This window comes from Vanellus vanellus (genome assembly GCF_965231255.1).
Source record: "Vanellus vanellus genome assembly, chromosome: 2".
Taxonomy (NCBI): Eukaryota; Metazoa; Chordata; class Aves; order Charadriiformes; family Charadriidae; genus Vanellus; species Vanellus vanellus.
This window is the reverse complement of record NC_138906.1, coordinates 78,570,790-78,642,357: the sequence shown is the minus strand read 5'-3', so window position 1 is coordinate 78,642,357 and position 71,568 is coordinate 78,570,790. Positions and strand designations below refer to the sequence as shown.

Genomic DNA, 71,568 nt, shown 5'->3' with positions numbered 1-71,568 from the left:
TTCGGTTTCATTGTAATCTTTTTGTGCCCCTGAAGAGAGGGTTGCAATAAACAAAACTGCACTGAAATGAAAAATAGACATGCTTCATTCCAGTAGGGTTGCAAGCGTTACTTTGCCTTCTTCCCCAGTTAATTTTATTTGGAAGTAGCACATCCTCATGTGTCCATCAAAGTCTTCTGTTTTCATGAGCCATCATTTTCCAACACATTCCAGTCTTTTGTTTCAAAACTCTTTGGTTAGCTCCGGTGACAACTATTTTTAATTCTCACACTGGATCATATGAATTGGTCAGGGAATAGAGGCTTGCGCTCCTGGTAATCACAATTAATTTTCCATAGTGTCAGATGAAAAATTTAGGTAAAAAAAAAAAAAAGGCAGCAGTCACAACATTGAATCCCACAGGCAGAAAGGTGAGTGAGGTCACGGCAAGGCTTCCAAATGTTTCTAGGTGCGAGCAGGATGAGAGAGAAGCCAAAGAGCCCCAAATCTTCCATGCTGTTAGGTAGGACAGACCTAGAAGTAAAGAATATCTCCACTAAGTTCTAGTGGCAGAAAGAAAGAAAGGCTCACAAGTGATTAAGCAGGGGTTTTCATATGAGTATTCTTGATTTAGAGTTCAGCCAGCATCCCAGCTGCGGGTGGCTAGTAGCAGTATCTAAAATCAGGGAACATGAGGTAAGATTCTTCCCTGGTGAGACCTTCTTAGCTTCAGACAGGCAGACAGCAGGCCAATGGCCAGAAGTTAAATCTTCACTGTTGCCACTGATGAAGCTATCCGTTTTAATTTTGTTCAATGCCTTTTTTATCTGTCCATTTACCCCATCGCCCCCACAATATCCTGTGGGAGTAAGCTCCACAACAAGTAATTAGTATGACAATCTGTTTTTTCTCATTTGAAACTAATGTGCAATACTTGTTTTGAGTGTCTCCATCTTCTTGCACTAGTAGAAATGGCAGTCAGTCATTCCTCAGTCATCTTGTCACAGCAATTTGATTTTCTAGAGCTATGATGCTACTTACAGGCATATGTATGACTTTTTAGTGAGTACTGAGATTAAGGCAAAAGCATTAGTTAGAAGCAGCATATTTCTTAAAAACATACAAAAAGAAAAAAAGAGAACAAGTGTGAGAGAGAGGAATGAACTGTTTTGAGACCATAAAACCAGCTGAGCAGACTAACATGAAATGGAACAGCATGGCCTAATTGCAAAGTGAGCTTTCTCTGTGAAATTGCCCTGCCTTTCCAAAGAGTGTGGATTTTTTCACATGAAAAACTCATGAAAATTGCCTTTCCGAAGAGTGAAAGTCAGATGTTTTGAGAGGAGTAATCCCTTTTGCAATGCTCATCTGTGTTGTGTAGGCAGACAGAGGAAATATTTTGTGATTTCTGATCAGTCCTCATGTATGTCATACACTTAGGACAAAGTCTAGTCCGTGATTCTTGCTGATGCCATTTCTTCAAGCAACATGAATTAGACATACATTGATAGGAGTCATGACGAAAATACCATCTGCCACATCTTCTCACAAAATCAAAAGACCCATTACTTAATGTTTTGAGATGAGAATGGGCTGTTTTATTGTTCTGTCCCATTAGGGCATACCCTGATGATGCAGAAGGAGCAGGGCTACAGGACTGGCTCTTGCCTAGGACAAGGGCAGACATAATTTAAGCAATGCTGAATGCTGTAATTCGTTGCTGTGATGATGACTGACTGTTTTCTAAGCATAGTTGTAACCATTTTCAAAGTGGGACCAAAAGGTGAGATTAGTCTTCTCTGCCCATAGCCCTTGAAAAGTTAGGTCTCTAATCGAAGCTGGTCTCCTCCTTTATTCAGGAGGGAGAGCAGTACCACCAGGGATGCTTCTGATTTGTCCTCGATTTTAACATGGTGTTGATGTCCTGTAGACATCGCTCACTTTTTCTCTCAGTTGACTATAGAGGATGCCTACTTTAAGCTAAGCATCTTTTAGATTACTAGATTTACATTTATTGGTTTTAGAGGTTCTGTAATTTCATTTTCCTTGTGTTTATGTCCAGCTGTAACCACTGTGATAGTACTAACTGCTGAAGAGGAGAGGAAAGCCAGACAGGAGTATCAGTCGGGCTTTATCTACCTATGCCTTCCCTTCAAATAAGAAAGAGAAAAATTGTATGATTTGTATCTGCGATCTCACAGATATTACAGAGTTTAAAAGAAAAAAAAAAGCCTATAACATAAGCTTCCACCATCTGCGTGAAGTGAGAAGGGACCATTTTGATCCTCTGCTCTGCCCTTCCACAGGGCAGAGTCCATGGAAATCGGCCAGACAGTTTCTGTATGGAGCCCAAAAACTTGTGATCAAATTAGAGCGAGTAACGTTAATGGAGTTCTGTAAATAGAAGAAGTGAGCAGATGAGGATAGGTCAAGGGAAGAGGGGAGAGGGCCTTTGAGGTAAGAGGAGAGTTTGTTTCATAACAAGACTGCTCTTCTCGTGTTTCCCTGTCCCAGAAGCAGAGTCACTAGACACTCAGGAATCCTGAACTCATCTTTCATTAATATAAATACAGCAAACTTATTTTAAGCAATGTTATATTTACTTTTTTTAATAATGAAAAAAGATAAAAATTTAGCATGAAAACATATGGAGAAATGCAAAAGATCTGGCTCCTAGAGAATGTTAGTTTTCTTACATCACATAGCTGTGTTTCTTAATCCTGATGTTTTTTCAAGTCAGTGTTTCCTATTGTTGAGGGTTTATTAAATGTTATAGTACTGTGTAATGCAGGATGAGCACTGTGATCAGCTGTACAATACAGCAAGAGTCCTAAAATTTCTGTTCTCTGTTTCTTTGCATTTTAACAATGCTAAGTTAGAGATAGCCTATAGTCCCCCTTATGCAGAAGCAGAGGGAAATTACAGGTGCAAGCAGACGCTGCTGGCTAAACATTGTTACCCCTTTTTCTTTTCTCATATAGAATTAGAAAAACAAGTAGTGATTTGACCAACTACATGGGGTGAGTAGGAAAAGTAAGGGTACAAACTTTTCCCCCATCTTCCTCTCTTCTGGACAGGTTTCTAGGAGAGCACTGAGGCTCTCCTGAGGGCAATGCTTGCTCTGACCACCTGCTTCATTACGAAGCTAGGCCTGTTTACCAGTGATGCAGCTGGTGTCCTGCAAGAGTTGTTCAGAGGACGACCGCTCTTCTCTTCAGCTTCTCAAGGGTCCCCACTCCTAATAACATAGTGGTGCAGTTGTTTACACCTAAATATTCAATCAGGCCCTTCAAAAGTTCACAAGTAAATGTGAACAGTGGGCAAAGACTTCTTGAAGAGCAGTCAGAAATGCTTCTGGATGCACATATTGGTATCAGATGGTGAAGCACTCTGCAACATGAGTACTTTCAGCAAAGATTACCTTGTAACTGTTCTTGCCACCTGTGTGGAAGTTCCTTCCGAAATGGATTATACTTCAATTCTGGTGTCTTTAACTTAAAATCCTCCTCATAAAACTAACACTGAATCCTGCATCATGGACTTAGCAAAGACTTAAAGTCTCCAATTCAGTAGCCTGCAGGTGTGCACTGTAACTGAATTTTAATTTGGAGCAGGTGACAACAGGAAAGCACAATGTGTGCATTTTGGCAAAGAAGTGGTACAACTGCTGAGCTCTATTTGGCAAATCGAGTCCATTGGTTTGGTTCTTCTGTACTCACTGGGAATAAAAAATCTGGCTTTAGACACTTCTGAGCTAGGTTAAGCTATTCTTAAGCCATTCTGTTAACACAAGGCTTTCATTCTGGACTCTACTTTAATAATGCTGACTACTGGAGTTCTTCAAAGTCCAATGAAAGACTGCCTCACACTTTCTGGAAGAAAAAAAAAAAGAGAAAACTCTGGTAGTTGCATGAAATCAGAGGTTTAAGAGGTAGGACTGCAATCGTGTAAATGATACAATGTAGTAGGGAGGTGAGGCTTCTCAGCAGGCAGCATAGCACTAATAAAATATTTTTTCCTAAAAGGAAAAAAAAGTAATTCCTCAGCATTTACAGGCTGAAACACACTGTTTCAGCAGTGGAATATTAATGAATCAATAACGCCAGACTGTTTTATTTAGCCAACTTCTGTAACACTGCTGTACTTTATTGTTTATTCAAACTGGAGACTTATCCAGCATTACATGTTGATAAAATTTCTATGAAAAGAAACTACTGTCTGGGAAAAGCTATGTCTGGCCAAAGGAAGTGCTCTTTTTGCTTAGCCAGTTGGCCCAAAGGCCAAGCACTTTAAATGTTACATGATTTTACTTAGCCTGCACATTAAGGTAGGAAAATAGTGTTTCAGTTATAGGCACTATTATCCAGCTGTGTGTCTTTTTTTTTTTTTTTTGTGCTCATCAGATGCCCAAACTGACCTCTGAAAGCAATTTCCCTGCAGGATTTCTATGAAATAAAACTTAGCTTATCTTCTTTACTGAACGATGCAGCTGTTATTTTACTCCTGGCCTGCATTAAGGGACACTGCTTCCCAAGAAAAGCACTGAGAAGTTAAAAAATGGCAAATATGCTGCCTCAGTTTCTCCCCCAATTCTTAGGGACTGTCCTAACATCTGGTCTCATACTACTTTTTTGGGGACCCTCCTGGATGGTAAACAGGAGGCTGTTCACAACAACTTGATTCTCGGGACTTTTGTTTCTTCCCATTGAGTGCATCCTTCCTTGCATTACTTGCTCTGCTCCATTTAACAGTTTCTCAACTGATTCTAAACTGCCTAAAGGGTGTCATAGAGAGAAGTGAAAGCACAGGAGAAAAGATATCACTGTGCAGGGGTATATCTGCCAGTGCCACTGCGAGCTCTTGAAGGTGAGAGAAGCAGCTGCAAGGTAAATGCTGCCCAGACTCCCTGCAAAGAAAGTTCTCCCTGGACTCAGTGGCTTCCAGGAAAACGAGCTCCATGCAGCTTGCATCTAGCTATGAAAAGACTCTATGAAATCTCTGGCATAAGAGCCTTAGAAGTTGGTGGGAATTTTTTTATTCAGTTAGCAAAGGCAAGTAATTATCATCAAGAGTCCTCTCCCCAGCTTTTGTGTAAGAGCTGATAACAATATATTTAGCACACACAAAATGTCTTTTTTTCCTTTTTTATTGGAAATAATTTAATTTGAAATTTCTCACGACATTAAGGCCAAGACTGATGGTAATTTTTGGAAGTTTCAAACTGAACTATTAAAGCTTGACAAATTAAACCAAAAAGGCTCTATTATAGAAGATATTTGGTAAATCCCAGCTTGTTTGATATATTAGCGTCCTGCCTGCTACCATGTCACCTTTTAGATCTCATCAGGTAATTGAAAACTGAAGAAGTGCCACATAGGATCTTTGTAATGGCTGTTAATACTGTTCATTTCCCCACTGTCACTAGCTGGGCACTGGATGTGGCTAATCTTTACAGCCAGGTGGCTGGCATCTGGAATGATCATTTAGTTGGAATACATGGGGGTTAAAGGAGACAAAAATAGGTGGTGATTGTGATGCCTTTCAAAGTTCAGCTATAAGGCTGAGAACTTGCTATGTTTCATCGTGCAATTAATGCTCTAGGTGGAAGAAAATAGCTGCAAGAGGAGACGTGTAGCTAAAAGGTACTTCTGTCACTGAGAATATCCACCAACACAAAATAGTATTAGCATGTGCACCCTGTGCAAAAAAGGAAGACAGGGAGGAAGGTTTCTGTGACCTTTATTTACCTCCTGTTCATTCATTCTGTCATATGAAATTGAGCAGAATGGTCTATTTATATTGGTATAAAACAAACAGATCAAAGGAGAGAAAAATGTTAATACTTAACTTCCTGGATGTTACGGCTTTTTAATATAGCTCAAAAGTTAAATTTTATGTAACACCCTTCCTTTGAATTCTGCATCCCTAAAGCATAAAGGTATGCTATGGAAACTTGCCAGCTGCAAGTTACAATCTATTAAATTATCAACAAATATTAATCAGAATTAGTAAAACCCTACAAATAAAACTAGCTCAAATTATGCTTTCCCTAAAAGCCCTGGTCTCCAGTATATGCATTCCATGGTGCTTTCCCTTCTTCTTCTACGCAGTCCTGGATTCTATCATTCATGCTCAATATGAATGTGTCATTTATTTCACTTTTTTGACACTAGACTTTCAAGAAGAAGAAGAGATGGGTCAAGGTATTTTTTGCATGCAGCTTTTTGTGCTGATTTACTTTGTTAAAGCCTGTTTAATTCCAACTCTGTTTGTAGTCATACTGGTAAAAAAAGGTTTACTTCAGCAGAGCCTGCCTGGATAAATAACCAATGCCCTGGCTCACCTACAGAATGAGTGGATTCCTGGGTTTGGTGCAGTGCCTCAGCAGTGGAGCAGGATAAAATAATTTCTTAGTGAGTATATGATGCAGAAATAGGCTAATAGTAGTTGCACAGAGTGTTTACTGATGTTTTTAAAAAATATCCCCAAACCCTTCTTCCCACTTCTGCACTCCCATAGCTGGTCTCACAGTAGAAGGCAGCAGGGAACAAACCACCACAGGTGAAAATGAGTCAGTACTAATTGAGCAGAAAAGCATTACATTCCCCTTGTTGCCACACTGGGACCTTCACTAGCCTGGGTGTTGTTATCTTTGCAGTTTTCTTACAGCAAAGAAAGTATGTTAACTCATAATGAATTCGGAAAAAAATGCCCTTGCTTTTTAAATGTTAGTTTCATGAAGCTAGCTGATCACAGAGTGGCAGCCTGAGACACTCACGGATTTCGACTACTCTTTCTGTTGATACTGCCTGTTGGATGGGCAGTCACCACAGAGGATGTCCACTGTTTCTGACCAGGGCTCTGATATCATGGGCTGAACAGTAGGTAAGATTTGCTTGAAGGAAGCTGAGCTATCAGTATGTTTCTTCTGGAGAAGATAATATATCTTTGTAAAACTTTTACCTCTCAACAGGCCAGGCAGCTCTGGGGCTCTTCTCCACGGCTCTTTTAAAGATCTTTTAATCAATACAGTTTCCCTTTCTCACTGAAATTACATTTGCTGTATTTTTAGTATGTTCTGATGGAGCAAAAGGTGTTACTTACATCCAATTTTCCATATAACCACTTCTGATGACTGTCCCTTTCAAGTCGTTTCAGCCTATCCATCCTGAATTAACTTTTTTGTAAGAAAAGGCCTTTCGTGGTTTATAAATTTTAATACAGGATGCTAGCTGCCAGAAAGTTTTGGATTGCAACCAAAGATTTTAACCAGTCTACCCAGCAGATGAAATGAGGTACAGCTCCTGCTGCACCTGGAGACAGTACTTCTTTCATTGCTCTGTTTCAGAGTTATGACACCTCTGCTTTAGTCTCAGAAAGTCAGGAATTTTCCTTTAAACAGGCTTCCTGGAAATAGACTTTTAGGCTATTAATGGGTAATTTATCACATAGTATTTTTCAGCCTTAAGAAACTGGGTTTTGAGGTTTGTTTTGTTTTTAGTATAGTAAAATGGGGACAGCTAAGCCGAGGTGAGACTCGATGTGATATCTTGACGGTGGAAGATGATGATAGTGGAGACCAACCCTCAGCGAAAGAACATCATGCACTTTGATGGTGAAGTGCTTTGAACTGCAGCTTCAGTTGCTGAGCAGACAAATGCTGATTATGGTGGCTTTTCTATGTGCTGTGCAGTTCTTATTCACCCCAAGAATCCATTAACAGTGGGACACCACGTGTGAATGAGTTGTGCTTGACCTGGATGCACACTGCACTGTGCAACTTGCAGTGGATTGCTTCTCCTGTGCAAATGCTTTTCCATGTGAAAGAGATCAGCAGAGCTCCAGAGTACAAGGAGTATCACATCCAGAACATGGGTAGTGTTTCCCATTATGTTTTTCGTCTTCAAAGATCTAGATATTTTCTACAGACAAATATACAGCTCAATTAGCATTTTTTTTCTGCAAAAAGTGATCGTATGAACACTTACAGAAAGGCTCAAAATTTTAAGGTGGTAGTATATCTAAAAGGCCATCTGCAGATTGATCATAGAATCATAGAATGGTTTACGTTGGAAAGGACCTTGAAGATCATCTAGTTCCAACACTCCTGCCATAGGCAGGGACACCTCCCACTGGACCAGGTTGCCCAAGTTGATCACTGAACTGTAACCAGAATCTCTCTGTAGTTTGTTTTGTGGACTTGCTCTCATGATTTATCACTAGGGTATCTCCAGGATACTTAGTTACCAGGGTCATTATACTAAAGGAAGTCAGAATTCATAATTAATTAACAGGTCGTAGAGCAGTTGTATGCAGAGAGCCCTGTGGAGCAGTAAATTCCCTAGTCCTACCTCATGAAGTTCAGTGCCAGACTTTTCTTGCTGTATGCTCCTGCCCTGTATAAAGCTGTTTCCTTTTCTGACCTTAAGCAGAGTTCCAGACTAATGTTTTGGGCAGACCCCAGGGGAGCCATAAAGGTATATCACTTATGACACAGTATGTCACTTAATCTTAGACATACAGTTATTTCAGCCCCCACGGTGAAAGAGTCCAACATGACTGCTGCTTTTAGAAATGTATCATTTTGGATAAACTCCCCGATCCGTGTTGATGTATCTTTTTTGGGTGGGAGGGAGGAGAGGAGGGCGAAGAGAATGGTTTTCCTGTTCTACCATCATGGACATCTGGGAACTTTCAGTAAACAGCATGACTTTCTGAATCTGGTTCATAGCTTTCATGCTTGCTTTCTAATCTGTTTCAGAACTGAGCAGCTGTAAGCTTATATTGTTTCTCAGGGAGCTGTTGTTGTGTACCAGAGAAAGAGCAGGCATGCGTTAGTGCTCACTTGTGCACTACCATATACAGTACTTTTTCTGCTTCATGACTAGCATATAGCAGTCCTTGGATATTTGAGACAGTGGCTCTCCTGATCCCCGAAGTCTAAAGTTGTTTCTTCTTTGAGGCTTATTGAGATTTGCATCTTGCTGAGATTTCTACAGAAATATTCTGTAAATGATATAAAGGTCGTCTTCAAAACACCTTATTTCACCTAAAAGAGGCAGCCACCTTTGCTAGGGATGTCTACAGTCTATGACTACTACTACTGACTCTATGTCTACAGTTTATGACCACTATCACAACAGGGACAAATACAAAGACATAATTTATCTGTAAAACACTGTTGATGATTCAGGTTTATAAAACACATTATTGGAACTTCTCTGCTAGGTCCTATGGCCAGTCCAGCCACAACATGTGTATTTCTATGGCCATAATAGGAGAACAAAACCTGCATCTCCATTGATCAGAGTTTCAGAAAAATATTTTTTTTTTTTTTTGCTTATATGTAAAAGATACAGCATTAGAATGATGAATTCGAAGTAGAATTTCATAAAAGTAGGCTAACATATGTTCCCTACTCTTTCTTAGTTTATGACTAAGTTTTCATTAAGTGGATAAATACAGATCAACCATAGGATAAAAGTTGGAGACAAGAAAGTGATCAAGATTAATTAATTAATTTTCAAGGAAGGAAGAGGAACATGGAAGTTTCAGATATATCAGGCAGGGATATATAAGACACAAAATAGACACTGAAAGGAATGAAAATAAATAAAAAGTCATGAGAAAAGTAAGAGTAGTGGATAAGGATAACCTTACAAAGGTCTTAAATTAAGTAGTTAAATTATAAAACAGTAGATATTAATTTTGTAATCTGAGCTTCTGAAAAGTTGACTTCTGCTGTATGTTTATGAATTGATGTTTTTCTTTTATCTGTTCTGAGATTTGTTTTAGGGATTTGATAATTTTTTTTAATAGAAGAGGAAATCAATATGTTCAAAGGAGAGCCAAATCTTACATTGTTTTCTGGGAGATACAGCATATCATGTTGACTTGTACCATTTTAACAAAAAGGAATTTATTATATATGCACAGACACACACAGAGTATCTTCAATTTCTTTTCATATAGGAAGGCAATTTCTTCAGAAAAATATTAAAGAAAATTTTCCCCCTTTTTTTCCTCAATACTGATAACTTCTAGAAAATTGTAATATATTTTTGTCTGCAATATAACTATATACACGAGAGAATACTGAGAGGGAGATAAAACAATAAACTTTAAATACATAAAAGGTATCTTCAAAGGAGAAGAGAATAAACTGATGTTGCTATCCATGGATAGGACAAGAAGAAATCAACTTCAATTGCACCAATGGAAATTTAGATTATACTTTAGGAAAACCCTCTAACAGAGAAAAATTGTCAGCACTGTGGCAGGTTGCTTAGAGAAGTTATGGAAGTTCCAGCACTGGAAGTTTTTAAAAATAAACTCAATGTATGAGACAAACTTTCATTGAAGTTCAAGAACTGTATTTGCTCCACATTGTCTTTTAGCTGCATAAAGGCAGCTGACTTTCCTCCAGATCTTCCCACTATTGTAGTAATAAATGTGCAGGAAGATTCGGTATGGACATAACTTGAAATACATCATGCCCTATCCACTCTTACCTAGATTGCATAAAATTTCATATAATGTGCTTCTGAGTGATCTAGGGAGGTTGTTTTATAACATCTTTTTTTCCAAAGGTGGAGGTCACAGTGGCCTGGTGTAAATTACCGTTGTAAGTCCGAGCTAATTGTTCACACTTACTCCCTCTGCCCTTAATATATACCCTGTGCAAACCTGATCCTTGCCAGGACGTAGGTACAGAAATGTCAGGAGAACATATGCTGCTTACACATATGAGTGAGCAATGGCTGGAATGTGGAATGTGCGTCATACACGTGCTGCAGACTCATGCGTGGCAGGCATCCCCATGTTATTTCTGGGGGAAAAACACCCCAAGCCTTCACAGCAGTAAAATATCAAACCGGACTTGGGAGTTTTGGTGATATCTTGTCTAGAACAGCTTGAGATTGATAAACATGGTACCGCGATCTCCAGATAAGGTTCAGTGATAGCAGTCTTCCACAAAATGCAGCATATCCCAGTACATGGCTTACAGCCCAAGAAAGTTGGAATAAGACTCCTCGACTCAAACATTTCCACTTGTGCTTTTGTTTATAATGTTTGATGCCAGCAGCCATAAATTTACGAGGTACTCTGTCTGGGCCTTTAATGGTTAGGAAATATGAAGACATGAACCGAACTAAATTGAAAAGACTCAGGCTAAAAAAGCAGGGACGGGGAGGAAAACTCCTTTTAACCTGGGTCTAGTAGAAGAAGATAAAGTAAGGCAGGGTAGTTAACATTTCAGCAGTATGATCAGAGGACCAAGAGCTGGTGAAAACTAAGCGCACAACTTTTTTAAGTAGAAAGCAGGCTTTCTTTGCACTGACAACTTGTCACGTGAAACTAAAAAAAAAAAAAAAAAGGCAAGTATTACCTCTTTTCCTGATTAGAGACTGTTTGGATGTTTTGGGCTATGATAATTTTTTTTAAGATGGTTTTCTCTAGTACCTATGAGACTGACATCCAAGTGGTGTGGAACTTGATGTCCTCTTGTCCTTCACAGGCTTTGGGTCAGAACGTGCTAAAAGCTTAGTCCGGGCATCTCTGGACTGGAGGCTCACTGTTCAGAAGCAGACAGCTAATGAAGCTGGGGTAGCAAACAGACTTGTCTGTGATAACTTCCTAATGCTAGCCAGCTTTCCATATTTGTGTGTGCAGAGAAAATAACACTGACAACAGTTTGAGCTCAAGAGAGAAAGCAAAAGGAAGACTTTGCTTTCTCTAGTCTGTCTGATCTTCACCTTTAGCCCTTTTATCTATGTCTGTACAAAGTATGAAGTTTTATCACATCTCTTACAGACTCATCGTATCACATCTGCAGACATGTTAAAAATGTGAAAGTTGCGGTAGCAGCAACTTATCTATTGCTATTTCATTGCTATTTTTTCCAAATTTTAGATGCCTCTATACTTTGAAAATTACTCATGCTGCTTTAACGCCTTTTTCAACTGAACTTGAAATAAAAAAGAAATTCAGGTTATTTTTTTATATATAAAAGCCACTTAAAAGAATTCAACATCAATGGAGCAGCAATTGTATGAGAGAAATAAAAACATTTTGACAGGTTATTAAATACCATCCATTTTCACAGTTGATTAGCACTATATTATATAGTGCAGGTGTTTGTTACACCTGTGTGCAAAAATCCCCAGGGTTCAGTGTCAGTCTTTGGACTGATATTATCATTGCTATCGTGCAGTGGCCTGGTGGTAATATGCTGAAACATAATATTAGGCAATGTTAGGCATATGGGGAATTGTGTCATTTTCAAAACTAATGGAATTGTTTTCTTTCTACAGTATTTCTTTCTGTTGTGTTTCTTTGTTTTCAGTTCATGAAGGGTAACTATTGCTGCAGCTCATACCCTTACTCTCCAATAGACTTCTTAGCAGTTTTGGTGCTGGGCAAATCCAATGACCAGTCATCACTAAGATTGAGATGAAAATAACAAAGGTGTTATATAGGCTTATTTTGAGCATTAATGATAGGTACAGTTGCTAAGAGTTTCTTTCAGTGACTAGGAAAAGTGCATTCAGGTATTTGGTTATTAAAATATCTCATATACATATAATACATATAATATTATTGAACTTCATAAAGTCACTGCAGTAATAATCCACTGTACAAAGAAAGAAATGTTCAAATACTTTAAATAATACTATTTTTTACAGAAGACTTTCCCTTAAGTAACTAATTCTCACTGAACTCTTAAAAGGTATCTGAATATCTAAGATTATTTCCAGTTTACAGAGGAAGGGGCAGGGATCACAGATTTCCTGCTGTGAAGAAGTTACTGGAAGAGCTTTCTAAGCCCAGAAAGCAAGTCAATGTTAGCTTTCTTTCATTTATTCCTATTCCTTAGCCACCACACAGCAGTTCTCTCTTCCAGTTCACTTCAGCTTCAGACAGAACTGCTAACACATACTGATGAGTTTTTAATGAAGCATTTTTATAGTTTTCTTTCTACATTTTAAAAGTGTCTGACATTTTCATATGTCATGGCATAACATTAAATCAATAGGACTTTACAGATGATACTTGATAATAAGATCTTACCTCACAGAGCTTAAAATTTTTATTATTGTTTATAGTATTGGTTTGAGGTATTTCACATAACGTTTCCCTAGGCAACTGTTAGGAGAGATTTAAATTTTTAACATATGTGGCTGTTCACACTAATATAACACATGATTTTACCATCACTATCTGTATGTCCTTCTTTTTTTTTTAGTCTATCTGTATGTCCTTCTTTTTTTTTAATCATTTCCTTGTTTATACAAAATAATATTCCTTTTGGAGAGGATCCTTGTAGCTGACAGGCTTTGCCTATGCAATCCCCCAGAGTAGGAGTCCTAGCTGGATAGGTGGTGAGGTCTAATGAACTTTTAACCTTTTTTTATACAAGGGGTGTGGGGGACAGAAGGGAAGCTCACCCTGAAATCCTGCAGGGATGTTTCATCCAAGATAAATGGCTCTTCAAACCCAGCCATTTTACAGACAAGCAAACATCTCTCCTGGAAGTTTGTGTCTAACAGGAGCTTCTGCAGATGGGAAACTGTCAGGAGGGTTTAATTTATGTTTCTAAGAGAGATGAACAGAAGAAGGCAAAGGGATTCAAACATAATTGCTCTCTGCTAGAACTGATGTGGTGTTCTTTGCTTTGGTATTCTTTTTTTTGCTGCTGTCCTGTATATTACTCTTTCCATTAAATAGGGATCCCTAAACTCCTAGTCTTTTTTTTTTTTTTTTTTTTTTTACCTACCCTGTTTCCTATTTTAAAATCATTTAACCTTCTCAGTCCACTCAGTGAATATGCTATGCACAATAACACCTGGTGGTCGCCTCTTGGTAACGTCTGTTATGTAAAGAAGAGATAGAAGAGATTTCTATCCATGTTTTCGGGCCATGCATGGACACAGTTCACCTTTCACTCACAGTAACATGCTGCTCTCAGAAGGTGACAAATGTACCTAGGAACTTTTTTCCTTTATTAACCTGTGGTAACCGGAGTACAAGTTCCTGAATTAGCTTATCGACATTGACTACGTGTTGATTTATAAATGACTGTGGGAGAATGCCTTTGGAAACTTTTGAAAACTTCAGCTGTGATTGACTCCAAAAGACATCTTTGGTACCTAAAAGTAAAGAGAAGAACTTTCATATTCTTCATTCAGTGAACAGATGCAATTTTGAAAGGCTGTTTAGTGTGTTAGATATTCAGAACTTGCCATGTACTTTACCTAATTATCCCTTATGCTTCCCATTTAAAGGATGGAGAAACTGAGGTTGGCAAAAGAAGTAATTCCCTGGGAGCACAAAAGAAGCTCTTGATCCTTTGAGTAGGGCAGCAGTCTGGCTGTTTTCCAACCAGTTGGCTGACTTTATGTGTTGATTTCTATAAGAGGTACAACACAAGTGCAGACTGACCTATGTGTGATCAGTCTATGACAGTCATTTGTCCAAGGTAGCCTTTTCTTTGTATTTCAGAGGCAGCCTTTCTCCGTCAAGGTGATCCATGCTGATTTGCTTCTTGTTCATGTGGAATATAGCTGCCTTGAGATGAGAAGTTCTGGGCTTATTCTTTCTTTTTAATTCTGTTTTTATTTTTCTAACCAACATGAAAAATGTTCAACAATTCAAACCTGCGCCTAGGGGAATCCTGTTCCCAGTCACGATGTTTCTTCTTTGTCCAATGTCTTTCTGAAAGAAATGAACATCTTTTGCAATAGCAAAGCATAAACAAACTGTTGAAGTTATGAATACTAGTCACTGGTTTTGAGACGTTTACTGGCAGGCAAATAAAGCAAAGAACTGAGTCTTTCTGTCAAACTTCGTATTTTGGAATTTGTATGTCCAGGTGATAGTAAAACATCAAAGCCTTTTCATTTGTGGCAAATTAGTGCTGTCTCAATAAATACAGAAGTAAATTAAGATACTGGCTCTGAAGAGAATTGCACGTGTATAAGAGCTAGCTATGTGGTAGCTGAAATATAGGGTAGAGAAAGGGGTTCTGATTTTTTCAAATATCTGCATCTCCTTCATTTACCTTCTTTAATGTATTTTTTTTTTAACAACTCTATTGATTTCCTGCCTGACATAACAGGCTTTTCAAGCAATAGAGGTTTTCATCTGAAAAGCTCACCTTAAGACATAGTAATTTCAAGCAGCCACATTTAAGGTCCCTGGAAGGACCCTTATTCTCTTCAGAGCAGGGATCACATTACATACTAGGCTTTTGAAAAGCAACGACACCACTGCCAAAGTGTCTCTACCCTTAGAGACTTCTCACATATCGCGTAGCCTTTTTGCTGTCAAATTCCATTGAAGTGCAAATAGTTCTAGTCCCTGCTAGGGCTGATGTCACTGAACCGAGTGCATTTAGGATGCGCATCTCTCTATTCCCTTCATTTGGAAACAGATATATATATATATATATAAAGAATGGATCCAAGGTATTTTTCTTCCTAAATAATTTGGATGTCTCTTTCCTCTGTTTTAGTCAAATGTATGAGAGTAGTTTATAAATTATTTGGGCTGGAGTTGCCAAACTTGGCTGTATATCTGAGTAGTCTGGATGGGAAGCCTTTGCAACTGATATTGTCCTCAAGCAGCTGATCATCAGAGCATTTCCTTCCCCTACCCAAACCAGCAAAATGACCACATCCAGCAGGCAGAGCTCTTCTACGTCTATGGTCAACAACCTGGCCAAAATATTCGATCCAAACGCTTTGCAAAACCAAGGGCCTGATAATGGAATGGAACCCCCCCAAATTCTTCATGTTGCAAGCAGTGATGTCAGCACATCTGAAGGTTTTACCATCATGGATATGAAGTTTGCCTTCCTTGAGCAGAAAATAGATAAGCTCTTGACTCTGCAAGACAATGTCCTTAAGAAGCTTAACAGCGTTTCCCAGGAAATCTGTTGCATTGAAAAAGACATTGAGATTGTAAAGGCGGAAAGATCTGAACCTGGACCAAGGATGGAAAGAAACAAAAATCTGAGAAGTAATGAAATGAAGTGGCTTTGCGTTAAAATGCAAAAATCTCTTTCTGATATAAACAGGAATGCAGAGCGGCAGGTTAAAAGACTAGATGGACTGGAACAAAGTGTTTCTGGACTACAGAAGCTTGTAGGGCCTCTGGTTGAGAAGGTTAAAACGTTAGTAATTCATAATTCAAGTGTAAAGCACCATGTTCAAAAACGTAAACTTTGCAAGTCAAGTGATTATACAAAAGAAGCTGGACAACTTTTTAGGATGCAGATTTTTTCGAAGAAAACTGCTGATGCACTGCACAAGAAGAAGAGTGGAAAGGTGAGCCCAGGTTTGTGTTTTGTCTTGTCAGGAATCATTTCAAGCTACAGATATGTTCTGCTATGTGCTTAGCTTTTTCATTTTGTTAACATTTAAGAGAGAAAAACCAATATGCTCTAAAAATGAAAACGATTAGAACAAACTCAGCAAGTTTCAGTGGAAAAGATAGAATATCTACTGAGGGATAAATGCCTTCATTTTTTTCTAATGATTTCCTTGCAGTTGTAAAACATAACTAGGGGTCACTGACACGGGTGACAAAGGTTGGGTCCTGGCCATACATTTTACTATGATCTTCTCTGGTTTTATAATTAGCTGGGGGAATCAAGTTGCAGCAGTCATGTTATATGCAATAGAGTCTAGAGCTTTGTGAAACTGATAAATATCCTTTTTGGGTCAGGGCATGTACATATGTATGTCCTTTATTTCAAAAAACAACTTAAGTGTGCTGTACCAATCTGGTATTTCTGCTGACATCAATGGAGAGAGGGGAACTTCTAAACTGGGATCTGAGGTAGGGTTACTGTAACTGGAGCTGTGGCTTGTGTAAACTTCCTCAGGGGAAAAAATGCCTGTGTCACTGTAACAGGAGTTTTGTTGTGTTCTTTACAGGTCAGATTAAAAGACCACAAAAATCTCTTGAAAGACTCCATTGATCATAATAGGCTTCTGTAAGGTAGTTTAACTATTCTTTGGTAAAGAAGCCCAGTAGCATTAGAAAATCAAGGAATTCCTCCTGACAAAGTGAGTTGATATTTAATTAACTTACAATGAACCAGAAAGTTTGCCTTTCATATTCTTTTCTGCCTTTTTTTTTCTTAAAAAAAGTCATATACAGGCTTCACTTTTCAGTAAATTTTTTAAGAGTAATTCTTGAGTTTGTTTTTCTAAAGTTTTTGAGTAGGTGTGAGGGTATTACTGGAAATGGCATTCCTTGAAAAAAGAAGCACCCACTGTTATTCGGACTGGTCTGGTCAGCAAACCAGGTGTTTTTCAGCTAGGTTACTCTTCGGCAGCCTCACTTCTCAGGTAGGCAAGAAGCGTTTGAGCCATCGTAGGAAACTGTAAAAATAGGATTCAGTGCTGAGTAGCAGCAGAGGAGCATCTTGTAAAGCTCTGTCAGCTGAACTGGCTGATCTGTCTCTATGTAAGGATATAAAATGTGCAGCCTTGTTTCAAGAGTATCATTAACTGAAGGGAAAAGTTTATACCCTGCCAAAGGAGACCAATAACAAAAGTGGTTTTTACAGGCCCTTCTTGAACACCATCTTGGACTAGTTTCAGTAAAGGAGTTTTAACAAAAGAGAAGTTTTCTTCTTTTATACCATTACTTTGATGAGAAAAGATTAGTTACTTTGAGCATCTGAGTTTAGGACTTCTTTTACTTTTCAAAATATCAATGAAAACATCTGTTGTAAAAGCCTCGTTGTAGTGAGACCCACGGGCCATCTCTGCAATGCTGCTATCACTGCAATTTGTGGCGGAGCTCTACTTGTCCCAGTGAAATTAAATATTAATCTAAACTATTTATAAATATAAACTGAATCAGGCCTGGGATGTTAATGAACAGGCAGGTCCTGAAGGCTCACGTAGGTGCGAGGCTCTCTGCACTAAATATGCAAGGTAAGAGAAAGGAGGGGACTGTGTGGGTTTTGCTGGTGAGTTTATGGGAGCTAGTGGGTGTAGTGGAAGGGGCAGGTCAGAGGAGGAGGTCGTGCTCCCAGCAGGCCAGAGGGGAGCCAGGGTAGCAGAGACACAAGTGCCCAGTGGAGAGTTCAGAGCTACGAAGGGCTTGGAAGCAGAGGGTAGGGGGCTTGAACGTGATGGAAACAGAGGCAGCCTACTGAACAAAGACCCAAAGAGGAGAGCGGCGAGTGGAATCTCTATCTTTTTCCAACAGCAGCTCCATTTTTAATCCTCTCACTGATTCATCTTTGTTTAGGCAGGCTCTTGGTGATGCTGAGTGGACTTGATAGGAGCTTGTGTAGCAGGAGGGCTTCGGCAAGGCAGCACAAGCATATCTGGAATCACGCTGGTGATATTATTACATCGTTAATATTTTGTTTGTTTTATGAGATAGCATACATATGTTAGCTTGTCATTACCTTCCTTTCTGTGTGTTTGATTTATTAGTAAAGCACCATCATAAAATTATCAAGTTATCCTGTGAACAACAGCTGGCTTTAGTAAACACTTAGTCATCTTGGGTTTAAGTAAAAACAGACTTGAATTCAGCCCTGCATTAAGAATAATAGAACATGGTATGATATCCTTTAGCAGAGACTGCTGAGCTTGGCTGTCAGTTTAGTAGGAGCCAGTATTCACCAGTATTCAGGACAGACTCACCTCTGCCTGAGGGGGTAGGAACAGCATATCTGAGCAAGCTAGTGAAGAGACTGGTCCATGAGACACTGTAAAGTTGGTTACATATGCCTCTGCCTGCCAGGTATTCAAACTGGATTTACAAGTGAGGTTTTAAATTGCTGTGACAAAAGCAAAAAGAAAAGCAAAGGAATAGAGAAATAGGGGATCTCACCTTTGCAGAGTTTTACACCTGAAATGTACCACTGATACCTGGTGGCATAGCAATGAACAAACCTACCTGAATAGTAGCCTCTCGAGAGGCTGAGAGAGTTGGGACTGTTCAGCCTGAAGAAGAGAAGGTTCTGGGGAGATCTTATTGCGGCCTTCCAGTACCTAAAGGGGGCCTACAGGAGAGCTGGGCAAGGACTTTTTACTGAGGCATGTAGCGATGGACGAGGGGGAATGGCTTTAAACTAGAAGAGGGCAGGTTCAGATTGAACATTAGGAAGAAGTTTTTCACTTTGAGGGTGGTAAGGCACTGGAACAGGTTGCCCAGAGAGGTTGTTGAGGCCCCATCCCTGGAGGAGTTCAAGGCCAGGCTGAACGTGGCCTTGGGCAACCTGGTCTAGTGGGAGGTGTCCCTGCCTATGACAGGGGGGTTGGAACTTGATGATCTTCAAGATCCTTTCCAACCTAAACCATTCTATGATTCTATGATTATGCAGAAATTAATCCTTGCTTCTTTAAACACCATCCTTATCACTGACTCTACTCCCCACCTGATGACAATTTTGAACAATGCTGACCCTGCAGCAGGGCTGGCTGCCAGGCAATAAGACCAACATCTTTTTTGTCCTAGGAGAACTCCGTATGCAACACTGAGCAACTCTGCAATCACTTTAGACATACACAGTCCTATTCTGTTTCTTTATGGCTGTAAGCAAGGTCATCCATTCATTACGGCTAATCTGGAAGGACAGTACCCTCTTTTGTGTGCTGCTGAAGATGGTTAGGTATTTGGATGATGTGCTTATTTGTCATCCACCCTGCCCTAGCTACGAGCAAATGCTGCCTCTTAGTTCTAATGGCTGAGCTGTCTGACAAATACATGGCTATCCCCAGCCTGGTTCTGCAAAATAATCCAGTCATAGTTACTAGTGGTGCAATAGGCGGCCATGGATACATCTGGATAAGGCAGTGGACTGTGTTTACATAGTGCTTAATCACCTGCCTTCCCATCCTTCCCTCTTTAGAGAGGTGCTGCTCTTTGCTTTATTAATTGTAGGACTGTTTTTAAATTTTTCATAACTGGCTTGTTTTACAGAACTGAATTAAGTAGAGAGCAGTGGAAAAGCCAGAACAACAAGGACAGAAGAGGGGGAATGGGAGAGAGATAAAGAGGGGGTGATGAGCAGCTGGGTGTGTAATCTCTCTTCTGGCTTCAGCAGCAGCTAAAGAGTTTCCAGATCATAGGCTCCACAGGGACTTTTTGTGCTCTGCAAAATACAGGGATCGCTCTCCTCTGAAGCAAAATTTCTGCTTTCCTGCCTTTTACTGCCATCCTGAAATACCTCCACTGCCTTATACAGGAGGTTAGTTTATTTCTGTTTTGGGTTGGAGTTATAATATTGCGTAGCCTGCAGACACTTCATGCTTTGTCAGTGCTGCCAAATGTCTCCCGGCTGTTTTCCACCAAGTGCAGCATGACCCTATCACCACATGGCTGAGAGGAGTAGCATGTATTACTTGTCGTTTTAAGTTATTTTCTCACTACTACCGCCCAGGGAAATCAGCAGTTCTACAGCGAGGGTCTTTAAAAGTCTTGAGGTTTTCCTCAAATTCACCTTTTTAAGTAGTTTGTGATAATCCTGTTGCAAAATGACTCTATAACTCCATTTTCAGTCTTATTCCTTGCACTTATAAAGAAAGGGAGTAAAATAATACTTCACTTATTTCCTCCAAATTAAACAGTTTAGAAATTCTATACTATTAACCTGTGAATACTCACCTGGAGAATCAGAAAATCCCCTTTGTTGCCATCATAAAGTGGTGTTGAACTTTCTGCACTTGCCTGCAAGTTGCTGTAACTTCAGTCTCCTGCCATTTCTACAGGCTTTGCCATAAGGCTAATAACTATTACCAGTTTGAGGCTGTTTCCCACACTAAAAACACCCCAGCAGCAGGAGCTGGGCTTTCTGTTTGAACCCTTTGTCCCTCCCATGCAGGTATCACACTGCAATCGCAACTGACTGGCTGCTTTAGCAGGAGTCTGCAATGAAATTGCTGTTTGCCATGTTGTGTTTTAAGATCCATTCAGCCTCAGTCTATAATCCTTCTTCTGATTCTTTCATTTTGCCTACAAATACTAATGGGTCCCTTATGCATTATTTGAATTCTCTCCAGATAGGCTATGTTCTGTGTATTTTTCATATTTCAGCCAAATAGGCAGGAATTGTTTAATTTTCTTTTTTTCAATCTGTCTGCAAGAGTTTCTGCTGTCCTTGGTGGTTTTGAAGGTAGAGGCTTTCTGCAGAATCTCAGCAGATGGGTTGTCTGCTGCTTGGGCAATGCAGCCAGTTGGTGCCTTCGTCTGCTGTTGTGCTTGGGAATGCTCTTCTTCCCCTCAGGACTGATGCCTTTACCTAAATATGTTCTTGGTAGAGGTATTTCAGTAGTTGAGTAAGCTATAATATATTAGAGTTATAATTCTCTCTCTGAATTTATCTGTCTATAAAACTGGTATGTTTTCTCCAGACAAGGTATTTTAATCTTTTTTTTTCCCCCATTTTCTCCCTTAATGACAGCCATAGAAGGTGTTTCACACCCTTCCAATTCAGAGTGCTGTTTAATTTTGCTTTCATTTAGCCTCTGAAATTGCTGTCTGCTTTACAATGCTCCCTGGGTATGATGCTGCCCGGGGCACTGTTGTGGTTTTTCTCTCTCTACAACTCTGAGGAACATGCAGAATCACAGCAGGCACAGCTGATTTCTAAATACCTGCATGCCACCTCAGATGTCTTATGGCCTTAATGCCTGCGTGTTACAGCTGTTTTAGGAATCCATTACAATTTCCTTGCAAAACTAGAGAGACCTTATGATGATGAAGACATAACTGGTAAGTGCAGGAGAGCAAGACAAGACAGGTCATCAGAGAGCAGTCCTGTAAAAGCAGAAGGTCTTCGAAGAGGTGAGAGAGTGGTAGGAGGGTTTTGCTCAGGCAAGAGGTCTTTGCCCACTCCAGTCATCTAAAATCCACCTTTTGTCATCAGATATCGTAGCCACACAGTCCATTTTCAGTTGAGGACTCCTCTCAGCCCCTATCAGAAGTCAGATACATATGCCAGTATTAAGGGTACCATGCTTGAATGCCTGCTCTAGTAGGAGAATGCCATTGCAACGAAATGCAGGGTCTCCAGCACACTGGCTTTTGATGAAAAGGGTAGCCGCTCTGGAACGTGATTAATTTGGTGCCATCCTGGTGGCACCCAGGGTTTTGCACACATGTGCACCAGTGAGGAGGAGTGGTGATGGGTGGATGGGCAACAGCCCCAGCAGAGCCTGGGAAGAGTCCCACCACATTCCATTTGCTGGGTGCTACCTGCATGGTGAGGTGCCACGGCAGAAGGTCTGTTTATAAAGGGGAAACAAAGAAATTCCAGGTCTTTCCCCTCCATCCAAACCCCCTTCTTGTTAAGTGAAGTGTGTTATTAGGAAATCTGGATTTCTGGAGTCCAATTCAAAGTGAGTCATCAAAGCTCTAGGGGATGATTTCTGAAGTTCATAACCCTTTGGAAATGTCCCAATAGTGTGATTTCCCAAAAGCAACCTAGGAAGGGCTGTTCAAGAATGCTGAAGATATTTGCCATTCATATCATGGCATGCTTAGCTCAGATAAGTTAGTAAAGCTGAGAAATACTCTTAACAATGAGGCTACTTAACTGACACCGTAGCAAAAAATTGCCCAAGTAGTTTGATAGATGGGTGGTTTACGCCTGCGGTTAAAAAGATCTGTCACTGATTTGGCTTTTTGGCTTTCAAGCTGGATTTTTTCCCTCCTCTCTCACTGTGTCCTTAGTGGAGCCCACTTTAGAGGATAAGCCATTTAATGGTAATGGGGAAAATGTGGGGAAGAGCACCTAGAAAATTTTAGGGTTATGGCACAGGTGCATATGAAGCACACGTGCTCCTGTGAAGCACGTGGGACCTTGTTAGTCATCCCATGTGTGAGGGCACTGAGCAGTACAGAGAAGGGGTAGATGTGAGGCTGTCCAATGTGTTGGTAAGACAAGCAGCCAGAGTCTCCAGTGGTTGTACTTGCCTGATGTTGTCCATGATTTGTTCAGGTGAGAAACCCAAAAGGGGTAGTAGCAGGTTGATTTGATTTCCCAGATGCAGTGTGTCAAAGACAGGTAATGCTGAATGCTATGGTCTTAGGATTGGTAGCCTCAGATTTGTTGATCATTATTACAGGCCTCTGTGTATTCCAGAGACATTAAAATTATGCCAATCAATGGAGTTAAAAAAATCTACCTCCAAAGCTGCTCTTATGCCTTATGATGACTCTGTTAAATGACAGTGACTGGACCTCAAGGCAAAAGTAAAGATGTTTAAAAGCAACCTGTTACTGTTAGTGCAGTATGCTGTGCCTTTACCATAGCAGGTAGCACGCTGGAGGCCATGGGCTCTGTCAGGAGCCTGGTTGCGTGAAAGCCTCTTCTGCTCTTCACTGTAAGACTCCCTGTTTTGAGAAGAATGGCCTGGCAGGAGGAGTCACCCATTTGAAACAGGACAGCCACTGCTTCTCCAGTGCAGCAGGTGGGAAATCGAGAAACTGAAGTGGGGAATGAACAAGGCTTTGGCTTCACTGATCTTCAGCTTCTCACCTAGGATGGTGTTATTCCAAGGCATTTTTCAGTATTTAGTATGTGTCTTCCTGCAGGGGTTGTTACCTCATTACCATCTCAAGGCAGGAGGTCACATAGAAATTCTCTTATATTTCCTAGTGGGGGAATCACGATTCTCATGGCCTGTAGGTTATTTTCGTGTGTGATTAAAAGGTACTTGTGACTTGAGCTTGGTTTATACAGAAGAATGATTTCTTTATCTAGTTTAAGGAGCTATATAAAGATTGTGGAGGAGTCAAAATCTTTGGCTGAAGCGGTGCCAGGGTTTGTGTAGTGTAGCAAAAAATAATGACACAGAAGCAGATGTGCTGCCTGCCAGTAAAAGCAGAATTCCCATGTGTACGTTTTGTATCATTTATCAGTTTGTATCAGAAATACATTCACTGAATATTTTACATTGCTGAGGGTAAAAAAAAGGTGTGTATTGAAGAGGAACACAAAAGGGAAGGAGGGGATGGTTTCCAGCTTTGGGAGACTGCACAGGAGGCATCACCACGCATGCTGTTGCCCCAGGGTCTCTGTTGCATGTGGTGCATTCTGCCGTGTACCGATGTGGAGATACTGGGAGCATCCACAGTACTGTGCTCAGCTGGCAAAGCCCATGGCTGATTTCTGGCTGTTAGCGAAATGAATTCATCACAAAGCTCAAGTAACTTAATCATGTTGATAAATGGATGGTGATCAGGTCTTACACAAAACCAGGCTATCTTGCGATAATAAAACTCTGGAAAGTGTCTTAAGAACACGAGAAAGAGACACCGAGTAAGAAATGTGGTTTAGGCATATGCAGAGTTTCGCGTCTCAGTATCTGCTGACTGAAGTTGAGAATAGCATCTTGACATCAAATGAAATGTGATGGGGTGATAAAGGACCTCTAACTAAGAGGTTGGGGCTGCTTCGTGAGGCCATTCATTACACAAATGTTTGCAGTAGGAAAAAAAAATCAAAGAATTTTATTAGGTGAATAAAAAGAATTTGAACGTTAGCTAAGAAAACATTCCAAGGGTAGGACTGCTGCAGTATAAAGAAGGAATTTAACTAGTACAGCTCATTAAAAAGGAGTCAGATGTCTATAAAAAACATTAATTTCTCACTGAATTTGAAATGTGTGTTTAAATATGTTATATTTATATATATAATTGCTTATTGCTTAATTTCTGCAGGTTCTAAAGTCAATTTAAATAATTTCCAAAAGTTTTTTTTTTTTTTTTTCTATTGATCTATACTGAAGTTTTAGCCTCTGGAGTATCTTGTATTATTCTGTTACCATCACGTGGGCTTTTATTCTGTCTCTATTACTTTGGGTCTTGCAGTACTCTGTCTGAAATAATATGTTTAAGTCTGGAAAATGTATTTTTTAAGACACAATACCCACTTGTGTAGGTACAGACACCTTTTTGCTTTGGTATATTTTGCAGGGTCACAAGGCAACCTTTTGTATTTAACCTTTTGTGGAATTAAAATGAAAACTTCATTGAAAGCTTTTGGCTTATATGAGTCAGAAAAATGACTGTAGTGCCATTAACCTCATTGTGCATATTCAAGGCATTAAAGAAAGGGGAAAAAATAAGGCGAGGGCATAATTTCCACTAAGAAATATTGATCCCTATAGCTTTAGAAATTGCAGACTGGAAAAAGTCACATGTCACCAAAGTCCATAAATACATAAATAAATAAAATTCCATTAGGTATTAAGTTCAAAAAACCCTTAAGGAAGCACTGCTAACAGACTGAAGGAAGAGGAGCGTTATGAAGAGTACTTGACTGGGATGGACGTTGTTAACAAACCACCGTGCTTTTTGGATGAGATTTGCAGAAGGGCGTGATAGAAGCTGGCTCAGCTGCCTGGGGTCTGACATCGCAGGGGCGCGTACCCCCAACAAACTACGGGGTGGTCTTTGTGCCTCCCATGGCATGCAGCCAGCCAGGAGGGACACAGTGACTTCTGTCAGCTCCAGAAAACCTGTTGCAATCCCACCCTTTACAGGGAAGAAGTAATGAACGAAAGTTTGCGTTTTTATTGCCAGGTCAAGATTTGACAAGTTGAAGTCACATGTTTCTACAAATAGCAAAATGGGATGCTCCTATATATACTACTCATGTGTCTACAAATAGTCCAATATCTAGTCCTTATATTTGTATTTCTCATTCTAGGGCACTACTGACCCTATATTTATTGCAAATAGCTGCATTTATTGATTCTGAAGGATACCAGTAAATTTTTCATTTGTATTCTTTTTTTTATTTTCTCATTTAAATTAGTATGAGCTCCTCATCTACTGTTAAAATGTAAGAGGGCAGAAATGATGCTTGAATAAACCCTGTAGTAATTTATGTAACACCCTGGCAGTTTCAGATATTCAGCATCGTCCAGTGTTCCACCAGATTTTCAAAAGCTGGCTTCTGTATTTCACACCTGCAAACTACAGCAATATTTAGTCGGAAGCTCTGTGTGCCTGCAATTAATTCTGAATGCAGAAGTGAAACCTGGCCCCATGCATCAAAGAGCTTGGAGGCCGTTTCTCTGCTTATTTGCTCAGCTGACTGTATTTGATGAGAGCTGATGTCCTTAGCAGTATGGTGAGGTTCACATACTTACAGGAATTCAATTGCATTACTAATTGCAGTCACATTGCAGAATGAATAAGGCTGAGGCTTTTCCCTACTTCTTTTAGTTCTTTTCACCATTAGAAAAACAGAATGAGCATTGGTTGATGCCCTGTGATTCGTCTGGAATTGTGACATTTATATTTAAGTTCTGTGTGAACAAGGCTTCAATTTATATTTCAAAGGTACTTACCTAGTTGTATTGAGGCCTTTTTCATTTTGCGGTTTGCAACTTCCTGGGACCAGCTGCATCCCAAATAGTTGTCAGTCTCAGCTCTTTTGCTCATGTTACAGTTTCTTCGTCCCTTGCAGATCAAGATTTTCTGAACAAGTCCTGCTGAAATCCTTTCATGCAGTTCCATCCCATTTTTATCAACTGTTTTTGCTTCTCATGGAGTTTCCTTTCCCTTGAACTCTGTTTATAGCATGTACACATTGCTTTAATTTCATGCCTGTTTTCTATATGACCTGATGAAATTAAAACAAAACTAAAAAAAAAAGGCATAAAAAATGCAAAGGGCTTACCAGAACAAATGTTTAGTAATAGAACTGATTCATGCTCAGAGTACAATGTTAGTAAGCCATGGGACTGCTTGCATGATTAAGACATTCAAAATTAAGTGCCTGGCCCTGTATATTTTGTTGAAATATGTATTATGGTTCAGCTGGTAGCTCAAAGACCAAAAATAGTCTCCTGCAAAAATATTTGGAGGTATCTGCATTTTTAACACCCTGTGGATCTATTACTAGTAATGATAGCGCCAGTTTCAGAGCACTGTGAAAGGAAGAAGGCAGGTGGAAAAGGAGCACCAAGCAACAGCAGACACCATGGTTTACAGTGGTCACCATCCTACTACAAATCTAGGAGAGGCCGATGAAAAAACACACTGAGCAAACGGCATAAGAATATGAGTAAATAGCCATAAAGCTAACAGTAATAGCAGTTTTTATGAGGAGCTGGCTTGGTATAAAGCACCTCTAGATGTCACTGTAACATTGTAAAACGTAGATGAAAGCAAGCTATGAAGCTGACATTATGGTTTATATGCTCTGATTCCTGGTAACTGTTTTGGTCAGCCTGTAATAAATTATTGGATCATTAAAAATGCTGTTACCAGATGTTGATTAACACCAAAAAAGTTTTTGAAATCTGTCAGTAATACTGTTACTGAACATTTTACTAGAATATTAAATATTACTAGCTTTGGTTTAACTAACCTAGTTTTTAACAGCAAAAGCTAGTGCAGGGCAACAGCTCGTTTCTGGATGTTTTTTTCTTTCAGTCCCTGAGGCTCCATCCTGATATTTTCTGGGTTGTGTTTATGCCAACACCGATGTTGATTACAACTGAGATAATTTCTCTTGTTTTACAATGCTACCAATCCGATCAGCTTGCTAGTGATTAAAATAAGGACCATCATTTATAGGAAAAGTGTGTTAGAACAGAGTACTTGCATTTGACTAAGAAAAATCAGGCTGCAGTTTCATGAGGAACAATACAACACAAACACTGTATACACTGACCAATACGTCAATTGCCTTCTCCACAGGCCATCAAAGAAAAGTCACATTTGAATGAGACGGAAACAAAAGAGAAGAAGCCACCAGATTCAACAGGTTAGAATATTTTTTCCCTGATCATTTTCCATTTCCTAAAGGTACAACTGCACAGAAATAGCCATTATTCTCCTGAGCAGCTCCAGTGAAGTTGGTTGGGTTACCTGTGTACTCATCAGCATAAGTGAGAGTTGTTCAAGCAATGTCAACCTACTTTTTGCATGCCTGTGCACATGATGGCAAACTGCTCAAAAAAGTGCTTTGCGTGAGGAGTTTATTAACCTTGACTTGGCTGACAATAAATTTGAGTGAGAAAAATATTTTCCAGTGCTGTGTCTGAAAGGAAGAGTTTGTGACCCATGATATTGCAGTTTTAAAGAAGTAGCTTGCTCTTGCTTTGAAGACATTTACATTGACCTTGAAAGTGGGAGAGGAAAGTAAGTGCCTAGTTCAAAATGCAACAGAAGTTATGCTAAGTGCTCAACCCTACTTTAATATTGTTACTGACTATCAGAGAATTACTGACAGATTCCTTGGTAATCTGTTTACTTACAGAGGGGGGCATCCAGAAGAACCAGTCCTGTTCTCAGGAAGAAGTTGTTGATAAGCTCAACAAGGAAAATGCCGAGACGGAAAGCTCTGTTCTGCTTCAAACGGATCCTCCCAAATTTCATACTGAAGGGCCAGAGGAGAAAGTTGAAACCTATTACAACTACAGGAGAAGCTCTGTTCAGAAATCCTTCACTACAGAAAAGCAGCAAGAAGATGCTGTTGACGATGCTTGTCAAAGGATAACCGGGCAAGAGAGAGAGAGTGAGTCCCCAGGAAATGGGGAGAGGAAGGAGGAACATCAGGTGTCTGGAGATGAAAGACAAGAGGAGAGGGAGAAAGAAAGGGGGGGAAATGGTGATAAGAGTGAAAAAGAAGTTGAGGATCCACCAGCTCCTTCCCAAAATGAAGACGAGGCAGGACAAAGCCATGATCAAGAGGCACCAGAGGGAAGGTAAGGTCTGAAGCTCAGGCTGCACATTCTTAAGAGACTCATGCTTTAGAAAAATGTGTAGTTCAAGTTTCAAGTCCAAGTGGCTAGTTAATATAAATACTAGTGAAAATCCAGCCCCATACAAAAGTGTAAAATGAGTTTATCTCTCTGATCTGGGCTCTGATATGTGCATGCATAACTGAAATTACATCCTTAAAAAAGACAGGCAAACAATCTACCATACATGGTACTAGCAGTGTGCTTTGGGTTTTTGCTTGGGAAATAGGTTAGGAACATGGGAATTATATTAGGCTATTCTCCATCTCTGAGGAGAATTCTCCCATTGTTATGTTTACATACTGCAGCATCATATAACCTATGAGCAAAGTAAGGTTAGGTTAGGCCATGTACCAATTGGGAATTAAGTTACTGCAAAATGTAATAACTTAAGTGATAACATAAAACTGTGAAATTTTGCCCAGGCAATTAAACTGATAAATTTGTTTACTGTAATTCTTTCTTTGCTGCACTGATATATAGCCCTTCAGGGATAAACCAGTTTAAGCTCTCAGGAACAGAGTGAAATCCCAATGCTCTCCCATCGCTTTAAAGGTGAGATTGATAGCCAAATGTTAAATTTAGAAGCACTCAGGCAAGGATTTCAGTAAAGGAGAAACATTTTGCTGTCATGATTAACTTAGGGGTCATTTTTATTTCTCAAAGTGAATATTAAAACAGTTTATTTTACGCTGTGAAGCAAGATACTCTAATGTTATTTGAATGCAATATATGTGTAAGCATTTTTCACCTATGTTTCTAAATTTGCTCTGCTTTAAGTGTACCCTGCTCTAATGCCATGTTTTGTCCTTGCAGGTGTAAAGGCTGCGAAAAAGGTACAGGAAATTATAGTTTAGTCACTGAGCAGACCTGCCAATTTGAGCATAGTGGTAGCAGTAAGCATCGAGCGAATGATGAAGGCCTAATCAAAGATGACAACAAAAAGAGCAGGCTAGATGCAAAAAGTGCTGATGGCATATGTAAAACTAAAAAAGGCTCTTACAGGAAGTATTCCTAAAGGCAAAGCATTTGATTCAACTGGTATTACAGTGATGATCAGAGAGAGACATCTATAGAAGAGAATGATTTCGTGATTGTAATTAGTAGGGGGAAAAGGTGTGCATGGTAACTCTGACAGGAAGCAGTTGTTCATGGGCCACATCCTGATTCCAGCTGATGGGAAATAACATGGTTCCGTTTGCTTCCATCTTAGAAGCTTCTGTTCTGGCAGTAATTAGTTGCAACTAATTTGCTTCTACCACAACTACTCCACTAATACTATCCTCTTTCCCTCTTGTTTTAACAACAGAGCTAAAACTCCTAAGTATAGAGTGGTGGGAGAAATTATATCATGTGTGGCAAAATTGGTTGACCTGTGGAAGTGCTGAGAACATGTGTTAACACAGAATCTGCAATGCTCTGGATGTAGCCTGCAAAACCAGCTTGCTCGTACGCGTACCATTGCAATTTGAAGTGAGAACAACTGCAGCCTATAAAATAAAGAAATACAGATTTTTGTGTGGAAGCCTGACTGATGCTGTTGAACAGTCAGATAAATGGTGCTCAGGCACTGAACTCTGAAGCAGTGCTTACTGGGGTGAAGCAGAGGTTTCTAATAATAGACCTCCAGCTTGAGAATTTCAGTGCTTATCCATCCCTGTATATGAAGTGATGGGACATGAGAGGATGGCCTGAAGGATTTGAAGATACATGTGTGTGCATGTGCATGCATAAGACTCAGAATGAATTTCTTTGCTTTGGGACTGGGGGGAGAGTGGGAAAGGGAAACCTTTATTATATGTTTGTGCTAGGTTTTTGTAGCAGGAAACAGGAGATAGCATACTAAAGCTTTAAACTCCATAACCTGTCCTGAGCTCTGGCAGATTATTGGGGATGACATTACAGTTAAAGTGTCTCCCTTGCAGCATCTTTGATCTGTAATGGGAGGTCATTTTTTAATAGGGAGAAATCCCCTCTGGTGTGCAGGAAAAGAAGAATAGAGTGTCTGTCACTGGGAAAATCTCAAATGCTAAAACTTAAGCATAGTTTTAAAGGCGCACTCTGGTCTCTTTAAAGAATACTTTCTTGCCCAAAGTTTGGTAACATTTGGGAGCTGAGCTTTCAGAAAGACATTTTCTTCTGTCACATGCTGGGGCCCTTCGAATTTATGTTGTTAGAGTCAAATTCTGCCTTTATGGTAGAGGCTTTCTTGGCATTTTGTGAGTCTCAGTAACATGCAAAGGCCCATACTTAAGGACGTGCAATTCAAATTCTGCAGAATCCCAAGTAGGTGGCAAACTTCCAGAAGCCCCAGCTTTTCACAATTCCTTGACCATGAACTAACTTCCTGACCATGTAAGTTATTAACACTGTCAAAAAAAAATCTAGGTCCACAGCTGGTGTCCTGGAAAAATGGACATTCACTGTGAATAAGGACAATCTACTGCTACATTAATGACCAAAGTGTTCGTGCCAGCTACATGCTGTCATGGGTTTTTTTTGTTTGTGTTTTTAATCATTTTCACTGGATTAATGAACGGTTTTAAAATTGCTCAACAAGCCTCACACAAAAGGGAACAGGCATTCCAAACCAGAGAGCTCATGTTGAAACGCTGGGGCTCTAGCCCTCCCAACCAGTTGAAGAAGTATTTGTCACCTTGGTCAGCCAAAGGTCACTCTCGGGAATATCAATCAAATGAAAAACAACGTGGGTATGAAATTGAAGTCGCAACACCCTGCAAAAAGATCCAAAGAGAAATTAGGCATGCAGGGCTGGTCTCCAGCAGGGATTTTGGCATCAGGACGGCAGAATGGTCTAGCACGTGGAGGTCCAGACAATAATATCAGAGGCCTGCATTTGTGCAGAAACTCCAGAGCTGCTGCAGTGTGATGTTGGGAACCCATCCCTTCTCTGTGCCCCTCTCTATCTTTTATCTGCCGCCTTTTTTTAAGGACAGAAATTCTTCAAAGCAGCATGTGACAGTTATTGTGTATCCTACCACACTGGTCCTGAGCTATACTGGAAATCCCAGATGCTGCTTGCCAGGGTGAAACTCCCTCATGTGCACAAGCTCTAAGTGTGATCTTTAAAGGGGATGACCACACTATGGAGAATGACAAGTTGTATCAGTCAGTTGAGAAGGGGATTCTTCACTATGAACAGCAAAAGCTGGGAAATAGCCTCTTTAACTGGGCCTATAGGAGATCTCATTCTCTCTTCCTACCCCACTGGAGAGTTACAGTACATACTTACCTATTAACAGTCTCTGAGGGAAGAAAAAAAAAATCAGAGGAAAAACGTGAAATCCTTCCAAACAAATTGCTGATGCCCTTTGTGGACATGAAGCTACATTGGTTTAGTCTAGCAGTCTTCACTTTGCCTCTTGCTACTGGTGTGCAGAAGATGCTAACTTAATAAAGGAGTCCTTGTCTTAGTAGTGTAGCTCCCCAACAATACCCTATTTTCTAAGTCAGAGCTCCTGTAATAAAACCCTTCTTATATAACAGGAAAAGACCTATCTATAAGACTTATAGTAGGTGTATTCAGTTCTTAAATGAGCTTATCTGGGGCAAAGAGGGACTAAAATACAAGATAGACAAGCACTGCATGTGACCACTCATACGCTATCTGTCTGTTTTGTCTTTTGTAGATGATAGTCCTACTCCACCAGCACCATTTGATCACCGGATTGTCTCAGCCAAAAGGGTGGGGATCAGCAGTTATTATAATGTCAGCGAGAATGAAATCCTGGGAGGGTAAGTCAGGTGAACCTAATCGACATGGAAAGCGAGGCACAAATTTACAGCCAAGCACCCTGGGAGGTGAATAGAAGCAACATGCCTCACTAAAGTCAAAGTCATGAAAGCCTAAGCTCTAACAGTGCTTTAGAGGGATGAAATCAGGAGGCTGATTTTACTGTGGGAGTGAATTTTGGCAAAAGGTTTGGCACCAGCAGACTTGGCTTGTGTTTGGTATTGTTCTAGGTCAGCCAGCTGCCCTCAGGCTTTATGATGGGGCTCCTAGGATGCTGTAATACTTTACCTCACATTACAGCCAGCAGGACGTAGGGACATGTTGTAGCCTTCTTTCTCTCAGTGGGTCCCATCCCTGAAAACACATGCATGTTTTCAGATAGATCAGCAGGCTAATCCAACAGGCCATGTAGTTACTTGATCTGTCATGCTGACATTGTTTAGGAGTGAATGATATTGTCACTTTTGATGGCAGCATGGTCTTGGGTAAGGCTTTATTTCATCATGGAATCACAACCCTCCCTTGGAGGAGAATGATGAGATGGAGAGGGGCAGATTGTGCATATCAGTGAGTTATTATCTTGACAGCATGTTGGCTTCCCTGGGATTAGTCGTTGCATGTTATGAGGTGAGTATAGTGAATCATACCAGTGGGATAATATCAGCTAAAACAGTGTGTGATTTTGGTATACCTAAATGAATAGTAGCAAGTCTAATCCACACAACAAAATAGCAGCAATAGAAATGGTACACAGTAGGGAGAGGATAATTTCTGTTGTTTATAATCTAGTTTACATTCAGGGCTGGCACCAGTACCACTGGATGATTTATTTCTTCTCTCGTTTTATTCCCTAGAGGGCGATTTGGTCAAGTGCACAAATGTGAAGAGAAAGCAACAGGTCTCAAGCTAGCAGCCAAAATTATAAAAGCGAAAGGTCCTAAACAGAAGGTTGGTAGAGTGTCATATTAGTTTTTTGTTCCCCAATGGATCCTGCACTGTTCTTCAGCTACACAACAGACCAGACAAAGCAGTGTTTTCTTTAATGGTAAAAACATTTGTCAGTCCTGTAACACAGCATATTTCTTCCCAAGCACACTGTAGCTTTTGCTTCAATGATTTGATGCCACTGTGAGGGATGCTAGTAACAGGCACAATCTGGGCTCCTGATATCAACACAAATACCGATGAGAAGAATTATTCTGGCCTGTTTTGCAAACCTCATGGCCATCTGGGGCTTGCTTTCACAGGAAAGACATGTATAGTATTGTTTGTGCAACAGCAGTGTCATTAATGGCATTCAAGGGTGGGATTTGTCTCAGCTAACGGGGGTTGGTAAGGTATAGCTGTGGCCAAGCTGGTCACCAATAATCCCCTTGTAGTCAATGGAGAGAGATTGGCACCACCAGAGAATGATTCAGCCCATCCTAAACTGCATGTCTAAAATAGTTGGGCTGAGTTCTGTGTGACAGAACTCAGAGGGTTGTGATCAGCAGCACAGAGTCTAGTTGGAGGCCTGTAACCAGTGGTGTCCCCCAGGGGTCAATACTTGGTCCAATTTTGTTCAATATATTCATTAATGAACTGGATGGGGGGACAGAGTGTATCCTCACCAAGTTCACTGATGATACCAAACTGGGTGGGGTGGCTGACAGCCCAGAGGGCTGTGCTGCCATCCAACGTGACCTGGACAGGCTGGAGAGCTGGGCAGAGAAGAACCTAATGAGGTTCAACAAAAGCAAGTGCAAGGTCCTGTACCTGGGGAGGAAGAATGCAAAACACCAGTATAGGTTAGGGGCGGACCTGCTGGGAAGTAGTTCTGAGGAGAAGGATCTGGGGGTTGTGGTAGACAGTAAATTATCCATGAGCCAGCAATGTGCTCTTGTTGCCAAAAAGGCCAATGGAATCCTGGGCTGCATAGGGAAGAGTGTGGCCAGTAGGTCGAAGGAGGTCATTCTCCCCCTCTACTCTGCACTGGTGAGGCCACAACTGGAATACTGTGTCCAGTTTTGGGCTCCCCAGTTCAAGAGGGACAGGGAACTGCTGGAGCGAGTCCAGCGAAGGGCAACTAAAATGATTAAGGGCTTGGAGCATCTGCCTTATGAGGAAAGGCTGAGAGAGCTGGGACTCTTTAGCCTGGAGAAGAGAAGGCTGAGGGGAGACCTTATTATGGCGTACAAGTATCTAAAGGGTGGGTTGAAGGAGGATGGAGCCAGGCTCTTTTCAATGGTTCCCAGTGAAAGGACGAGGGGCAATGGGCACAAGTTAGAACATAGGAAGTTCCGTTCAAATACACGGAAAAACTTCTTTACGGTGAGGGTGACAGAGCACTGGCACAGGCTGCCCAGGGAGGTTGCGGAGTCCCCTTCTCTGGAGATTTTCAAGACCCGCCTGGATGCAGTCCTGAGTAATGTGCTCTGGGCAATCCTGCTTTAGCAGGGGAATGGGACTAGATGATCTCTAGAGGTCCCTTCCAACTCTGAAACTCCGTGATTCCGTGAATGGAGGTACCAGTCTCTGTCCGCTAACTGTAAAGGGAAGTTTTGAGGACTGTCCTGGACTTCTCTTACATAGCTTTATATTCTGTACCTGCAGCTGGTTGAACCAAGTCCTATTCTGCTTCTCTCTTTTCTTTACATCCCTGTGAACCCACCGCTTGTCCATGTGCCCCGCCCCCCCCTTCCCTTTCCCCTGAAATAGGTTGTTATTGAAGCAGTTCCCCACCCGAGCTCTGAGTTCAGTCTAGTAGCTCCTATAGCCTTGACATCAACCACTACAGGAGCAATCAAGGGAAAACCCTGGGTTTGGTTACCACGAGTGAAAACAGGAAGATAATGTAGATGTCTGGTTCAAACTATGTCCTGTTTCATGTAGCTTCCTTAAAAACAAGGCTTCTGAAACAATACTCATGAATCTTTACAGGATGAAGTAAAGAATGAAATCAATGTCATGAACCAGCTGAATCACGTGAACCTTATCCAGCTATATGATGCCTTTGAATCAAAAAATGACATTGTCCTAGTCATGGAGTAGTAAGTGTGTTCTTTTCTTTCCCTTTCTGACTTTACCATTTTTGCTGGAATTGCCCATTTCCTTCTTACTTTCTCCTGAAATTAGAAATAGAGCTATTACAGGTGGAAAGGACATATGAAAGATGTTCTCAGGAACAAAATAAAATGAAATTTGAGAGAAAGGTTTTCCCATGCAGCCATTTATGCATTTTTTCCCAGTGATGTGCCACACTCCTGGTACTGTAAAGCCACCGCTCCATTTGAAGATAGAACTGTGTTATATATCTTCTCTTCAATTTCAAATTTTAATTTGTGTCAGCTAAGACACAGAACTCTCAGAATATCTCCTGTTCTGTGAGGCAAACGAGAAGACATTTTACACCGAAGAGGAGCCAGGTATAGGTGTTACGCGTAATCCTTATACTGGGTGCCTGAATGGATAAACCTGTTTTTTATGCTGGGTTCTCAGAATAATTAGGCACAAAATAGCTGCCTTAAAGTCAAGTTAAACAGATGTTGTCCTAAGCAAGCCAAAAAGGGTGTAACTTAAACATTGAAAAGTATGGCAGAAGGTTCAAAGTTAGATGAATTTGGCTATTCTGGACATTCTCAGATAGTCCTCTGAATTTGGCCTACGTGGTTAGCATATCACAAAAGGTAAATGTCTGTGTAGCTATGAACGGGTAAGCTGGAGGCATTCTGAAACTGATGAGAAACTAAGAAGTATTTTCTTTTTACTTTAGACAGTTTTAAATCGAAATTTTTGATCATGTGTCCCTCTTAAACTCTGAGGGAGGAGACCATGGATTTAAATGCAGATACTCCATCATGTGGTGTTGATTTTCCATGTGACTTGGTTAATTTCACTGGTACAAAATGATGACTCAAGACAACATAAGGTTCAAATTTCAAGACTTTAGTACTTGTCAATGGATGGGAGACTGGACTCAGAACTTGAAGAATTTTAGGCCAGTATGCATCAGAACCTAGTTCTTGGAAAGCAGATCGGAGTGCAAGCTCATACTGTAGACCCACCTTACTGAAAATGATTGCAAATGATTAAAATAGTCAGTAGTAAAAATTCTGTATTACTCTTAACTGCATGGAATTGGATTTGGAATTGGTCACCACTTTATTGTCTTTCTTTCATCAGCGTTGAAGGGGGAGAGTTATTTGACCGAATTATTGATGAAAACTGCAATTTGACAGAGATGGATACTATCTTGTTCATGAAGCATATCTGCGAGGGAATTCAGTACATGCACCAAATGTACATTCTTCATTTGGATCTCAAGGTAGAGAACTGAGATGTATGTTTTGTGCAATGACAGCTGTGGAAATTCTTATTCTTAATGGCAGGCCATACAGCTTAGCAGATTCCCATAGCAGAAACAACAAAGAACCTTATTCTGCTTTCCTTAGACCAATGTGTATTTACTTTAACCACATTGAGAGCAGTTAAATTACTACAGGGGTAAGTAAATTAGAGGAGAATTGTGGTCATATGTTATCAAGCCTCATAGCACTTGAATTTTCCACAGACTGATTTCACAGAAAGCCAGCAGCTGACTACAAATGTCTTGTTATTTTCAATTTTGATACTTGGATCTCAAGATACTGTGCAAGTATTATTTAATTCAGGTGCACAAGATCTTTGTTTTACACATCAGGCATGGTGTAGCAATTATCCCCATTTTTTACCATGCAGAAGCCAAGGCATGAGTGAGTGGAACTAAATTCAAGAGTTGTTCAGGATCAGTGGAAACCCTGCATATCTTTCTGAGGACTAAACTCATGTCTTGGTCATGGAAAGGTATGAATAAATAGCCAGCTTAAGGGAAGATACATTAAAATGTACTTGCTAAACTGAACGAAATAAAAATAGTTAGTGGCTGATGTAACAAATACAGTACGTCTGTATTGGGTTAGGCAATAGCTGCTAGTGCATCTGAAAGCCCAGAGAAGGGTGGCAGATTCTCTGCCATATACTTGCTTAGTTATCTGAACTATTGAACTATATACACAAAAAGTTCCCTCACTTGTTTTTAAAAACAAATCCACCAATTGCACATTCTTACTCTGATTGACTGCTGATGGTTAACTGTCACCCCTTAGAAAACATTTGTTGTAAAAGTATTTTTCATTGGACTGTACATTTGAGCTGGCTCTTTCTCCCTTAACCCAAGTTTTTATCAAATAATAGACTTGATTCTTACCTCTGTTTAGTACAGAAATAAAATTGGATGATGTCTTTAGTTTTATGACTGGCTATAAAGCTTCCTAGAAATCCCTGAGCTTTGCAACAAAGCAAAAAGAAACAAGAAGTGCACAGGACGGTCTTCTGTTTGGTGAGATTTTTATTATGGCTGCCGGTTTTGGCTTGTAATAACTGAGTTAATATAGTACATCTTTGATGTTGTTAGCGTATATATTACTGCAGTGGTTAAGAAAATGAGGAGATGCTTGTTGGGACCTGTTTCGGTTGCTAATCAATGACCAGACTCACTTTTCACTTTCTTTATGAACATCCAGTTACCTAGAAACCTGTCAAGCAGAAGTTTGCACAGTTCTTTGGGACACATTAATTATGTTCTTGGATATGGCACAGTTTTAACATGAGGTCAAACTGCTGACAAAAAGATACATATACAATCCGAGAAATGCTTCCCAGAGACCTCTTTTCATGTGCTTGCCAGCACACATTTTGCGTGTTCATAGACTGCTGTCAGTAGCAGATGAGTTTGGGAAAGAAAGCTTGAAATTGAAAGAAAATCATCCTGACCGTAATCGTCCAGGACCTCAGAAACTATGGACATATGGACATACGGTGTTTAAAAATCCTATGGTATAAAAAAGTCCTACGTGTAAAATGAATTAGTAATGGTGACAAAGGTTAACTAATGTTTTAAGTGTTGAGGGCTGTTTTGTTTCAAAGAGGACTCAATGAGCAACAAGATGAGAGTGGCTATAAAACTGCTGGCAGTGAATATGAGACTCTATTTTAGGTATTTACATTTCAAAGACAATTGGCCAAATTCTGTTCTCAGTCCCTTCTGTATGAATTTGGAGTAATTCTAGGGAGCTAATGGATTCCTGCCAGGGAAGTGAAGAACAGTATTTGGCCCTGTGAAAATCCAGAGGGATTTAACCTGAGGATCCTACCTTTTGCTAAAATATCTGAGAAAAGCATAAAGTTGATGTGACTAGCTTATATCAGTGTTTAATGATACAGCTATTGCCAGAACATTCATGAACTCAGAAATGTAAAGCTGTAAGATAAACTTCAGAGCGGGACAAATTCGTGGATTTTTTTTTGTAAAAAAAGTCAGCTTATAAAGGTCTGTAAAATCACAGTGCCAGCATCCTGAAACCCCTCTTTGGAAGTGTGCATTCTCTGTCCACTCCCTCTGATGAGTTCTTTATCTGAACTGCTGCCTTATGTTAAATCGAAAAGCCAAGGAGAAGAAAAATCAGTTGCAAGGCATAGAACACACAACCCCAACTGCTGTGTGATAGCAGGAAGGGGTACCCATGCAGAGAAAGGAGACCAAGGAGAAAAGCAAAAGGTGCTTATGTTTGCTGTGTTTTTAGTGTTTTTCTCCCTACAGTTTGCCAAAAGCCCAGTTTTTCATACTTGTTTCTTATTAAAGTGTTTTTGTTTTCTCTTGGCAGCCTGAGAATATCCTGTGTGTGAACCGAGCAGCAAATCAAATAAAAATTATTGATTTTGGATTGGCAAGAAGGTACGTGCATATGTTCTTGCTAAGTGTAAATAAATTAGGAAACAATAAAAAAGTATTACATCTCTACAGTGATATATTTGATACATAATGGTGTCCTACTGTTCTTAGGACAAATTTTATGTGTCTCTTTTAACCCGGGATATCTTTTAATAAGGAATGTTTGGAGCTGAGTGAAAAAGATTTCTTCTGAAGCCTTTTTTCAGGTACAAGGTTGAAAGAGGGCTGATTCTGACTAACCAAGCACATAAGTATTTTGGAGCAGCTAAAATAGGCAAAACCAGTGGTACATCTTGTCTGGTCTCTTGTCTCTGATGTTATGAGATTCTTCCAAAAAAAGCAGAAGAGACCATGAAGGGCTGTTACAGTATATCCCATGCTATATCGCTTTCTAGTTTAATAACCTCAGTGAAGGATTTACTGGTTAAAAATTCCATGCCTATGATATGGAGAAGTCCCAAAAGGATGATAACAGCTGCTCTGAGTAGTCCTTGAAATCTGAATATCTTCCTTTGTATAGTGGTTGTGTTTTGCCCTCAAGTACAATACAAAGCTTGCAAACATTTTTCACTCTGTATATGGGTATATTTATTTTTACTTTGTACCTCTGCCTGTCCTTGTTTTTCTACTGAATTTCCTGTGTGCTTCTGAAATCCCTTTGAGTGCTGGACATTAATTAGAGCTGTAATTGATGTCCTCTGTTAATGTTTCCATTTCCAAGGTATAAACCCAGGGAAAAACTTCGAGTTAACTTTGGGACTCCAGAATTTCTTGCTCCTGAAGTTGTGAATTATGAGTTTGTCTCCTTTCCTACAGATATGTGGAGCATAGGAGTCATTGCTTATATGCTGTAAGTAGGATTCAGTATCTGCATTGTAAGCTGTTTCTAGGCTGAACTGTGTCAGTCATTCAAATTTGTTGTTATACTGGAAGATTGACAAAATCTGTACCCAAAATAGAAAATGTAGACTTCTTTCCAAATTCCATATTCAGTAATCTCTCCTCTTTTCCAATCACTATGAACTTTTCTTCTTTGTTTCATTGCGCATCTCTCACGAGTGTTTGAGCATCACAATTCCAGAATACTGTAGACTGTTTTAGTAGTTCCCAGTAGCTATGTGCAAGAATGATCAGAGGTCTAGAAAAATACAAACTACCGTGAAAGACAGTAATGCTTGGTTTGTTAGGGAAGAAAGGTGACTATGTAAATAGAAGAGAGAATGGGAATGGTCTGGAGACTTCCTTAGACAATAACATGTTGCAAGCAAGACAGGCCAGAAGTGACAAAACAATCATAGCAGATCATGTACAGGAAAGGGAAAGACAGGAGGATTGAACATATTTCTTTTTACTTTAGCCTCAGCGGATTGTCTCCTTTTTTGGGCGATGATGACAATGAGACCCTCAACAATATCCTGTCCTGTAGCTGGGATTTTGAAGATGAGGAATTTCGAGGTGTTTCTGATCAGGCCAAAGATTTCATCTCAAAGCTTCTCATCAAGGAAAAATGGTATATAATCCCTGTGTCTTTGAAATGTGTTTTTCATGCCATCACATCACAGTTGTGTCACTTTTGCTGTTCTGTTGCAGAACTGTCATGACTTAGCTAAGTTTTTTATGTCCACGTAGAATATTGTAATGCCACTTCATGTTGTTCATTGTGGCCATAAATGCTCTGAAGTTACCTGAATGCATTTTTGCTATGAAGCAAAACTTACATGGATTAGCTGTCATCTGACATAGTGTCCTGAAATGACAGCATCGCATGATGGCAGAACACATGACCTGTAGGACATAATTGTTGAATTGTAAGATTTTGGGAAAAACACTTAATAGCATTCTGATTTTCCTTTAGCTGGAGAATAAGTGCAACTGCTGCCTTAAAACACCCATGGTTATCAGACCACAAGCTCCACTGCAGACTTCAGGTCCATAATCTTAAATATCCATGTGCATTGTAGATCTGCTATTGCTTTCTTGTGTTGCCACATCACTATTTGCTTTGGCATTTTTTCTTAACTGTTTTTGAGTCTTCCTTGCTGCTGCATTTCTTGCTACTGTGAGCCACATGTGCCCTTGCTTTTTTTAGCTGTTACAATTTGCATGCTCGCACTTGCTCATCAGTTCTTGCACATCTGGGAAGAAATATAAGATCATGCAATTGCTGTGTGTTGCTGAGTGGATCCATTTCTTAGCAAAAGGAGAGTATTTACAAAATGAGCACTGAATTACCATATGAAAAGGGTTTTCCAGCCTGGGATGATTTTGCTTCCTGCTTTGAAAACCCTTTCAGGCTCTCCTGAAGTTCCCCACAAGTGTTGTTAGATTTCGTCCTACCTCTTCCCAAGGGATACCTTTCCCAACCGGGTTTGGAACCTCACCCAGTGCATATCTTTGTACTTAAGCACATTCTTGCCCTTCAAAGATAGCCAGCATAGTGGCCAACAAAAAAGAAGCAGTTGTTTGTTTACACAAACAATTCAGTTGGGCTGAGCTGGAGGATCAACAAGATTTTAAATAATGTTGATTATTCCTCAGTTAAGTAGTCAGCGAGTTTGGGAGATTCACACTGTTGATGAGCTTCCCATTGGTTGATTCTAAGGGAGTCCACTCTGTGGTTCAGTGGTTCATTGGGGTGTAATTTTAAGCAGGTTTCAGAATTTTTAAAATTCCTTCTCTGCAGGCAAAGCACATCTATGTTAAATAAAATGACTGGTGTATTGCCTAGGATGTATGTGTCAAGCTGCCTTTGGAACTGCATCCATCACTAAGAATTAAGAGACCATGTTATTAATTGACAAAATAAACTTATTAAAATTAGAAAAAAGATTATGATGATAATAAAGCAGTAGTAGCTCTGCTGATGAGGTGGTGTGGGTTCTGGGCAGGATTGACTGAGTAGTGTACTGACAGCTCTGTCGTTGTGAAATGTTCCTGTTACACAGAGTAAGGATAACAAGTAGTAGGATAAAATGGGAAATAATAACAGTAAAATCAGTTATTATAATTTTCACGGAAATTTAGTTTTCATTATAATCTCCCAGAACAGGAATGACCATGAGATTATTAGAAGATTTATAAGTGTGCGTACACAGTAAAAATAAGAGAGCTTGTCACAGTTAAGTATCTCTTTAGAGGGTTTCATAAGATAAAATTTGGCTCCTTTAGTTGGGCTCCAGTGAAGCTCTGATTACTGCAACCTGGGGAACAGGCTGTCTTTTCCAAATGCTGCAAGAACGCAGGGTGCTTGCCTGCTGTGCTGCTTCCTATCACCAATTTTCTTCTGGGGAAACTCTACCCTAAGAGAAACCTTACAACTTATATTGTCCTTTATAGTTACTTCCCCGGTATTTTATGTTCATACTTCTTGTGCTTTGCAAAATAGCTTCACTAAACGTGCTTATGTTGCAGTGTTCTGCCATTACCTTAACTAGAGGTAAGATGTGATTGATCTTCAATTAATGCTCCAATAATGGTATATTTCTGTCTTTGTTTTTCTTTTCCCCTAGAAGAAGGCTAAAGGTGACTGTGTGTCCCAAGCACCCCCAGCTCAATAACCTCTGAAAGAGCTGCCAAACAGAAGGTTTGTTTCAGGTCCCAAGTGTTTCTTCAGACATAAATACTGTAGCCCCTGTGGAAGGGATCAGTGGGCAGCCGAAAACCTTGCATAGTCCAAAATGCAGAGTCCGAACTGTTGTCTGGAAAGCATTCAAAATGTAAACTGGCCCTATCACTTATCCCAAGTCACAGCAATGTGCAAAAAAATACATATATATGAAGCCATATGTGCTGCAAACCCGGGCCATTTTAGAGGGAATGGTTATGCTCCCACTGACTCTCACGGGGCAGGATTTCACCCAATAATTTTTCTGTGTTGAAAGCTTTCAGGTTTTCATGCTGTGGTTAGGAGTATGGTTTAAAAAGGGTAGAAATATGAAAAGTAATTACTTTTTAGCAGAGGCACAGGCCAGACCCTCAGGGAAGCTCCACTAACTGTAGCGAAATGAAAGCAAGGTGTCCCCTAAAAGAAGCTGCTCCACGCTTTTGAGGACCCAGTGCTGACAGGGCACTTCTCTGCCCTTTGAGCCTGCAGCAATTCAAACAATTTTGACAGAATGTCTCCCTCTGTCCTTTTTCCTGGCTCCCTGTCTTTGCCCTTTCATTAACAAACACTTCATTAGCGGTTCTTGGGCTGGCTTGGTTGCCTCCCCTGGGGACCAGGGGGACTCATCTGCTCTCATGTTCTGTTTCTGGTCTTTGACCAAAGCATACTCACTCAGCCACTTTGAAATAGGGCTACCTCAGGCTGTACAGTATCTCCATAAACCAGTACACCAATTCCCATAGCCCCTTTTGCCAGCTACCACAGAAGTTGGTGCCTCTGTTGAAGGACCATGGGAACCACTCAGAGGTTCTGGGGACATCTCTGGGCAAAACTCAGTGGAGGGTCAAGATGTGAATGAGGCTGAGAACACACACACGTAAAACCACTTCCTTTAGTTGTGTGTCATGAGTAACAAAATAATGGATGCCAAAATAAAAGTAGTCCACTTTTCAGCACAAGCAAGTTTTTAATGCTGCCATCATCCATCATCTGCTTGGTAGGGCAAGTGATGTATTGGGTTTTATTTGCAACAGGGTTTGTCCAGAAACATGTGAAAAAAATTGTATTGTGAGAGGCTGAAATTTTTGTTCTGTTTTGACTAGGTAAGATTAGAACAGATTTTATACAATGTAGTGTAGTAACACAGAAGTCAGTGGTCTCTAAATGAGCTGTCTTGGGGACCTGAAGCTGCCTTTCCATGGTACACTGGAGGTCAGTGCGGGTAAGGTACCATTATTATATCCTACTTGCTCTCTAAAGCCACATAACTTCCTGATACAGTAATGTCTGGGCATCAGCTTCTGTAGTAGGAATCTGGTGGTGATGAATACTTCATTGTGTTCCTCAGCATTCATCCCCACTCCACTGGTGCTGGGACAGGTTGCTGAAGCTTTGGTTCACTCATCTGTGTGCATCTACATAGTTTTCTAAAAAGGTGTTCCTGACCTGTTACAGAACTAGTGTTTTTATCTGTATTTCCCATTTCAAGCCACTACCTGCACAGCAACCAAATGGTGAAAATTCTCCTTCTCTAATGCAGGAAGCACTGTATTACACAATTTTCTATTACAACCAAAATCAACTTTGAGATAAATTGACTGTCCAACAGCAGTCAAAATTATTTTTAAATAAACTTTTTATAGCTTTGTAACATAGTAACCTAGCCATGATCTAACCTGCAGGAAAACCTGGTTTTGGCTTTTGCAGTGTTATTTCCTCTGCATGTGTTTTTCTTTTTGGAGTTTATTTGAGTTTACTTAATGAGTGGATCTAAAGTCATAGCAGTGCTTTGTTTTTAAAGAATCCCTTTAGCTATTTTTATCAGGCAAGTAGTATGGTTACCACATTTAACCCAAAATAATACACTTAAGTGCCAGTTGATTTAGACCTGGCATTATAAATGCTTGCAATGGTAACACAAATAAATGGAGAGGTTTGCAGCATGCCTTTTCATGCTGTGATCTGTATGACAAGAGAGGCAAAAAAGCAGAGTGGCTGCATTTCAAGAGAGAACTCCAGGACCATTTCTCCACTTAACAAAGAGGCCTTGTCTTTTTAATATTGTATAAAACATCTCACGAGTAAGGTGGCTGCAAGAACCCTTTGTAAGCAAGAAGCTTCAGCATTGCTTTCTTTTCCTTATGCACAAAGAAACCACCATGTGGTTGTCCTAGAACGCTTAACCAAATACAAAAGCATACTGCTGAATTAACTGGTTTCTTGTTTTGTTTATTTTGCAGAAAAGCTGCTGTGTGGTTACTGCTGCTAAGAGATTTGAAAATATCACCAGTCTTGGTGCTTTACCCCCCTGCCATGACCAAGACTTCTACTAAATGGACCAACAGCACTTTAGCTGCAGGACAGGTCCCAGCATTGCTGAGCTGCTGCTTCTCTGTTCAGCTGTTGAAAGAAGGAAAGTATTTCTCCAGGTTGGGGGAAGGTGTTTCTTCTGGACACCGTGTTCTCCATGTCTGGGAGTGCAACATTAGATTGGATTCATAACAAACATTTCTCTATCTTGTCTTGCATCCTCATTTACTGAGCAAAGGCTCCTTAAGGTTCAAATTATCAGGTTAAATTGACTGTTTCTAATCTCAGCCCAGAAGGCAGTCTGTCACTGTGTTGTATCTGTAGCAAAGGTTGATTTGACACTGGAGTCAAATAATTAAAAAAAAAAAATGCGGCCAGTTTAAAGCTGCCATATGTAGAAGATGTGAAGTTTGTTTTTCCTGTCACACTAAAATGAGCTAAGGATTAGTGCCATCAAAGTTAAAGTCATGTTAATGTAACACCAGTGGAAGTGAGAAATGAGGCTTTCCTTGCACATAGGTGAATTTGCTGCAGCCGGGATATGATACATTTTAGGATATTTAGCCTGATGAATTACTGTTTGCTTTAAATACACTTGGATTAATTAAACAGGAAAGAAAACAAGGCACTGTTCACTTGTACTCATGCAGACTGTTCTCCAATATGCAAGTATATTTCAGAGTTATTTTAACAGAGGGTGATTTTACACCAGCTAATATGTTTCATGCTAACAGGACCGATTAAGACCCTTGGCAGAGGAGAGTCAGTCCTCTGGTCATTATAACATCTGGGTACAGGCTCAAATGAAAATCCTCTGTTTTTCTAAAGTTTTCTTTTCTTATCTTGCTCCCAAGCCTTTCTGATTCTTAACTAGATGAAAAACCGGGAGTCAGAACATCTGAATTACTTACCTGAGATTGTTTGAGTATGGCTCATCATTAAATGAATCTGAGTGTTAGTTGCCTAGTCTGTGAACTTAAAATAATGAGACCTGCTGTATATGGCTTTCTGACTGCTTGGTTTCAGAACTACATAAATGCAAAGTATCGTAAGTATTTTATTCAGGGATGCTGACCTATTGTGCTGCCTTTAGATTTTCTTTGATTAATCCAGTTCTAATCAAACTACGTATTAACATAGCTATCTCTATGTATTTATCTATACATTTCATATGTATTTATATTTAAATTATGTCTTTTTTTAAAGGGGATCAAGATAAAAACAAAACGGTATTATTCATTGCCACCTAATGAATTGTTTTTCGTACCTTTGTCCTTTCTGGATAGCATTCATATTGAAGTAAAAGGGGCGCATTAATGGGACATCATGGCCGTGACATTCTCTACAGCCAGTTTGATCCAATGTTTTAAAGCCATTGTAGTAGATCTCTTTAGACTGCTCCTGTAAATGAACAGGGCTTCTTACAGCTATGACATCTAAGAAACATTAATGTGTTGTACTAGTTGTTGCAAATACATGAGACCCATTACTACTATCACAATGACTCACCATGTAACTATGATACCATGTAGATCACTGCCACCTTCAAATCCTTATCTGTAGTCTTAACTGAAGTAAACTTTGATTAGCAGAAATGGAAATTTCTTTGGGAAAAGACTAAGCAGTCTCAAAGCAATAAATCAAGCATATGACTTTTAGATAGAAACTGGGCTTCTTATTTTTAGTCACCATTTATGTTTGCCTGTGTAAAATAAATAGAAAAGCTACCTTTCTGTTAGGGCTGAAGTTCCCACTCCTGTTCTGATTGCCTTCCAGATATGGTAGCTTTTTGTTCAGTAGACAACTCGATGATCAGACTGAAATGCAGCAGACCACTTAGGAATGGCAAGATCTCATTATGCACTTTAGTGCCAGTATTGTAGGATTGGGCTGGGGGTTTTGTTTTCCCTGTGGTAGATTTTACATGGGTATGAATAAGTTGCATGTCATTTTGAATATTATTAACTATACTAAAATAACAGTGTGAGTACAGTTTTATCTGCTTTGTTGTTCAGTTGAATTAAGAGGATTTATCATTTGTGGATATATACATATGAGTAGTAATGAAGAGCTTAGTGCCATAAAGATCAGCCCTGTGTTAGAGTGTGTTGTGCTGAGTCAGCCACAAAACTTCCAGGAGCCGTAGGAGAACATGGCCTCTGTTATGCGCATCTACAGAGTTCTTCCTCACAGTGCTCTGTCAGAAATAGAACATGTGAATTACTAAGGAGGGTGGAAGAGATGGACATATTTCAACCACCTTGAGAAGTTAGGTCTTTCTACAAGGCATGAGTTGAGGACGGGGTACTTCGCTAGCCCCTTGCTTGTGCAACTGGGCAATGTGCTAATATACTTAAGGGACTTAACTTTCATTCTTCCTAACATGGATAATGATGGTCACACACTCCTTAATCTTATCTGTAAGCTGCCCTGCTGTTTCATCCTTCGAACAGCTCCTGTGGTGGGGGATGAGGTTGAAGTGGGGACAGTTGGAGGAGGTTGGACTGAGCGAGTCCCTACAGTGACTGAAGGTGCCCTTTAATGCCCAGCGTTAAGCACAAGCATGGGCCTGCAGGTGTCCAGTGGAGGAGGAAAAATTCCCAAGCATATTTCTTGTTATTGCCCCATAGACTCTAGATCTGCAGCACCAAATCAGAAGGGAGGCGCATTACCAAGATCATTATCATTATTAAGGGGAAAAAGATCATACTGCTGTGTAATTATTGCTGCTGTCTCTAGCGGTGTGCCTGAGAAAAGTGTCTCCAGAGATGTTTGTTTGTATCTTTTCTGGCTGTTGTAATTTTAGTTAAATAATAACTTGACATAGCTTCTTTTTAGTGGCTTTCTAATTCTGTTTCATTGCACTTTGAGCAGCATGCTGTTTTGTGTGTGTGTGCGCGCAAGTTTGTTTTTGGTTCTGTTTTTTTAAATACATTCTGTAATTACTAATAGCTAGAGACTGCTATATTAAATTATTGTTTTGACATGTCATTATTTATTTTCCACTAGGTAATCATAATAAGTTGACCAGGTTCTAATAGGTCAGCTGCATCTATGTGAGTTTGCTTATTATCATTTTTGTTGCGTATTGGTTTAAGCGATTGCATTTGGAAACTGTGAATTACTGTACTTGAGCGCAGGTTTGGGTGTGAAAGAGGCAGCGTACTAGCTGCCATTACTTCATTTAGCTGGATACACACAGACAGGCAGAGATGGCTGCAGGTACTAAAAGAGTGATGTGGAAACATCAGTTATAGTGGAAGGGATTCGGTGTCAAGATGCAGTATTTGGCCTGTGTACCCCATTGTATTCTTCCTAACATGTAAAAATTAAAGGCCATATCATGGGAACATAGTGATTTATACTAGGTGATGATTTGACCCCCAGGTGTCCGTACAGACTCCCTGCTGTACTGCAAAACATCAGAGGGCTTTCCGTTCGGAAAGGCAGCTTTAGCAGAAATGTTACATAGGGACTGTTCTGCAGGGACAGCCTGCGGGAAGTCACTGGAAGTTGAAGGCACTCTGTAACTGACAGATTTTCCCAGGGTCTCGGATGTAACTATACTCAGAAAAGCACAACTTTACTTGTCAGGCACTGCAAGAAAGCTATCACCTGGTGCTTAAAAGAATTAGGATGCTGTTACTCCCATTTCTACAGATGCAGAGGAGAGATTCAGTTAGAGAAAATAGAGTTTTACCCAAGATATTCTAGAGTAGTCTAACATTAGCATCAGGATTAGAATCAAATTTATTTGGCTCAAGGTGAGACACTAGTGGCTTTCCAACTCTTTTTACATGTTGAACAGCCTGGAGGCTATGAAAAAAACCTCTACTGCAGGAAGATGTCCATACTATCATAGCCATGTTTCTGAGCACCTGCAGCCAGTTGCTCCCCGAAGTACCCTCACAGCATGAGCAGCTGGCAATCTGTGATAATCCACGCTGGAGATTACAACAGAAGCTACTTCTTAATTTCTTTTTCATATTCCTTCTAATGTCAGAAGCTGAATAAAGTTAAAGCCTAAGCTAAATTCTGCTGTAACTTGATTCCAACCAGGCATAACAGTGCAGCTCCACAGAATTAAATAAGGGAAGCGCTCGCTCCACCTTTAGTGATGTGAGTAGCACAAGAGCCCAGTTTAACGCCTACCTCCCCAGCCCCCACCAAAAAAACATTGCTTTGCACCAGTCTTAACCAGTAAAAATAAAAAGAACCTTAATTTTTTAACAGTTAAGGAAGATGTCAAAATAGTTTTTCTGCAGTGGTTAAATTGCTGCAGTAAGAGTCAGAGGATCTTCAATTTAATGCTGACATTACAAATCACTGACAGCCTCTGTCAGCTAAATGGCCCCCACCAGCAGGAGTTGTGAGAGAAGCAGTTGTTTGTCAGCTCTTCTCTGCTGATGGGGACCTGAAAATGTCCCATCCCCATCCCCTGGTCGCACCAGTGAGCAGGGCAGTTCTTAGCTTGTGGACTCTTAATATGTGATAACGATTGCAGTTTTGCTTAGCGTCAACCCCACAGCAGTGACGAATGAACACCGATGCTCCAAACTCCTTCCAGGAGGATGCTGCATCCTCACGTATTACTTTCATTGTCACTGACAGATACTTGTCCTTGTATCTCTTGTGAATAAAACTAAACACTGCATGAATCCGTTTAGGGACGTTAGACTGTTTCACCTTCCATGAAGGCTTGGTAGCTGAACAACTACTACCTGTTTCAAATCTTAGAGGAAGATTAGCAGAGATAATGCTTTGTAAATATGTTGTTTAGCTACGTCAGTAGAGTTGATCATCACATTTTGGTGTGGCAGAACTGATGTTTGCGTACCCCACAGCAACTTCTCTTAAAGTTAGATGACAAGGCATGGGAGAACTAAATTATGAAGCACGTGGATTTTCATGTACCGTATCACTTTGGCTTGCATATCTGGTTTTTTAGATTAGCTTGTGTATCATCTCTGGTATGTGTTCTTTTGTGAAAACATAAAGCAATCTTGTAAACAGATGACTGAGGAATAAATGCTGATTTTGTTTATTCCAGGGTTTATGTTTGCTTTATTTAATGTGCCTCTCATTTATGCTAGTAAATAATGGAAAGAAACGGGGCCTTTTCCCCAAGTGCTACCTATGAAGGTCTCGAGATACACAAAGAGGAAAGAGGAGTAATTTCCAATGAAACAAATAAAGATAGCTAAGTCAAAGCTCTGCTCACATCTTGTACTCAACCCTTGTAAGAAAGGCTCATCTGTCTCTCAAAATAACTAGGCCTTGAGGTGCTCTTGGCTGCAATCTTGCTGCAAGTCCTTAGACCAGGTCACTAGGGAGGAAAGAAGAGATTACAGAAACTTCTGGTGCTCAGTCACTGCAGGGAGCTGGTGTCACTCCCTAAATTGTCACACTTGGACTGTTGGCTTATTATTCAGTATTGCTGTCTGGGGAACGCACAATATAACAACCTTACCCCATCTAGGAGTTCACTCACTTATAAGACGGCCTGAAATCAGAAGGGGTGTTTCCTGCAGAGTTAAACCAACCTTAAATTGGGCTGGCTAGTGAAAAAAATGAAGAGCAAGAGCAAAAATTGGGAAAAAAGTTACAGGAGGAGAAAGCAGGAAGCAACCTCTGCCTGGCACTGGCCTATACTCAGTAAGTGGCACTTCTTCTGCATGGTTTATACACACATCTGGTTGCAACACTTGAGACACTCACCATGCTTGAGGAGCAACTTTGGCTTCTTACATTGGAAGGCTCCCATTTAATATCAGCCTGTATTTGATGAGCCTGAGCCTTGCAGGTGTAAGATCCGAGCGTACAACAAGACACCCTCCTGATTAAGCTGTAAGTTCAATCAACCCAAGACTCATCCCCCGGGGAGCTCGGCACTCCTGGCCAATGGGGAGTAAAGCCATTGCAACCCGTCTGGCGGAGCTTGGGGGCTGGAGGAAGCGAAGAAGCCAGAGAACGTTTTCACAACAGCCGAGCACAGGACATGCAGCTGCTGCTTCTTTACACCCACTCAAGGCAGCCCCGAGACCACCAATCATTTCAACAACGCGGTGCTGGTGAGCCCAGGCAAAGCCTCTTTCTTGGCATCCTTCCTACGCAAGGATGCGAAAGAGATTTCCCTTCAGAATCAGGGGGCTGTACAGCCTTTGCACAAAGGCGTTGTTTCCCCTTTTCCCCTGAAAAATGATGTCAGGGGTCCCAAACGTCATCAGCGCTGGCAGCGACGCTGCGCTGCTGGGAACACCGCGGTACCCTCGCCGCATCTTGAGCCCACGCTTGGGGGCCGGCAGGAGCTCATGTGTCTGCACAGGGCCCTGACGAGATCAGTAGGTGTCCAAAAAGCTTCTTGGGGTGAAACCCCAGAGTGAGCTCCCGTGCGTGACCAGGCTTTATACATTTGCTTTTCATTTGCCTTTCGAAAATATTGGGCGCTAAAATATTGGTGTCTGTGCTTTATAGCTGGCGAGGAAGACTTTGCCGTAGTACCTCGGTCCTCTCAACAGCTCCCGCTAAATGCATCCCACTGGCGAAAATTAAATGAATGTGGATAAAATAACACTCAGCTCCCGGTATGAGTCTGTACAGCAGCTCCACGCTTTTAAAATGTGTTCGCTAAGTTCATGTGGTTAAAAATATGTTGACTACAGGAAAAAAATCCAACAAGGGACATTCATAATTCTTCATTAATTAATAGTCAACCCTTTTTCTCCCCCAATTATTTCAAACACCTGCTCACAGTAAATTTCCTTTGCAATTTTTTAATGCTACTTTAATATTACCCAGAACTTGGAAACATACACTAAGCCTCTCTTATTTTTAATTAATTTCAAATTAATTTTAATTTTCTGAATATTTTCGGTGCTGCCCATTTGTTCAATAAAACTAAATTTTCATTTTAATTTTTTTCTTAAAGGCCTCCTAAAGTTTCCAGAGACTGCTTTTATGGGCTGTTTTAATGAAAGGTTTTGGAAAGGGACTGGAGATTTCCAAATCCCTCTCCTGAAGCCTCCTCATCCAAAAAAAGTGGTGGTGGGGAGGGGAAATCACTTCATCAGGGGTGACTCACATCATCTTGCATACAGCAGGTATTCATCCAGCAGCTAAGCCACCTTGTACTCACAGTGCCGGCTGGCGATGTACATGGGGACAAGGGACCAGATCCCCCTCCTCGGCTGTGTGTGACTGCAGCGAGAAGCAGGGGTGCATGACCACGGGCAGGACCAAGCTCTCACAGCTCCAGGCTATGCCATTTTGAGGCCCTGCTGGAGTCTGCTCCCACCACCAGTGATGGGACTAACTGCAGAGGAAGGCAGTGCTGGAGGGTTTGCTCCATGAGTCATGGTTCTCAAGTTCTTCTGGGCACAGCAGCAGGGCCACCCACCCCCAGCAGTGCCGCTCCTGTGCTGACCCGGCCATGTCTGCCCTCAGGCTCCCAGCTTGCACCCATTGCCAGTGAGTGCACAACAAACATCTTCACTGCCACCAACAAATCAGACGCAAAGCTGTCACCAGCGCACAACGTGCTGTTATCCATTGTGGACACATGGCCATGAGTGTGGCAGAGATGAGGGAGAGCAAAGGATGGTGAAAGTCATCCTTTTCCAGAGCTGTCCACTCCTCACCAGCTAGTTTAAACGCACCTCCCCTCTTTGCTTTAGGTGTCTAGCCACTGTTTCATAAATTCTTATCTTTGTCTATCTCAATAACATACGCAGGGTGTGACATCTGACCACTGAAAACAGGTCATGGCAAGCGACCTTCAAGGTGACCTTGGTCCTTCAGAAACTCGTGTGCTTTCATGGAGAGGGACCACAGCTCTGAAGCAGAGACAAATCCTTGGATGTATCAACCCCATTTCAGGCTGTCTCAGGGGTTGGAGATGATTCAGAGACACGTGGCAGGGTCTTGCCTCGTTAAAATGGAATGGCCTCAGTGTGGCAACTGACGGTTCCTGCTGCAGCACTGCATCGCATGCTACTTGGTACCCCTCTGGTTCATCAGGGTGTTCCTAATGGGTTTCTAGTCCCTCACTGACAAAGCTCACTTCATGGGTAACACCTGAGTAACCCAAACCACCAGACTGCTGAAAAGAGCACCGACATTTCTAGGTTTCCTCATTTTGCTTTTAGCTTTTTTTTTTTTTTTTTTTTATGGTTCACTTGTGGAGACTTAAGAAATATCCACTGTGAGGAGCTTTCATCTACTCTGTTCTTAGTCTCTGCAGAGGCCCACGTCTCAGGGGCTGGAGGAAGCTTTCTAATAGAAGGTTTGTTTTTTTTTATGAAAGTGTTGTCTAAGAGCTATTCAGAGGGTGTGAAATTTTAGACTTAGTCCCACAGGCATTAGTAGGTAGAGAATAAAGCAAAGTGCAGAACTGAATTAAAAAAGTGTTATGTCACGTAAAGCTGAAGTTTGTCATTTGAATGGCATCGTCACGTATAAATGACCCATAAAATATTCTGTAATGTATTTTACATCAACTCATGGTAGAATTTTATCTCGTTACAACCAGTTGTCGCAACCTTTTTTTTTTTTTTTTCACTGCTGTTGCATTGCAACCATATATTCAGCTTCAGCAGCACTTGGCCATACTCAGTGCTCCCGAATCAATTTCCTCCAGGTAGGTCACTGTTTGGCAGGCAAGAAAATGTGCGCAGCCAGCTTGATTTCTGACCAATAGCAGCAAGTTGGGTCCTGGCCGTGGATGCCTTCCCGAGCTGGGGCCAAAATTAGCAGTCAGTACCACTGGGGCGGAGCTGGGAGCAATGGGAAGGTAGTGGCCCCATGATGAGAAGCATCTCAAGAAACAGTGGGTGGGTCAGGGGCCAGTTCCCTTTGTGCCTCCTCCCCAGGGCTAGGGAGCCTCGGTCCTACTGGTACCCAGCAGAACCTGGTAGCTGTGTACAGCTGATGGGCAAAGATGACGCTTGCGATACCTTGCTGCAAGCGGCTGGTATGGCCACGAGAGGTCAGCATTGTTGTTGCTTATTTAATAAAATGGTCATTTCCATCTCTTTGTTGAGGGGCTGCTTTGGAAAGTCAAGTTACGTCAGAACTGCCAGCCCCGGCTGGGGTATGTAGTGCTGTGGCACTCCCAAACCCTGGTTAGGAACCACCTTGCCAGTCCACGCATGTGGAGATGGGTGACCTTTAAATTATCTCTGACTAATATAACACTATTTATTTTCAGCCACAAACTGCACTAAATACAGCTTTTATCCTCTCCCCACCCCAAGCCTGCTCTTAGCACACCAAGTAGAAGGACTCAGGGAAGCGCCTGAGGTATGATACCAGAAAAGGATTGGAGAGTTTGTGCAAGCGTGAGAGTGGCCAAGGCGAATGGGGGGAAATGGATGGTGGAGCTGGGAGTGCTTCTTGCCTACTGCCAATTTACACCATTCTCCCTTTAGCAATTGCACTACTTTAGGTCCTCTGCAGAACACAAACAGAAAATAAATGTGATTTATGATTTGCATGTAAATCAGCTGGCATGAATAGAAAAGCATGAAGAAACTTGCACACTCCTGATATAAGTAGAAATCTCCACATCACATGGTTTGCATGTTGAGAAAGAGATTCTGTAGGAAGTTAAACACATCAGGTGACACAACGAGTACTCTTCCAATGGCTTGAATGAGATGTGAGGGCATTAGGCAACTGCTAGAGTTGGTCCTTTGTGTACTAAAACACCTATTCTGTCTTTACTCCATGCATAGAAGTCCTATTGCTGTCCTGAGAGAAAGGACAAGAATGGAGGTCTCAGGCTCCATATATTGTCTCTTTCTCTATTTGTATGAAAGCTGAATGATTATTTGTAAAATAGAACCAGAAATTATACAGAGAAGACCGCTGTGGTGGCCTTGTCTGATCTTTAGTACATTAGATGACATAAGACCTCCCCCAATCAATTTATTTTTGAACTATAGCACATTAAAAAAAAATAAATTACTTCTTGTCTGATTTTGTTCACCTTCTAACCATTGTCTCTTGCTTTATATTTGCCAGGCTGAACAAATCCCTACTAGCAAGTGTCTTGTCCTCACCGAAGTACTTCTAGAGTGATGTCTCCAAGCTCCCCCTTGACCTTCTCTTTAAGATAAGCATGGTTGCTCTTTCCCGACTTTCACCACAAAATGTTTGGATCATTCTTACAAGTCACTTTTGTATGTATGTATTGGTTCTCCAAGGTCATTCTTATACTGTAACCACAGTAATACAACACAGCATACCAGTACCTGTCACCTCAGTGTCAGGTACAACAGGAGCATGGGGTCCTTCCTATTCATTCCTCTGTTGCCTGTTTCCACAGTCTTGATCGCCATTAGCCTCACTGGTTGTTAGGTCATTAACTTTAGTCTATGACCTGCAAGTTCCCAGTACCTGCCTTTCACTGTTGCAAGGATAGAAGTTCCCGGTCCACTAGCAGGACCTGTGTTCTTCATTAACAACATCGATACATAGGTAGCAATCAGTAGGCTCCAGAAATAATGTCAGTTTGCTGTGAGTGGCCTGGCCCTCTCTCTGTGTTCCAGCTGAAGAACCTGTGTGACAACAGTGTCTCAGGTCAGCCCAAAGCTTTTCACGCCAGGCATCAATGGCTGGAGCTGTATATTCTTTCAGTCAAAGCTTAAATTCCAAAGAAACCAGTAGGATCAACAGAGGAGACCTGTTATGGAAATCTGGCATAAATCAAGGAGGGCCTTGTTTGTGATGGTCAAGGGAAGGAAGACAACCACAGGTACTGTGGGAGCAAGGTGGAAATAATCCAACCTGAAGAAAAGTCAGAAATCTGGCTCACTGTAAGCACGTGATGGTGATGGAGGTAGTAGTGAGGAACTCCAGCAGTATCATATTTGCCAATGAGGAAAAAAATACTCTTGAGGGTTTAGCAGAATGCTTTAAAGCAAGGCTTAAAAGAACTGAGAGCAAATTCATCTGCTATCATTCATTTTGGTCTTCCAACCCATAGCTAAGAGAGAGTCCCTTGCCTGCACAGTTTACAATCCAAGCAGACAAGCAAGCCAAAGACAGCAAGGAGAGCAAAGGTGCAAAGTGGCTTGACCCAGAGCCTACTCCTGTCCCAGGCTTGGTCACACTTCTCCTCTCGAGTCCCACCTAAACAAGCTACATCCCCAGCTGCTGGCCACCTCCCATCCGTACTGCCACGACCCTCTGCCACCCAGGTGTGCTGCTTCACCGCTAGCGTGAGCATTCCCCAGCCTTTCCCAAGCAAGAACTGAGCTCAGGCGGTAGATCATTGCTAACCCAGCTCATGCTGACAGAGAGCAGCTAATAAACACTCGCAAAAGCAGCTCTGGCAGCAGCTCTGGCAGAGGGAAGACAACGAACAGCCAGGGGTGGGGTGAAGCTCCTCATGTCCACAGCCAGCTCGGCTGCAGCCTGGTGGACCAGTCAACACGTTCTGTGGAAGAACTTCAGCCTGAGTCTCTGGTGCTTATTCCAGCTACAGCTCATGCTGCCTGCACAAGTCCCCACTGTAGACAGGGAATGTGGCTAGCTCACTTGAGAAACGTTAGTGTGAGCCCCAGCAGCCCGGTCTGTCAGTGACAAATCTGTTAGTCGTTTGCAGGATAAAATGGGTAAAGGAGGGCAAAAGGCTGCAGAAAGTGGTTTGTTACAAATAGGCAAAACCAGACAGCAGAAGGTAGAGGACACAGATCTTCCCGCTCACACTCTTCTTCCTGCTGTGGTGATCACCACTGAAGTTATGGCAATGGTACCAGTGATTTTGCTAGGCAGGGTCGGGGCCTTTGGTTGAGCTGGTTTGCAGGGAAGGATCTCACCCCAGGACAGTGAGAGATCAACCATTGGCCTCATTCTCCTGTGAACCCCAACCCTGCGTTCATGTGTTCCTTTTGAAATAAGAAATAAGCTCCATGCTGTACAGCGTGTGCTGACACCAGCTTTCTTGCAAGCGGTGAGATGTCACGGGTGTATAACTGGCAAAGGCATGAGGGATGGGCATTCCCAAAAGGCAGCGGAGGTGAGTTGGGCAGTGTCTTCTCCCTTTGCCCCTGCCTGAACTAAGAGAATAAGAAACAAGCTGAAAGGGCTGATGGAGCAGATGGAGGGAGTCTCCTTACTCTTAGTTTCTTGAGCAAACTCGCGCGTGGTGGCACACTCAACATAAAGGCAGCATTGTCAATTTTGTGCATCAAAGCGTCATGCCTTCCAAAATCCTGAGAGTGGCTTAAAGATCCTGAGACTTCTTAAAAACAACAAATCTCAATTTCCTTTTATTTTCCTTTGGGTTTTGGAGCCTTTTGGGAAGAATTTGCTTCCTCTTTGTTGCAAAAGTAAAGGTTTACCTTCTGCTCTGAATGAATGCAAAGGGCTTTATGGACTCCCTTGATTCCAGCTTCTGGGTCTTTAAGGGAAACACCAAAAGTCATTAAGATGTGCAATTAAATCACGACCGTGGCTAACACAGCAAATGTAAATGCAAACCCTGCCCTAGAGAACAAAGACCCATTCATTCTTCTTAAATTGGTCTTGAGACTTGATTGCTGATGCTTTTTTTTTTTTTTTTTTTCTTATTTCTTCAGAAGGAGGGGGAACTTCCTTGGCTTATGCCACATCCTGGATAGTCAGAAAAGCCCGTGCTCAGCCGCCTGAGTCCGCCTTGCCTCCTGTCTGCCAACCCTCTAGAAATGTGAGGTTACAGGCAAACATCAGCCACGAGTGAGCAGCAATAAAGAGCCTTGATAACTGAGATAAAGTGGCCCTTATGCAACTAGGAATGATAGGGGTAGAAAAATAGGAGCCGGAAATGTCGAAAGGCAGCTGAGGTTGCATTCCTTATTGGAAGTAAGAGGTGAAGGACGATCAGTCGGCGGCAAGCGTTCTTGCTCCGTACATCGAGAGGGATTTGCCAGCAAAGGATATTAATGATCTGAGAGTGACTTGCAAGTCCACAGGGGAAATCTGAACTGAAAATGGAAAAGACAGAAAGCTAGGCAGGGGGATCTGTATCGGGTTAAAGTGTCAACATTTAGAGATGGATGGATCACTGGAGCTCAGACTAGGAGGAACAGAAGAAAACGCCAACCCTCTCAACAAAGACACCAAAGAAAACAGCAAAACATAACATCAGTGTCTCCCTTTGTCCCAAAGTTAAGGCTCTGCCAGCCTGACCCTTTTTGATAGGTCATATTTGTGCAACAGGATTGGCTCAGAGGTGAAAAGTCATGGTCTACAGAGTGGGGCAGATGGCCTCTGCCATCTTTCAAGAAAAGGTTTTGTGTCCAACCCCCCCTCCCTTTTTTAACTATCGAAAGGCACTTCTGTCTCTCTGCTATGCAGTGAGATTTACCTGACTGAAACTCTGTTACCAGATGAAGGGCATTCAGAAGCTAATCCATCTAAAGGAATTGTTGGCCAGGAAAGTGGAAAGGCCTATGGTGCAATATTTGGAGATTCAGTTTTTTGGAGACCACAGTTTGTACTGGACTGCTCTGTTTTATAATCCTATCTCTGTTCCTGTCAAGAATATATTACAACATGTAATCCGTGAATAACATCTCCTATATTTTTCGCTCAGTGGAAGACCTCTTTTTAAACATGAGGACCACACATTTGAAATTTTAAGTTCTGTGCTAGTGCGGCAATTTACAGGATAGGCTGGGACTTTGATTTTTTTTTTTTTTTCTTTCTTAGGAGTCAATTTAGTTCCAGGCATTTCCACAACTATTTATGCCCGTTAATCCCTAGAAACTGGCTGAGAGCCTTGGATTTGTCTTCCTCTTTCTGAAATGAGGCATGGTCCACCAGGGCCCTGTAGCTTGCTAATGAAAAAAGTGGTGGGATGTGAGCCAGGAGAGGGTCGGGGGGAGGATGGGGAGGTCTGTGGTCCCCCCTCTGCTCTGCCCCGGCACAGGGCAGGTCACAGAAGAGCCTCTCCTGAAGAGACAATTAAGTGCCGATCCAAAGTACAACATAAAACTGGCATAACATTCCTTTGTCTTTCAAGCCACAGGATTTTTCAATCAAGTACAGATTTTAGCAGCAAGATGTGAATTTTGGCTGCTCCTTAGGATTAATTTATTAACAGTTTAATCCAAACTTTCAGGCGATTAGCCAAATTTGTTACTTTGCATGGCCAAACTAGAAACTGGTCGTTGTTCCTTACAAGTTCCCCAGGACGCCTTGGTTTCGGGTATCTGAGAAGCACAGATCCACCAAAACCTCTTCGCCCCCCCTGGTTTCACTCTCTTCTTCCACTTCTCAATGTAAGATATGCTGAAGTGTGTGAAAAACTTTTACATGCATTTCCCACACTTTCCCGAAGCCCAGTCTGTATTCCAGGGGAACCTGTGACCTAACTTTTTCCCAAAGCCATCCAGCCTCCGCTAAATAACATAAACGAAGGAGTTGGGCTACTTCAGGATCTTGCAACGTGGCATTATGATTGTTGATTTTCATATTAGCTGGGAAATGGTCAAAACTTTCTTCATGTTACCTTTCTGGTGACACTTTCTCTTAAAGTCTTAGTTGTTTCCCAGAAGCGTCGCTCCATCATTTTTTCCCGACAGCTTTTCTATGATTGTTAATAATTGCCTTATTGAGCTGCTCAAAAAAATTTCTACAGTGTCAGGATTTGCGGACTGTTTAAAATAAAACTAAGAAATTGATACAAGTAGTAAAAATGTTCTGAAATCCTCCTATATATTTTTGTTGCATTTAGGCAAGTGGGTTGATTAGATAAAGCACTTAAATCAGTAGAAATGTAACATGCCTATTCCCTGGTTCTTACAAGAAAGGCTTAAGACATTAAGAAGTCAAATCTATGATGAAGGCTCCCAACTTTCATCACTTAGCTCAGTGAATTGTCAATTAAATCTCCACGGATTGAAGCAACTGCCCTGCTTGCTTCTATTTTATGGCAGAAAGTTAGCAGCCATGTGTTTTCCAGGATGCCTAGAGAGACCGGCTCATTTCTGGAGCATTTCTTCCAGCAAGACATGAGACAGAACAAAATATTTGCAAAAGGTGGGATTCAAGAAAAGGGGAATATATTTATTAGCTGGCAACCATAGCAGAAGGCTGGAGGAGCAAGCGGGGAAAGGGGGTGGGTGTATGCCCTGAGGAAATTCCCATCTCCAATATTGCGGTGGATATTTCTGCCGCTCTTCTTCTTTCTTTCTTTTTCTTTTTTTGTTTTGTGTAATCTGACTTGTAAAGAAGAATTGGATTTTTTCTAGTCTAGAAATTGCCAGCCACTAGTTAAATACACCCATGGTCAACAGAGAGCACAGCCCAGACGCACGCAGGCTTTTAGGCACCTCATTTGAAATGAAGTACCTGCGGACACCTGCAGACGGGGCTTCCAGGCGGTGCAAACCAGGTACAGGAGCTGGGGAGGGGGTGCCGCTTATCACCCCAGGGGCCAAAAGTCTCCTGCCAAAAAGAAGAGCCGCAGATCTGGACTTCACAGCAAACGAGGAGCCAGAGGATGGCGAGGTGGGTGGACCCTGGAAAGCTGTGCTCCTGCACCTGGAGTGAGAGGTACAAAGGCAGGAGGTCTCCTGATGCATCTGATGTGGAAGGGCCGGGGGGGCTGTCACATCCAGCCGAGGCTGGCTCTTGACTTTTGGTGGTGCTGGCTGAGTCACTGCTGGCAAATGGTGTCCCAAGGAAGTCCCCGAGACTGCCTCATGTGAGTAATTGCTCGCTGGCGCAGACCTCCCACCCGTCTCTCCTGTGCTCTTGGCAATGGTGCTTGGAGTGAAAACAAATAAATAAACCGAAAAAACCTCCCTCAACCCCCCAGCTAGTGTTTTCCAACGTGTTTGAAGCCTTTAACAAAATATTTGGAACCTATTTTCAGAAAAAGTTCCAAAGGTTTCCCAAAGCCCAGATTTGCCTAGACTCTCCCATCCTCAGTGCAGGGAAACAGGGTGAATGGATAGGGTGTGATATGGATTTTTTTGAAAGTTTGTTTGGATTTCAGGAAGTGAACAAGATAAGCCAAATGGCCCTTTCCTGCTTTTGCTCTTTTAATATTCTTTTTTTCCTCAGTAAGTCCTGACAAGAAATGCTTGAACTTAAGAAAACTCAGATGAGTTTCTTGAGTTCCCTCCGCGCCACCTCTCCACTAAAAAAACACCCACACCTGTCACTGGGAGATAGCACCAAATCGGTCTTTACAATCCGAGCCCCTGGGCACATGTGAAAGCTATTTCCTTCGTCATTTCTGCAACATAGAAAACTGGTTTCCTTCTTTTTCCGTCTCATTCAAAACTTGAAGGGAGACAGTGGGAAATAATCCGCTGGAGACTTCAGGATGCACCAGCAGCATGGAGGGTCTGATCCGAAGGGGAAGAAAAGAAATAATCCTCACCACATTAAGAGTTGTAGGTGATGACGTATGAAGGATCCCTTTGACGTCGTATCGGTCCTGCTGCCAGAAAAGCCTGTGCGAGGGCAAGTGGGAGAGGCAGGTCTTCAGCTCAGCCACCCCATGCCCGATGAAGAGGACTGCATAATGGCCAGAAATCACTTCTCCATAGGGGTTAGCTCCTAAGCACACTAACTTGCTTGGTGTAAGGTCTGGTGAAGAAAGCTTCATGTTCTCTCCATTTTTACATAGTTTAATGTATCCGTGGGTGTTCAGCTTGCCCATGGGTGCCTGACCTGAACACAGCCCTTCGTGTCCTAAGTCAGACAGACCTCTGAATTTTAGATGTAAGAAATCTGGATTTTATACCGCCGCACCTCTATCCACAAACTGATTTCTGTGAGTTGCCCCTTCTAGAACAGCACATTTGTAAGAATGAGGAAATCAGATGTCTCAATATAAATTAATTTTTTTCCTTGCTCCCCAACTCCAGCACTACCATGTCACTCTCTTTTCTCCCAGCTCTCTGGCTTTGCTCCTGTACAAAATACAAACATTTGCCAGCCCTGCTTTGTAGAAAGCAGAATTTTAATATTTGATCAAAGAAATCTCTGGAACCCTGAATGTTATTGTAACTTGGAGGCTGGGGAAATAAATTCTGCTCCTCTGCTGGAACATGCTGACCTTCCTCCCCTCTTGTTTATTTGTATGATCTGAACTAATTTTTTATTTGAAACCTACACCACCTAAAAGCATTTCCTAGAACCACTTTTTTTAAAGCAGCTTGCTAAACTGACTCTAGAAAATGCTTAGTGGTTGTTGGGCATTTGAGGAACATTTACTGTAGTAGAGACTTTTCACGACCAGCAGATGTTACCATAGCATAACAAGAAGATAGAGAAGGACCACAATAGGCAAGATATCAACGCAACTAAAGGAATGTAAAGGCTCAATACACCAGATAATCTTTGAAAAGGTACACGATAAATGCTCAGAACAATTTGAAATCTGTAGCAGCCAAGTGAGCAACATATCATATAGGATCTGTAATGACAAGACATTGTTCCAAAGCAGTGTTTCTCTTTGCAATATCAGAAAATCTGTACCATTCCTGTAATAGTTTCTGAAATACTTTTTTTTTGTGTGTGTGTGTACAGGCCACTAAGTCATTTGCAGATAGTTGGTGGTCCTTTCTTTGAAGATATATCCTTATTGCAAAAAATACAGGTATTGAAAAAATCTTAATAAAGCACACATAACGGTATATACATCTGCCCTTCCAAGGGGCTTCATCTCAGCTTTGGAGATCTCTAAAATGCGGGAAGAAGAGCTTATTTCCCACACTTCTTAAGCCCTCAGCCTTTTTGATGGGGCTGTAAACAGTGAATCATGACAATTAGATGTTATCTAGACTCCAAAAAGACGTAGGTTCTCTGTGGTTGCCTGAGTACTCTTCCGTATTTGTCCTTATCAACCCAGCCCTTTTCTTCTAACCTGTCCGTAATTCATGAGAGTTAGTGACTCTGAATCTCTTAATCTGCGAAATAGAACTAATTCTGTGCCATAAGGGTGCCATAAGTTCAAGAAACAGTGACATGAAATTGTTCCAAGACTTCCAGGTAAAGAGCGGGCTAGCCATGGTGTTCCCGTAGTGCTGGGTAATGCCAGCTGTGTTGCAGGACATGTGTGTATGCGCGTGTGCATGCGTGCCTGCCTGTGTGTACACGTGTGTGTGGTACTGATACCTCTTCACTAGGAAACGTCCCATGGCAGAACTGCCATCACGTTATGAAGCCGTGACCTCCCCAGCAGCCCTGTCCTTTGCGGACTTGAACTGCATTGCTATAAAGCCCTTCCTGACAAAGCATTTTTAGAAACCAGTATGTATGTTTCATCAATCATTCTGCTGCAGCTGCTGGTTTTGCCTTTTCCCTCATTTTGTTTCTTTCAACTATTCATTTGTGTCCCTGGCGGGAAGAGAGATGAGACACTAATGTATGGAAACTGTAAATGGCCTCGCTTTTAGGATATCTGGAGCAAAGACAGAGATTTTGTGATTTGGACGGACTGCGGTGGTCTAAAGAAAGAGAGTCCCAAAGAATTTTGCACCTAAGAGTCAAACGAAGGAAATGTTATTACTCCGACTAGCTTATTACCATGTATTTTGAGCTGCCCAATTGCTAATAACACAGGCTTGGGTCAAAATTTCAAAAAAGAAGTGCATAAACTGCGCGCACAGGACACCGCAAAAACATCTTCCTTATGCATTTTCATATCTCACTAGAAGTGCCCAGGTTTGACCAGTACCTCTTGCAAATAGGCTTCTTCTTTAAGGCTCTGACTGCTCCAATCGTACCTAAGACATCTGAGGGGCCAGGGACGCTGTGTTCAGTGTGGGTGGCTACGCAAAACTCAAACCCGTCTGGCAGGCAGTTGGACCGCAAGTCTCAACCTGTCATGCCTAATTTCACCATTTATGGCCGCAATACATTATGTTTGGAGAGGGAGTATCAGCAGCATGCCATGCATTAATCCGAAGGCTGAATTCCTCAATAGATTAAATAGCCTTCATCTCTGATAAGTGATTGCATTTCTGGTGCATGAATGGTGCTGCGGAGCACATAATGCTCTTAATAGCTGGGAAAGAATACAGCATGAGAAAGTCCCTTTCCAGACTCACTTCCTCAGGATGTCGTTTGGATTTAGAAATATCTGTGGGCTGCAAAGCTTCCACCCACGTTTCTAACTTCAATCTTTCCTGGACGCTTGAGTTCCCTTAGGACCAACATATCATGGTATACCAAAAAATATTATATATAGCTTTGCCCTCCAGATCAGCAGTGCCCTCTGGAAGAACCCTTTGCTTTACTGGCAGCAGCAAATACACACGTTATCCAAAGCTGCAAGATCAGCAGAAATGAGGAGCATTTCTCTTTGACAGCAGCTGTAGTTCTCTGGTCTAAAATACCTCAGATTAGAATGACAGTTTACCACAAAATATCCCCATCCTGCCAAAGGAGTTTGCCCAAAACATGCCCTTTCTCTCCTTACCTTCCACTCTTGGCAGCGTGCGAATGCTTATTTTTCCAGTCTATCATACAAGAAGCTCTTAAGAAATGTTCCTTCCTTAGTCATTTCTGCTAACTCTGTTACAAAAAGTTAAAATGCGAGGGGATAAAACTAGAGAAATCTATTTATCTAGGGGACAAAGAAAATGATGTCTCTGTAACACAGAAGCAATAGAGAGCAGTCTATAACCAAAGGTCGAAGCCAATGCTGCTTTTAGATCTGAGATAATCACCAAAGAATTTAGCAGAACAGAAGACTACACTTTATGGTGCGCTCTCTGCCTGAAAACTGTTACTTAATGGACGGGGGTGACAGTAAAAGAAAAGACAAGTTTCTAAGAATTTAAACAGCACAATTATACGAAATATATGAAAAGTAAGACATGCCTTTGTACTTTCAAAACTGAAATAAATATGGAATTAAATTTATTACTTAACAAATAGAAAGACAATTTGCTCTAGCTTCACCGTTGGATCTAAAAAATCAAATGAAGCTCTTCCTGGCTTCTGAGACATTGTTAATAATACAGATTCTGAAAATCGAATTCTGCACTCCCTTTTCTGCCACATCCTCCAGTGCCAGATACAACTGAAGCAGCAGTTTGGTCTTTTCGCCTGAACTTAGAAATCCTCTCTTTCAGGTAAGAACCAGAAGAGACCATAGGCCATCCTTCTGGAGCTGCATGATGTCTCAGAAAGATTATCAGGAATAGAAAGCAGTCACAAATTATTGATGAGACATCAGATTAACTCTGCACATCCAAGAAATATAGCATGCTGTTACTGCTCATCCACAACCTAACTTCTCAGGGCTCTGTATTGCCTTGGCAATACTGTATATTAGGGTGCTGTTTTACATATATATATATATATATATATGACATAAGCACTGTCTTCAAGAATTGTGTGCGTGTATGAAGGCACGGACAAAAGACTTTGTTCCTTTGTTCCCTCCCGCATCTTGCTGCGAAGGACTGTACTTCCATCTGGAGAGTGCAAATGTAGTCACTGATATAACTATGTCTTGTGACTCGATGGATCGGCCCTGAAGGTTGTTCTTAATGTTTGCTCGGTCTCTTTTTAATTTGGCTGCAGTCTCTGGAGTCTCTGGCCTAAAAGTCAGTTCTTTAGAAGGTTGGGTAAATAGATAAGGGAAAAAAATGAAGTCTCGATTCTTCTCCTGCTGACACAGTCTTCTTGCTCTGAATGTATCATGCTTAATTTAGAAGAAAATAAAGGATTCTGTTGCTAAAACTCACAGCTGGTGATTAGTACTGGGAAGCCACGACCCTTTCCTGTTTGCTGTGAGCTACACAGCTTACCAGAGGCAGTGAACACAGAAAACACAAAAGCTCTTTAGGAGCAAGACTACATATAAAACCCAAGACTTTGGATTTCAGTTTGGTGAAGTTCATCCCTGGTTAGCTTTTCTCACATGGCAGTTTGGTTGTCATTTTGCATTAACCTGTGAAATGGTGTCATACAAAAACCCAACACCCCAAATTTTAAGCATTAAGGAGGTCAAAATTTATCACCCACCATGGTCCAAAAATAAAAATTTTATTGTTCCATTTAGTATATCACTTGAGCATCGCCTGTCCTCTCAACACACTGGTCAGTAGGGAAACATCCATCTGCAAAAGGATTATACTTTTAAAAGGGTTTGTGCATACAGACATAAATACTTTTCGTTAATGCACAAAACCCCTTGAACTCCAGGATTTTCCTCAGAGTCAAGAAGGATTAGAGCTGTATTTATATCTGACCTTCACCAGGAGGTGCTGGATGCTCAGAAAAAATGGATATAGCTAGATGGCTAGATGTATCTACACGGGACACAACGAGCCCGTGTGAGGCCCTGTGCCTCGGCAAGCCCAGAAGGCTCAGACTGTGGTGACAGTGACTCTGGCATCACACGTACAAAAGAGGAAAATTTGTAGACGATCAGAAATGTGCATGGCTCCACCTTTGTGCTTCATCACTCCTCTTCTATAAGAGGATGTTGCAGAAATTGTTTTTGCCTCTCTTATACCAGCACACCCAAAGGATCCTCAAAGAGATTTCCTTGCCATAGTGTTCAGGACCGTGACATTTACGTTTCATGCACCTTCAGAAAATCATGTGCATCAGTTTGAGATTTGCAGCTCTAGCCAAAACCACCTAAGTCAGGCCTTTCTTACAGCCGGTAAGGTTGGCAGTCCCTACTTTCCCTACTTGCCTGTTGGGTAGTCAATGGCTGGTAAGTGCCCTTGCCTGTAAGGTGCTAGGGCATTCGTTACAGGGCTTTTATGAGCATCCTTAACACTAGAAGTTGTGATGAGTCTTCAGCCATGGCCTTGAGGCACAGACAATATCACTGAGAAGTACTGTGGGGCGTGTCAGTTTTAAGCTTAATTCTTGCTTCTGTTTGAAGGGGTCTGAATGCACATCTTCCACTTCCAGTGAAGGTGCATGTGAGCCATGACCAGGCTGTATATGGTATTCCAGGCTTGGCCTTTCCCACCACTGAAGCTGTTTCACTTTGTCGGTAATAACTCTTCACCAGACTGGAGAAGGTGAGGTCTAGAGGTCAGGGCATTTATATGGGAATACGGAGTCCTGCATCATTCATCCCAAGGAGAGGCTTTGTGTGTGGCCTGTGACATTATCACTCACTTTCTCTCTGGCACATTGGCTATTTATACAGGTTCAAATTACGGCAGAGAGTGGAAAGATCTGAACCAGGGTCTCCCAGATCCTCAGTGAGTGCTTTAACCTTTCAGCCTTTGGGGGAAGATGGTGAGAGGGGACCACCTTCTCTGGCTGTGTTTTCTGTAGGCACCAACCCAGTTGGAGTGTCCAAGATCAACTTCACAAGTGCAGAGGGCAAGGGACAAGTTATCTGTGGATCGTGGCAAAGCCCAGGTGTGGAGGACTTGCTTTTAGAGAAGGAAACAATGTTGAGTCTATGTGAAAGCCTGAGCTTTATGTGGCTGGAAGATGACAGTGTTGGAAACACATGTGACAAGGGACTTTACAGGGGGGGTGTAATGGAGTAAGGGCTTTAGGTATTCTTGGGTTATTTAAGCCTCTGGAGCCTTTTGAAATTGAGACCAGTGTGTTTTCCTCAGGCAGATCCTTCAGAGATTGAGTCCCAGGGGCCTTATCATGCAAAACTAAATCCTCAGTGCCAGCTACCATTCCAGTAGTATCCAAAATGAGACCATCCTCATGTCCATGCTCCCTTAGTGCTTGGAGAAAGGGTGCTACTGGCTACAGTGCCCACCTTAACCAGAGCGAGGGACTTTTCTGGCCATCTATACTGCAAGTGGAAGGAGAGGCTCTGGGTGACCCCATACCAAAATGAACCTAAATCCCTGGATTAGCTTACTCTGGCCCTGGCTGCAGTAGAATCATTACGTAAGTATGATAGCTATATAACATATAGGTCAGACAAAGATCTCATAAGACAGCATAGCAGGGAGCAGAGCTAGAAATGGTAAAGTATATTTTTCCCTCTTGCTGGAAAAAGACAGGCATGTTGGCCGAGGTCTGTCAGAAACAAATGTAGGTATTGAGACCCATGTTCTCCTGCAGAGCTCGGTGTTGGCTAAGTCATCTCTACTGGAGTCTGGCAAGGAGCAGTGCAAGAGAAGAGACTGAAAGGGAGTGATTATTAACGCCAGCAGGTTTGTGAGTCTCCACGGCAGAGGGTTAACACGTGGTATGCCAGCAAATCCCGGCATAACGCTGACTCTGCCACTTTGGATTCAGTGAATCTCAGTTGCAGGAGTTATGCAAGCACAGCTATAATCAGAGCTCTGCTGTTGCTATCTACAGAAAACTGAATTTGACAGGGGAGCCCTGAGTGTCCCAAACATGGACATGTTGTTCCTTCTGAGTCAAAGGTCTTCATGGGTTTTACTCGGAAGTGGACTGTGCAACCTACAGCAAGACAGGTGAGCAGTTACTCACCCAGTTCATCCCAGTGTGACCAAGCATCTGAATAAGTCCTCGCCAGTGTGTACAAAGGTTATGAAAACTAGCATATAGCATTTGCTCCATTCTCCTGTACGGAAATTCTCATTGAAGGCTATGGGAGATGTTTGCCAAAGTAAAGACTGAATTAATACCCAAATATTTGGTCATTACAGCCTGTATCTTATTTACATTACTTGTTCTTTTCCACAGTTGTGATATCTCAGAAGAGCCTGGGATCCAACTGACACAGCGTACGGTCCGTCTAAATTGGCAGCATAAGGTAAAATAGGCACAGCATAAATGGGGATCAATCCCTTTGTAGTTTCCATCGATAGATTTAGTTAAGAAGACTTGAAAAGGATATTTCTTCAGGAAAAAAAGGAATAATTTTAAAGGCACTGAAGCTTTCGCAAAACATCCAAATATTAGTCAGCTCAGAAACTCAAAATTAAGATTCTGCTTGAAAGAGAGAGAGCCAAATTCAAAGCAGGAATGCACAAGGCATTTTGCATAAGGGCTAAATCCTGTGGAGACGTAAGTGTGTCCTGCCTGGAAATCTGTGGTGGTGCAAAAGCAGACAAACCCCACTCAGCCACCAGCCACCACAGTGTTTTCATTAAAGGCTCCCTGGGGAAACTGGGAGAGGACGTAGGCGCAGGATTTACACAGAGTTACTGAATCCCCAACCTCACTGCTGTCAGGGGACAAGACCAGGAACTGGAAACTCCTGCAGAAACAGCCCACCCATTTGGCTTCCTTCCTCTGCCCCTCTGCTACCCCTGAAGCAATCCCTGAGGTATCAGGCACCTGCTCTGACAGGGGACGAGAAGAGGGCTTGTGGTCTCTTTCGCAGCATAGCATGGCCGGAGGAGCAAAGCCCCGGAGGGTACAGCCTCCTGGCTGGTTGGGAATGGCAAAGGAGAAGCCCAGGCAGTGAAGGAAGGAGGTGACGGGTACAGAAGGCAGCAAGCCCGGCAAGGGCTAAAGAGCGGGCAGGCTATGAAAGGCAAAGGTTGAAACTCAGGGACGAGGTGGTAGTGATACGGATAAGAAACGGCAGAGGAAAAGGGTCGGCTCTGCAGAGCCTACCTCCAGCCTGTGCTCCGGGGCCCATCTGGATATTGTTAGGCCCCCTGCCCACCCACCCACCACGCCTGGAACGTGCAAGTACCTTATCTTGCATTTCTTGTAATGCAGAACACCAACTTCTTTTTATGCTTCTTGGCACGGTTTATGACCTTTTTACAGCTCCTACCCTGTCAGGATATAGGCCATAAAGATATTTTAAATGGCTTCTCTTGGTGGTGATCTATTAGTTGGAATAATGGCTCCATATGCAAAATATGAACCCATAACCACTGTAAGCTAGCCCTATACCTTCGTGTCGTTCAAATCCTGCTTTGAGAGCCACTTGTGCTTTGAAGCTACAAGAAAATAGCCAGCAAATAATTAAGTAGAAGGACTGTTGAGCGTAATTTATGTAACCTTTCCCATTTTCAAAATGCAATTACCTACGTAGGGACTGGATGAATAGTGGGTTTTGAGTTCAGTTGCTGAGCAGAAGTATCAGAGAAAAAAACATTTGGTTTAAACCAAAGCAGAATTTTTCAGATTTTCTTGAAATGCTAAAAGATGGGGATTATTTATTTTGTTTCAAATTACTTAATCCTTTTAAAATGCTTCAGAAGCTGTAGATTGACTGTGAAGTGAAAAATGTCGTTTCAGAGTGAAAAGTCATGGTGTCACTCCAGCCTTGAAACAAAGAAGTTTGGCTTCCCAAAACTTATTGCTTTAGAATACTATCAGGACAAATTCATTCCACAATTTAAAATCTTCTCATAAGCATGTTATTTTCGGTTCCAAATTTGAAAAAAAAAAAAAAAACCCACCTTGTCCCAGAAATGCATTTTTAGCTAATTTATTGTTCAAAAGAAGAAAGAAAAGACCAAAAATACAGTGCTGCCTTTGCTGCTGACTGTTACTCTGTCCCCGCTGCCTCCTTGCTGTGTTTCTACCCTGCACTGTCCACCATTTGCATCCTTTGGATGGCAAGCCTTTTGGGTTGTGCTGGTTACGTTAGCCCGGAGCACAGCCGTCACTCTGTGGGTGTTCCCACCACCAACGCCTGAGCAAGGAACTGTTTTCCCCCCAGGTACAGCCATACAGCGCTGTGAGTCAAGAGGTTGCACCCATGTTCTGGAGAGGAAAAGTTGGTCCCATGGTACACAGCAAGCACAGAGATGAATTAAACAGCAGCAAAACTTTGTCCGTTCATCAAGATAAATTAATCAAGGTGCAGTGAACATAAACTTGGTTCTTTCCTGAATTCCTACAGGTCTCTGAACTCCCAGAGGAAGAAAAGTGCTCAAACTTGGAGCCCTTCCCACAGCCCAGCACACCAGTGATATCCCTGATCTCTCTGGTTCATTACATTTCTTCACTGCTGCTCGCATGCTTGATGTGTTGCACTAGCCAGAAAAAGAAAATAGGAATCCAACAACATGAAAGACAAATGCTATCAAAGGTCTGTGGAACAGCCAGGGCAGAAAATGGCCATTTCCTCAACCTTTTGTGGACCTCCTCTTGCAATTCATAGCACCGTCACGCTTTAGGGAGGAGGGATTTCTGCTCCTAGCTGTTTGTGCTATTTATTCAACTGCTACACAAAACATACTGTTACATGTTCAGAATCAGGTGATTGCAAACTGGTATATGTACTTATATATACACGTATGCATATATATTTTTATATATACATCTGTGTTTAAAAATCGATACAAGAGTATTGCTCTAGGTTATCTGCCTCAAAGTTAAATGAGAAATGCCCGATATTAAGTGTTGGACATGGATGTTACAGGAGAAACAGTTGCCAAAAGCCCTTATGCAGTTCAGTGGCACTCCTGAGAAAATGAACAACTATATCATGGGGTGACAGACTGACGCAAACAGTTGTTGGTGTGAGAAGGTGTTTCAAGTGTATCAGGCTGCGAGCTGGGTTCACAACAGGTTTAAACACGTACCCAGTACATGCACT

The 71,568-nt window shown here is 41.5% G+C and overlaps 1 protein-coding gene across 1 annotated transcript; it reads left to right on the top strand.

Annotated features, from left to right (window-relative positions):
* The first annotated feature begins 15,285 nt into the window (after positions 1–15,285).
* On the top strand, positions 15,286–50,178 carry MYLK4 (myosin light chain kinase family member 4). The gene is made up of 14 exons (XM_082499077.1): positions 15,286–16,307; positions 27,673–27,739; positions 28,235–28,682; positions 29,535–29,554; positions 32,369–32,474; positions 33,327–33,420; positions 35,392–35,501; positions 36,634–36,775; positions 39,153–39,223; positions 39,942–40,070; positions 40,578–40,730; positions 41,076–41,148; positions 42,730–42,803; positions 45,065–50,178. Exons 1-13 carry the CDS (start codon positions 15,648–15,650, stop codon positions 42,775–42,777), a joined length of 2,121 nt encoding a protein of 706 aa, XP_082355203.1. The 5' UTR covers positions 15,286–15,647; the 3' UTR covers positions 42,778–42,803; positions 45,065–50,178.
* The last annotated feature ends 21,390 nt before the right edge of the window (positions 50,179–71,568 follow it).

Bases quoted from the DNA above. Each gene is read 5' to 3' on its own strand.
- MYLK4 (XM_082499077.1), top strand. From the start codon at position 15,648: ATGACCACATCCAGCAGGCAGAGCTCTTCTACGTCTATGGTCAACAAC. The intron at 29,555-32,368 runs GTACAGGAAATT...TGTCTTTTGTAG, and splicing joins GTGTAAAGGCTGCGAAAAAG to ATGATAGTCCTACTCCACCA. The intron at 40,071-40,577 runs GTAAGTAGGATT...TTTTTACTTTAG, and splicing joins GGAGTCATTGCTTATATGCT to CCTCAGCGGATTGTCTCCTT.